The 72,089-nt window shown below is 37.9% G+C and overlaps 1 protein-coding gene across 1 annotated transcript; it reads right to left on the minus strand.

Annotated features, from left to right (window-relative positions):
- Nucleotides 1-20,022: 20,022 nt before the first annotated feature.
- On the minus strand, nucleotides 20,023-47,264 carry LOC143530531 (DExH-box ATP-dependent RNA helicase DExH3-like). The gene is made up of 17 exons (XM_077026045.1): nucleotides 47,203-47,264; nucleotides 46,669-47,133; nucleotides 45,444-45,539; nucleotides 45,111-45,299; nucleotides 44,872-45,031; nucleotides 44,675-44,805; nucleotides 23,703-23,873; nucleotides 23,347-23,619; nucleotides 23,076-23,270; nucleotides 22,798-23,001; nucleotides 22,634-22,703; nucleotides 22,390-22,538; nucleotides 21,977-22,285; nucleotides 21,811-21,870; nucleotides 21,578-21,730; nucleotides 21,395-21,505; nucleotides 20,023-20,750 (listed from the first exon to the last, which is right to left on the minus strand). Exons 2-17 carry the CDS (start codon nucleotides 47,083-47,085, stop codon nucleotides 20,283-20,285), a joined length of 3,156 nt encoding a protein of 1,051 aa, XP_076882160.1. The 5' UTR covers nucleotides 47,086-47,133; nucleotides 47,203-47,264; the 3' UTR covers nucleotides 20,023-20,282.
- Nucleotides 47,265-72,089: the final 24,825 nt, after the last annotated feature.

Genomic DNA, 72,089 nt, shown 5'->3' on the forward strand with positions numbered 1-72,089 from the left:
AGTGTTTCGCTCTGTGATAAAGGCTTTTCAACTCTTTTCACGAACAAAAAGTGCTTGATTTTAAAGCCTGGTATAATTATACCAGAGGACTGGGTTCTTATTCGATCACAAAGAAAAGATAATGCTTACGTGATCGACATGAACAGAAATGTTCCAGAAGAAATTACATGTCTATTTTCAAAAGTATCGGAACACAAAGCCATGTTGTGGCATCGTCGTCTTGGACATGCAAATATCAAAAACCTGAAGCGTCTTTCTAAAAACAACATTGTCCGAGGTTTGCCAATCAAAGATTTTATAACAACTGAAAAATGTGTTGCTTGCGCTTTGGGCAAACATCACCGCAAACCTCACAAGTCGAAAGTATTTAATTCCATCTCATTTGTGTTTCAATTGCTTCATATGGATCTATTTGGTCAGGTACACGTACTGAGTCTTTCACATAGCTCTTATTGCTTAGTTACTACTGATAATTACTCACGTTTTACTTGGGTATTTTTCTTGTCAAATAAGAGTGAAACTACAGAGCTGATCAAGAGGTTCGTGGTACTAATGGAAAATCAGCTGGATCTGAAGCTCAAGAGTATTCGTTGCGACAATGGAACTGAGTTCAAGAACTCCGTGTTGAATCACTTCTGTGCTGAAAGGGGTGTGCTCAGACAATACAGTTCAGCTCGCACACCGCAACAAAATGGAGTTGCTGAGAGAAGAAACCGAACTCTTATCGAGGTAGCAAGAACTATGCTATGTGACTCAAAACTACCGATGTTTTTACGGGATGAAGCTGTTAACACTGCATGCTACGTGCAGAATCGGGTTCTGATCAACAAAAGCCTGTTGAAGACTCCATATGAGATCGTCTATGGACACAAACCCACTGTTGCTCATTTTCGTGCGTTCGGATGTCCTTGCACACTGTTGAACCTTGACTCAACTCCGAAATTTGGAGCAAAGGACGATGACTGCTATTTTGTGGGTTTTAGTGGGTCACACTGCTTACAAGGTATACAACAAGTCCACAAAGCAAATTGTGGAGTCGTACGATATTCGGTGGCTTGAGGAAAACGAGACGGATGCTAGAATTGGACCTGACTGGTTGTTTGACTACAACGAACTTTTCAAGCCATTCAATGTGCCTTCAGCCGTCGATACTAAAACATCTGATATAGTGGGATGTGCAGATCAAGATGAAGAGGTGTTTGATATTCTTCAAAAGGGGCCGATTGTGGGTATTGATCCGCCAGAATTGTTCGACAATAGTGAACAGTCATCCTCGGGCTCTCAAGATCCTGATCTGACACCTGTCTCAGAATCAACTCCAAGTTCTCTGATTAAGAGTAGTTTGCCTTCAACCTCAACACCTTCAGCTAATGTTCCATCAGTTGAGGGGGGAGACTCTCATCAAATAAGTTTTTGGCAGTAATCTCTTTCCAGATGCTATTCCAAACGAATACATTGCTAGTACCTCGTATCAGCATAGTACAGCAACTTCTGGTTGGAGAAATCCTCTAATCGATTCACTTGACGAACTCACAAACTTGCCGGCCACCAGCAGTGTTCCAGATCACTCCGTTCCATCAAAAATTCAACGGGATCATCCAATCGAAAATATCAATGCTCCCCTTGAGTCAGGTGTGTCAACCAGAAGTCAAACAGGAAACATAAACAATTGTCTCTACTCCTGTTTCATTTCTCAAATCGAACCAAAATCAGTCGGCATGGCACTTCAGGAACCTAGCTGGGTAGATGCAATGCATGAAGAGCTGAATCAGTTTGACAAGCTAAATGTCTGGAAATTGGTGGAACTGCCTAAGGGGAAAAAGTCGCTTGAAACGAGATGGGTTTTCAGAAACAAACAAGATTACTGGGGTTGTCGTCCGAAACAAGGCTCGTCTTGTAGTTAGTGGATTTCGTCAGGTAGAAAGGGTTGGACTACACAGAAGTTTACGCTCCCGTAGCTCGACTTGAGGCAATTCGTATATTCTTGGCATATGCATCCTATATGGGATTTACTATCTATCAAATGGATGTCAAGACCGCCTTTCTGTACGGGGAAGTAAAGGAAGAAATCTATGTGGATCAGCCACCAGGTTTCAAAAGTTCTAAGTATCCTGATCACGTCTACAAGTTAGACAAAGCTCTCTATGGTCTTCACCAAGCCCCTCGGGCGTGGTATGCTACGCTAACGGCTCACTTGTTGGAACATGGTTACAAGCGTGGGACCATTGATCAGACACTGTTTCTGAAAACGGTTGGAAAGGACCTCATCCTTGTCCAAATCTATGTGGATGACATCATTTTCGGTTCTACCAGCACCGCTTTGTGTACTGAATTTGAGGGGGTTATGAAGAAGAGGTTTGAGATGAGTTCACTGGGAGAGATGATGAAATTTTGGGTTTACAGGTTCGTCAGAGTACAACAGGGATTTTACTGCATCAAGGGAAATATGTCGAAGACATTCTAGCAAAGTTCGAGTTCCAAGATTTCAAATCGGCAGCGACTCCCATGGCGGAAAGACCACTTCTTTCTTCTGATACTGAAGGGAAATCCGTAGATCAAACACACCATCGATCGATGATCAGATCTCTCATGTATCTCACTGCTAGTCGTCCCGACATCATGTTTGCCGTTTATCAATGCGCGCGTTTCCAGGCTAATCCTAAACTCTCTCATTTAATTGCTGTTAAACGTATCTTTCGTTATCTGAAAGGGCGACCGAAGCTTGGTCTTTGGTATCCCAAAAACTCAGAATTTGATTTGTATGCTTTTGCTGACGGCAATTATGGAGGTGATGATATTGACAGGAAATCAACATCTGCAGGATGTCAGTACTTGGGTGATCGCCTGATTTCGTGGCAATGCAAGAAACAACAGACGGTGTCTACTTCTACCGCCGAGGCAGAGTATGTGGCTGCTTCCGCATACTACTCACAATTTATCTGGATGCAACATCAATTGCTGGATTACGGTTTGGAATTTCTTGACACTCCCATCTTTTGTGATAATGATGCTGCTATTACTATTGTTAAAAATCCTGTTCAGCATTCCAAAACCAAGCACATTGACATCAAAGTCCATTTTATTCATGACTGTTACGACCGAAAACTGATTCATCTTGAACAAGTCCACACCGATAATAACATGGCGGACTTATTTTCAAAACCGGTCAGAACAGCCAGGTTCAATATGCTTGTGGAATTCCTTAAGATGCTTCATTTTGATGATTGAGTCTTACGTGAGGTAAATTTGTACATAAAAGTTTTTCGGTTTTCGGTAAAATTTCTGTACAAATTTTGTTCCTTTGCTTAAAATCATGCCGGTTACTCAAGTTCAACGGACATATTTCATATGTTTGGTCCTGTCATCAATTCTTGACTCACGGGATAGCCATTAACCTTAGGGCTTAAAGTGACCGGGGCAACTGAACATACATAAAAATTGTTTTTGTTTAACTATCGTTTTAAGTTCTCTCACTGAAAATTATGTCGGCTGCCTAAAGTTCGAGGGACACATTTTATGTATTTGGTCCTATCGTCTACTTGTAGACTCATAGGATAGCCATTCACCTGAAAACTGAAGGTAACTCGGGTGATTGAATTTCAAAATTGTCTTCGGGTTCATCATCTGGGAAGTGATATTATTATTCAGCTAAAAACTTTTTAGAAGCTCAAAATATTTTCAAATGAAAATTGATCCAACCTTTGAGAAATGATAGATAAATTGATTTTGTGTGCCTAACGTGTGAAGTTATTAGGCTAAAAAGGTTTTTGAACAGTCATTGATGTGTATGGTAGCTTTTCATGATAATTAAAAGTTTGAAGTGATACAAACTAAATCTGCTAAACTTATTGTGGAGAGTCATTTTGAAGATGCTTTGCATGTCTCTAGATACATCTTTTCGAATGATAGACAAAAAAGTAATTACCCAGTCATACACGAGCCCGTTAGTGTCTTGATCACCAAAAATATTATATTAAAAAAAATAAATTATATATATGAAAATTATTGTCATTCAAATTTGTTTTCCAAAAGCTTAAAGGGGTCCCAGGGAACTACAGAGGTGGGGCATACAAATAAGTCCTAAACACCCTGAATGTAAGGCTTGTAAGTCCGGATGGCATGTAAGTCCAACGTTCAACCTTAAAGCTTAAAATTATCTTTGTAATCCTTTTGATCAAGCATTAGGGGGGTTGGAGTCAAATTGGGGTGATCTTGGGAAAGCCAAATACGCCTTGAGAATAGATAAGGGGCAACATAGGTCCATAAGTGATGTCCATGAAAGCTTTATGCCTAATTGAATCAAATCATATCACTGACGCAATGAAAATCATGAAAATTACCTGCTATCAACCTTTCACTATGTCACAATAATGCAAAAAATGAATCATTGTGAAAGTATCTTAATCAATATGACTTCATGTTTGGATATTTTCATCACAAAGGGTGTCGTTTGTTTTAAAATAGCTAAAATTTGATCCCAAAATATGTTGAAGGCCTGATGGTTAAATCTTTTTGTTTTAGTTTAGTTTTATTCTAATTTTATTTTATTTTTATCTTTTTGGTTTTACCTCATGTTTACTTGTGTCGAAACAAATGTCTTAAGAAATCGTTTTCACATGAATCGGGATCGTTTTTTATTTGACGGTTGCAAAATGTCATAGGCCATTCAGTTGAACCAAATGTGTTCTCGGCCCAGTCATCTTTGACCCAAGTTGTTTGTGATAATGGCGTTCTCGGCTCTTTATAGTTCTCGGCCAGATCAATTTGGCCCAAAAAACTCAGTCTTGTGAGTTCTATGCTTTCAGTAAATGGTTCTCGGCCATGTGTTCTCGGTAAATAAATATTCTCGGCCAAAGTTGATGTGACCAGGTAGTTTAAAAGGCACTCATTACTACTTATTGATCATTCTTGAAACTCACAACTTCTATTATCTTCTAAAATCTTTGCTCATTATAACCATCAAATCTTTCACCTACTCGCCGCCATACATCTATTCTTGTCTCCTTGAACTTTCAAGTAGATTTATTTAAAAGGTAAAAAACTCCATTATGGTTGAGAGGTTTTCGGTGGTTATAGGATTTTATTGATTCATCATTCAGAAGGTTTGTTTGTTCTATGTTGAAGTTACTGATTATCGGTTTAGTCATTGATTGTAGTTACAGGTTTGGTCATAAATGGTGATTGGTAGTATGTTGAAGATGATGAACAATGCTATTAGGTTCTCGGCATGGACTGACCAGATTCTTTTGATCAATAAGAGAGATCTTCGTTTTGAAGAGGTCTTGAAGCATTCTCGGTCAAACCTTGACCGAGGACTTGTTGGTTCTACCAAAGATACATCGTGTTTGACTTTTCTGAGTCAATCAAGCCTAATACTTGCTGCTGTTCATGATAATAAAGGTCATGTTCATCTACTTCATATGGGTAGTAGCACGACCTGTGCTGGATTTCTAGCCAGGTTTTAATAAAGGCCCTAAATAAGACACTCAACTTCCAAGTGTCTATTTAGGAGCCACAGTATATACGCCGAAAAGTCTAAATGAAGGTATAGAAGCACGAAGCACTTGTGATCAAGCAATAAACCAAGGGGAAGAATGTTGGGCAATGACTTGTGGTTTATGCTTGTATTTTGGGCTTAGTTTGGGCTGTATGATGTAAACAGAGATCTGTTGATCTCGGTGGGCTTTTGTTGTTTAGTGCCTAGGTTGATATAACTATATATTCGATGTATGTAGTTTAGGTTGGTTGTTCATTCATTTTTGATTATTCAACCATGTAAGTTAAGGGCTTAAGCACCCGACTTATAATATACGTGTGTTTTGAAGCTTCTTTGTGTGTTTTGCTTGTGTTCTTTATTGCCTCATAGAATCAGCTTGGTGATTAGTTTCCGCCTAATCATCGAGTATATTGATATCACATTGAAAGATCCGTTCACGGGACTTATAGATTTTGATCGATTCTTGATTCTATAATGTTATACTTTGAGTCTAGTTTCTAAAAAGGTATAATATGTAATTTTTGGACGAGATTTGAATGGTTTTTATGATTTTATAAGATAGTGTGTCAAAGCTGATGCGGGGTGACAGATTCTGGTCTGTCTTACAGACATCATAAATCTTTTTTGACAAGTCCAAATTGGTTGATTCCACTTCTAAAAGTTCACATTTTGAGTTAAGATTACAACCCAATTGCAATCTCTTAATTTTATTTGGTAATGATTTTTAAAAAACAAAAACACTTTTGTTGCGCACTGAAATAGCTGCACGTACCTTTCTGTGTTGGAGAACTTTTTATGATTTTTTTGTGAATTGGAAAAATATAAAAAAAATATTGTTAAAAGCCTAAGACATTTATTAAACTCTGGTAAAAATTTCATAATTTATATCTATGGTTTTCCAATGTAATAAAATACATCTTTGCATGCTAAAATCTGCATGTAAAACTAGTTATTGATCGATACTTTCGTTTTAGGCTTAACCGGTGGCTGTCGTTTTGAACACTTTCAAGGCTGTTTTGATTGAAGTTCTTACTCTATCATCTTCCTAGGTATGTCTTGTATATTATACTTCAGTTTCATGAGTTTTGGCATTCGTTAGATTGGTCAATTGTTGATGAAGTGAAAACTAGTGTTCGGTTGTCTAGATTGTTAAATTGTTGCATTTAGCGCGAGGTTTGAAGGAATTAACAACCAATTCAGTTTGTGTAACTTTGGTTTGTTATACGGGCTGTGGAAAAATGATTTTTGTAAGTATTGGGGCTGAATTGGTTGTCGGTTACTCAAACGGGTCGGTACAACGTGAATTCGCGTTTATTTGATAGTTGGTGCGTTGTGTTTGCGAGTTACCGACCCATCCAACTTGTGTAGTGTCGTGTGGACTTGTTGGCTGTGATTTTATTAAATTTGGTCCACACGGGGCTGAGTTGGTTGTTAAGAGCATAAACAACTCATAAACGCGCATATTCGTTCAACTAGCAACTTCCGGGGGTAAGTTGGGAATCCTTGTCACCGAGATTAGCTAAGGGAGGTTTTGGTAAATACAAGGCCCCAGGGGCTGTTTTAATTGAACTTGGTAAGGCCGAGGCTTTAGCTAAATCAAACCATGCTAGAACGCCTCGTAGGATAAACGAGTCGGTTTGGTTCCGTTAGTAATCTTTGCGTGTAATCCGACAGGCGTTTGAGTCGTGAGAATACTTAGGGATTATCTAGCTCATTGTTGACAGTGTGCCTCGTATCAGGTGACTTCATGATGCCCTTTTTAACTCTTTTTACGTTTTGGGATAGCTTACACACTCTATTACAATTTTACCCGATTTTACTCGTATAAACTATTTGGATTATATTGTATAGTTTTACTGGTATCGTATATTTCTAGAATTATGAATAAATTCTATCATATTTATAAATTCTACCATTGTAAGGGGGTGGACTTGTAACACCGGTCAAAGTTCCGGTTTAATGATTTAGCGCGTGTAAAGTATGTATAACTCTCGGGACTTAACCGACGTTTCTCGGAAGCCTTTATGTCATCCCGGTACGTTAAAGAACCTAACTTTTCCTTCCATTTTGCCTTACACTTCAATCTCGAGGGACTAGAGTGTAATATCTTATGTTGTAACATAAACTAACCCTAGCCCCTTACAATGTTGCGATCAGCAGAATAGAGCAGGCCCTAGACCCACGATTTTCTTTTTTGCAGCCAATTCTAAGCTTTAGAACTTCAATTCAAGGTATGTACTACGGTTCCCCAAGTCTTTTACACGTTAATTGATCCTTATATTGCGTGTATTGATCAAAAAACATCTTGTTGTAGGCTAACCGGGTGGCTGCCCAATTGAGCTTTTCCGGGGCTGTTTTGAGTGAGGTTTTCGCATCCAAATTCCATTAGGTATGACATGTACATCATATTATAATTTCATGGCCAATGGAGGTGTTTAGGTCGGTCAATTGATTTTAGTTCGAAAACTAGGGTTTATCGGGTGTAGAATTGCAAATTGTTGAGTTTGATGCGTTAATTGATCGGATGACCGACCGAATCAGCTTGTACAGCCCTAGGGGGGTTTAAGGGCTGTGGAAAAATTATTTTTTTGATGCTCGGGGCTGTTGTGGTTAGTGCTTCGTCAATCTAGTCGGCGGTACGCGAAATTTCGTTTAAATGTTAAAGTAAGAGTTGTAAAAAGGAACCGTCAACCCTATCAACTCGGGTGACATAATCTTGATTAATGAAAAGATTTAAAATGGAATTTGGTCCATTTGGGGCTGATTCATTTAGCCAATGGTTTTAATGTTTATTACACGCGCATTCGACCCGATTTGATCACCCTTAGGCCTTGGGCCAAGTTGTTGGGCCTTGGGCCAAGTGTTGGGCCTTGGGCCAAGTTGTGGGCCTTGGGCCTAGTGTTGAGCCTTGGGCCAACTGTTGGGCCTTGGCCCAAGTTGTTGGGCCTTGAGCCGAAGTGTTGGGCTTGAACGGCCCATTAGGCAAGAGTGTTCTTACAGTCTAGTTTAGTAACGTGTTGTGTATAATTTACAGGCCCTTGCTTGTGATTGTGCACTTATGGATTTCCTAGCTCGTTGCAGGTGTTCGATTGATTCCAGGTGAGTTCATGATGCTCCTTTTTACTCTTTTTACTTTTGGGCTAGCATGCACACCTAAGTGTTTTTCTTACTTGATGAAATGTTTTAAACGATTTTACATAGGCTTGCTAGTATTGGTAGGCCTTAGAATGTTATAGAATGTGTATGTATATATATATTTGTATATATTTAGAATGGCCAAGATTTGGCGAATGTTGTAGTCGTCTCGACTACTGAATGTTGCGTATGCCTACCTTGTGTTTGCATGTGCCGAATGTTACGTGTTTGGGTTGTACGTGTGCTCGACCCTGAATGTTTGTAGTCGTCTCGACTACTGAATGTTGCGTATGCCTACTTTGTGTTTGCATATGCTGAATGTTACGTGTTTGGGTTGTACGTTTTCTCGGCCCTGAATGTTATTATTGAATGTTATATATATATATATATATATATATATATATAGGAATGCACGCATAGAGATGCTCATACGTAAGAATGACTATTTATTGAATGTGGTGACCTGACCGATGTACTTCCGTTTGCTGTTTTAAAACCGTTGAAATGATTATTAAAACTGGTGCTACTTATTTAAAACTTGAACTTACTCAACTTATGCTGACTTTGTGTTCATGTTAGTGTGAGTTTCAGGTTAGGAAGAGGATGCCTTATCGCTTGGACGTGCACGAAGCTACTTGGACGGTGAAGGGCATACTGGAATGAAGAATTACTTATGAACCTTTTATTTCAAAAGACTTTTAAAAAGTTATACTTAATTTTGATTTTGGGAACTCATTCATCTATTTACGTTTTCCGCCGAATTATACTCTGTAATGCTATTAAAATGCAAAGAATTGTTTTTAAGTTTAATTATTTTCACAAGTGTTTTGTATGATTACCAACTGTGGGGTTCCCGGGGTTCGGGGCCTTACAAAAATACATATTTGCATGCTAAATTCTGCATGTAAAACTAGTTATTGATCGATACTTTCGTTTTAGGCTTAACCGGTGGCTGTCGTTTTGAACACTTTCAAGGCTGTTTTGATTGAAGTTTTTACTCTATCATCTTCCTAGGTGTGTCTTGTATATTATACTTTAGTATCATGAGTTTTGGCATTCGTTAGATTGGTCAATTGTTGATGAAGTGAAAACTAGTGTTCGGTTGTCTAGATTGTTAAATTGTTGCATTTAGCGCGAGGTTTGAAGGAATTAACAACCAATTCAGTTTGTGTAACTTTGGTTTGTTATACGGGCTGTGGAAAAATGATTTTTGTAAGTATTGGGGCTGAATTGGTTGTCGGTTACTCAAACGGGTCGGTACAACGTGAATTCGCGTTTATTTGATAGTTGGTGCGTTGTGTTTGCGAGTTACCGACCCATCCAACTCGTGTAGTGTCGTGTGGACTTGTTGGCTGTGATTTTATTAAATTTGGTCCACACGGGGCTGAGTTGGTTGTTAAGAGCATAAACAACTCATAAACGCGCATATTCGTTCAACGAGCAACTTCCGGGAGTAAGTTGGGAATCCTTGTCACCGAGATTAGCTAAGGGAGGTTTTGGTAAATATAAGGCCCCAGGGGCTGTTTTAATTGAACTTGGTAAGGCCGAGGCTTTAGCTAAATCAAACCATGCTAGAACGCCTCGTAGGATAAACGAGTCGGTTCGGTTCCGTTAGTAATCTTTGCGTGTAATCCGACAGGCGTTTGAGTCGTGAGAATACTTACGGATTATCTAGCTCATTGTTGACAGTGTGCCTCGTATCAGGTGAGTTCATGATGTCCTTTTTAACTCTTTTTACGTTTTGAGATAGCATACACACTCTATTACAATTTTACCCGATTTTACTCGTTTAAACTATTTGGATTATATTGTATAGTTTTACTGGTATCGTATATTTCTAGAATTATGTATAAATTCTATCATATGTCTTAGGATATTTTTAAACCCGTTTACGATCATATATTCCTGAAAATTATATATATTATTTATAGTCGAGGCTTGAAGATGTTATTAGGCCTTGTATTAATTCCTAGACTAATCATTATTTATAGTTTACACGTGATGATGTTGTTCGGTTGATCGATTGGCTAATATTTATATTATAATCCATGTTTGATGAAATTATTAGACTCGTTTATAATTATATATATATATACATCAGAAAATTATATATATTATTGGAAGTATATGCTTGGGGACATTATTGGTCTCGTTTATAATTATATATTCTGAGAACTATTTATTATTGATAGTTTATATCCGAGGACGTTATCAGACTCGTTTATAATTACATATTCCTAGAAACCATATATTATTGATAGCCTAGGTTTGAGGATAATAATAGACTCGTCTATAATTATATGTTCCCGATATTATATACCAAAGGCTCTTCTTAATGAAGTTATTTAGTTGATTGATTGTAGTCTTATTTGTATTTGTATATTTATGGGACCATGTGTGAACAATATTCTATGCCTTAGGATATTTTAGACTCGTTTTGAGTTATGAATCCCTTAATGGTTATATGTTGTTTATGGACTAGGTTCGTGGATGTTATTAGGTCTGGTACTAATTGAATACGAGTAGACCTATTTATATTAATGCGTACTTTGGACTGACTTATATATATATATATATATATATATATATATATATATATATATATATATTGTTGGACTCGTTATGCCCAAGACACATATTTTTATTGATATGGCTAGTACGTCATTATCCAAGTCGGGTCATACCCAATAACAAGCTAGACAAACACCAACAATATTTGTTTATATATGATATGATCATAACAAATAAATATTAACACTTAAGTTATTTAGAAAGGAGTTTCTAAATACAACATACTTGTGAAATAAATAAATCATATGGTTGATTTATACTTTGAGAGAAAGCATTTCATATTGTTATTTAAGATGGTTAAGTAACAATATATTAAGCATGGTACCTATAATGTGTTATTGTTGTGTTTGACACAATACAAGTTATAACACAATATAAGTTTTATAACACAACACATTAATGGAAAGGTTATAAAACAAAATAATAATAATAATAATAATAATAACAACAACAATGAAGGAATGGGCCGGCCACCCCCCCCCCCCCCCATTGACTTGATATTATTTTATTATTGTTGCAAGTGAGTGGAGACATGCATAGCTTCCTATTGGTTCCTTGGGGTGGTGCCAATTTTGAAAGAATATAATCTTTCTTTCTTTCATTTTCTCTCAACACAACATAACACAACAAAAGTATACTAGAGGAACTCTCTCTCAACTCCTCTCTTCTTCTCTTGGACGGCCAAGAACAAGACCAGAGGATAAATCCTCTACGCTGCATTCTTCTCTTCCTCTCTTTGGACGGCCAAGGAAAAAGGAACCAAGGAGAAGATACAAGTGTTGCCAAATCCTAGCTACAAGTGGTGTTTGTTGGAAAGCTTGGGGTATGCTAGCTTGAGGAGCTTCATATTCAAGTTCTTGCTTTCTTCATCATCATCTCCTTCCTCTTCCTTGGATTTGAAAGGTAGCTTTAACATGCATGTACTTTTAAGTGACATGCATGTGTTTGATAGTATGTATTTCATATTTGGATCCAGGTTTGGGTTTTGCATGTGTAAAATAGGTTTTATACATATCAAATTAACAAGATTTAAAACTAATTTCCGCTGCGTTTTTGGTAAAATAGGGATTTTATCACTTTGATAATCTTGTTAAAACCCAACAATGGCATCAAGAGCCGCTTATACGGATGCATACTTCATTAAACCCAAAAACATTTTCGGGTTTGTGGTGGGGTTTTACCATAATCTTGTTAAAACCCAACAATGGCATCAAGAAAAATGTGTTAGGATATATTTTTGTAAAAGAAGATGCAAAGGAAGAGAGCCCAAATAAAATGGATGGAGACCACAACACGGGGGTAAACACTTGGAGCATTTGGATGCGGGATCAAGTGGGAGTTCACCGACACAAGCTCGTGTCCTTTTGAGTCCCTTAGGAGAGACTTTTTGACACACTTGTCTTCGGTCAACAAGTGTGGTCAACATTAGGAGGCTATGGTTATGAACTTGTGGTTGTGTATATTTTATGCTTGCATGGTTGATTTGCTTTTGTTTGTGTTATTGCAATGTGGTTTGCTAAAACAACTTAAAATCAACTAGCATAAAATTGGTTCCTTAGAAATCATTAGGTAATAAAAAATTAGTTTTATTAAAGGCTAATGATTTCATAATAAATGGGTTTTATTAATAGGAACTTTGAAAATGGGTTTTTCAACTAAGTACCATACATTTGAGTACATGCAAATGAAAGGGTATTAACGATTAAAATAATTGATATCGAAAATACTAAAATTGAGCTTTGTTATATTTGTAGATGGCCGCAATCAACAATCCACCTAACGTTATTATTCCACCCGTTAATAACCTATCACTAAGATCCATTCTCGATAAGGATCGTCTAAACTATACCAACTTTATGGATTGGTATCGAAACTTGAAAATCGTTCTCAAGCAAGAAAAGAAATACTATGTATTAGAAGATCCAATTCCCGATGAACCTAGCATTGACGATGCCGAAGACCATAACAATTGGGTTAAGCACAATGAGGATTCGATGCAAGTTTCTTGCCTCATGTTTGGAACTATGATTCCTAAGATTCAAAAGGATTTTGAACTTCATGGGGCATACGACATGATCACCCAACTTAAGGAAATGTTCCTTACACAAGCTAGGGTGGAACGCTTCGAAACGGTTCGAGCGCTTCATGCATGTCGTATGGAAGAAACCCAATCGGTCTCATCTTATGTACTTAAGATGAAAAGCCACATTGATCGTCTCGAGCGCCTTAATTGTCGCGTCTCAAACGAGTTAGCCACGGATTTGATCCTAAATGGCTTAACTAAAAGGTTTGAGACATTTGTTATGAATTATAACCTGAATGGATGGGACAAGAGTATTGGTGAGCTTCATGCAATGCTTAAGACGGTCGAGACGGGAATGAATAAAAAGGTTTTACCCGTTCTCACGATCAATGAGGGAGGCAATAAGTAAAGGCATCACCCGTGCGGTGGATTAAGGTTGTTTGGCTTTTTGCTTTCTGGCTTTCTGCCTTCTACCGTTCTACTTTTTGAGCTGTATAACAAAATAACAAATTAACAATAAAATTTTGTAATTGGGCTACGGGCTTACAAATAATTTGGGCAATTGGACATGATTTTATATGGGCCTAAACAAAATTGAAGATCTAAGACTATAAGTTCAAATACAATTTTTTTATAACAGTATATAATATATATATATACTTCAAGTTCTTCAATAATTTAAGAGTTTTCAAATGATATTAATCATATATATATATATATATATATATATAATTTTTTTAAAATTTTTAGGCCTAACGGGTGGTCGGGCCTATGACGGTCGATCCCTCTGCCACATATAATAGCCGTCCCTGCCTACTACACAAGTAAATATCAATCTCATTATTAATAAAACTTCCTACACCAACTCAAGGAACATATACACGGAAATTATAAACCCACAGTTTCTTAATTAATAACTACATACGTAGTATACATTCTAAAGAAATAAAAGAATTCATACACAATTTTGATAGACATCCAACCCAAACAAAAATTTACACATATAATATTAATTAACACCTACATAAGTAATATACATACTACACAAAACCCTTATTTTATCCTCAAATCATTAAGTTTTAGAACTAAAAATATGAAAAGAAACATACAAAATCGATAACAAACAATAGAGATAAAATATAAGGTCGTACTTTTCAGGAATGAGCTTTTCAAAATTTATTTGTTTACAATTAACTTCCTACTAAATAAAAAAATCATTTCTTTGTTATGAGCAAAGATTGATAATAGAAAAAAAACATAAAAAACAAAAACAACTCACACGGGAATAAATGTGAATAACTAAATGTCAAAGATTTAATTATGTATGTTCATCTCGAAAAAATTAATACCTAAGGAGAAAAATTATGAGTAAAAGGTGGAAATGAATTTAATGATACACGTTTAAAGTTATGAAGGTCACACAAAATACCAAACTGTCCATTTTTTACTTACAAACCATGCACATTATGCTATAAATAATTACAAGATTGCATTTATGACTTTATACCATTGATTACATATTATAATCAATGGTCCAGATTTATTTCTTGCATTTCTCATATTAAAATTATTTCTCTCCTGAACCATCCACTAACAACTTATAGAAAAAAAAATGAAGCAAAGATTTCAGATTTTACGGGAGCATGGTAAATGACTTTTAACTGGATTAATATATATTTTTTAAAATTAATGTGAAAATGAATATCCTTGAAATGTAATGAGTAGCATGATTAAGTTATAAATAATAAAAAAATATTAATAAATATTTTTTATTAAGTTACATTATAATTAAGGTGTGAATCTTAATAAATTTTTATACCATATTTTAATAATAAATGTTATAACTGTAATTTTTTTTTTTTTTTGAAAAAAATTGTGTATAGCTTTATTATTTTAGATCTAAACCATGATATACACTTTAATTATGTACTAAACAACATGTAACACTAGCATAAATCCAATTAGTTGTATTTGTATAAAAAATAAAAGTAATAAGTTAATATAATATTAAAATTATGTAAATAACTGATGAAAACGACATTCTAGGTTTCAATATCCTAAATGATTTTTAGAAAGCAAAAACAGTAGAATGAGACCGAAACAGATTTTTGGTTTAATTTTGAATACTTTTAATTAAGCAAATTGTCTTATAAGTCATATTAAATTAAATATATTTATATGTATAAAAAAGTATAAATCAAGTAATAAAAAATATGTTCTGAAAAATTTTGGTCTGAAAGAAAATATTAAAAACTAAATGTTGATTTTCTTATTGCTAAAACCCTTTATACTACACAAAAAAAGTCATATAAATAAATGACTGATAATTCATATAGTCCTTATACATATGGATAATAATTATACTATTCAATTTTATTGATTTAATGCTAAACACCAAGATATATGTAATAGGTTTTCTCCTTGTTTACAATATTTATACAAATGTTTGAAGAAAATTAAGAAAATGCATATTTTCCTGAGTTCAAATGCATATAAGAAAATTTTAAATCCAAATTTGAAACTAGTCTTATATAAAAAAAATTATGCACTGCTGCTCGAATCCCAGTTTAAAAACAATTTGTAGTTTACCATACAAATCCAAATTCTTCGACAATAATGCACCTTTACTTAATTTAATTTGTAATTACTCGTGACTTTAAAATTTTATTCTAATAGGCCTAAAACTTCAATTTTCTTATTTTTTTTATTTTCTTATTTCACGATTAATGTTAATGAATCGATTAGAATTTACATTTAATAAAAATAAACTTGAATTCATATATTGAAATGGCTTAAAAGATAAGGACCATATACTGAAATAAGTTGAATGTAAGGCCCCGTTCCCGGTAACCCTACTTTGGTGTTGGATTTACTCATAAACACAGTTCTAAAATTAGAGTAAATTAAAAACTTCGCGGAATAATTAAAAACTTCAAACATCACATTACCAAAACATTCATTCTTGTCTTAACATACAAATTGTCTTTTCATAAATAATTAATTAAAACAGTCATAACACTTTATCATGGATGCCAGTCTCTTCAGTCCATGCACTGTGTCCCTCCTTAAGCCAGCTGCCTCAACCTATTTGCCTGCGTGCATACTAAAAGTCAGCTACGCTGAGTGAGTTCTAGTTAATCAATTAACATACAATACATTCATACCCTTACTCATACGCGTCCGAAGATACGTATTCATACCTTAGTTTTCTACTACTCCCTTCATATGTATCTTATATACATGCATACGTACTTACATACTTTCTTTCATAAAACCCTATGGTATACCATAAGCTATTCTACATTAAACATCACAGATATTGTAAGGGTCTGGTCCCTATCATCACAGATATTATAAGGGTCTGGTCCCTATCATCACAGATATTATAAGGGTCTGGTCCCTAACATCACAGATATTATAAGGGTCTGGTCCCTACTGCCTCGAATATCGATACATTTATCTTACGTGCATATTTTACCTGTCTCATGTATATAATGATATATATATACATGCTCATTCATACTATCATTATATAGTAATAACATCCAATACATAGTCATACATGTATCATACACTTATCAATTAAGTAAATGTATTAACTATCACATAGGAGTATGCACACAGCCCCGAAAACATTTCGAAGAGAAATGGAGCTAGAACTCACCTGGAGTCGATTTCTCTTACCGTTAATGGTAATTCCCTTCTTTAGTTGTGCACGGCTAACTGTACAATACATTACGCGTGTCAATTATCTATTACCACTACTTCCTACATCTAAATCTATAAAACCCTCAACTAAGGGGGGTTCGGGGGCAGCGCCCCTGGTAGCGGGGTCTAGGGGCGGAAACCCCTAGCAGGGTCCAAGGGGCAGCACCCCTGGCTGGGGTTGAGCTCGGAAAAATTTTATTTTCATTAAAAGTCCTTTAGCAAAAACGCATCAGAAAATTAATTTCATGAAATTTCGCATGGGAATTTCGCTTCACATGCTTTTTCGCTTCGCATGGAACTTTTTCGCTTCGCATGGTCATGCGATGCGAAATAACCTTTTTCGCTTCGCATGGCTGTGCGATGCGAAATTACCTTTTTCGCTTCGCATGGTCATGCGATGCGAAATAACCTTTTTCGCTTTGCATGGCTGTGTGATGCGAAATTTTTCCTTTTCTTCGTTTTTACCATTTTAAAGCCATTTTTTCTCCTTATTTCCTCCTTAGGACCCGGTTTTACCCTTTTTATGGGTTTTGGGTCGTACCACTTTTGTATACCCGTGTTTTATGAGGTCCGAACATCACCTTTTTGTCCTCTTTCCTACTCATGAGGCTAAGACTCATCAAGTTTATGTTTTTCTTACATCCTACAACCCGATCTACTATGATATTGATTTGCATGTCGAACTCAACCACAAAACTTAACCTTGTTGGCTAAAACTCACCTTTGGCTTCGGGTTTGGTTCGGATCTGGACAACTCGAGGATCTGGACGTGATTCTTATTGTTTGAAGACACTTGATCACCAAGATTTTCCTTACTTTAGCCCGGACGTTTCTAGAGTGTGTGTGTGTTTGGATGAGAAAAGAAAAGAAAGGAAGAAGTGGTTGGGTTTATATAGAGGGGGGGTTTCATGGGTCCCACCACCCATTCCCAATTCCTACTCCAAATACTTAACACACGACTAACTTAACGACACACAGTTAATAACAAACTTTCTATTATGTATTATTTAACAAAAGTTGGATGTTACATTGAAAAAAAGGTAAGGAGAATTATGATCGATTAAAAAATAGTAAAAATAAATAGTCTTTAATATTTTATTAAAGTAGATAGATTTTAATCGGTTCTGGTTGGTTGTAATAAAAAAGTATTCTCATTTCTCAACACTACCTATTTGACGCCAACTTAGACAGTCGAATGTCCATACAATTAATCTTTTTTTCCCTCTTCTTTAAGCTATTCTATTATTTATTTTTATCTTTTACTATTGTCTTTACATTATCCATCAATAATTAAACTATTATTTATTTTTATCTTTTACTATTGTCTTTACATTATTTTATCCATCAATCTCTAAAACACTCACTGTTGTTACCGTTATCTATCGACACATTTATCTTATTTGTTTATCTATTTTTCTTGTTTTTATAGTTAGTCTTGAACTTTTTATTCTTTTATATTGTTCTAACTAGTTTTTATTCCCGTATTACGGGGATTGCTTTACATTATTCGTTTATAATATTTATATATTTTTTTGAATTTTAATTTTATTTATTGTAAGCAAGTTAATAAAATACTTAGGGTTTGATGATAAAAGAGTTTCACAAATGAGATAATATAACCCGATTTAAAAGCTGTCTTAGTTTGGTGAGACACAAAAACCGCTTATTTTTTTACTAAAAAATTGTTTCTTAATTATAAATAATATTTTTTTTAAAAAAAATCATATATTAATTTTTGGTATATCCCTATTTTATAGAATTTTCACATTAAATATTTGGTGAGATTAATTTTTAATTTAATGAGATGTTATAATCCGTTTAAGGGTTATCTGGGTTTGGTGAGACCCATGCCCGTAAATTCGGGTCAAATGAATGAGAAACCTTCATTCACAAATAAAACAATCTAGTGGCTTGAGAAAAAATAGGGAGCAACCAGAGTGATTTTAAAGGTTTCATTTATATATATACTAGATTTTATCCCCGTATTACGGGGATTGTCTTTAATTATTCATTTTTAATATTTATATATGTATATTTGGATTTTAATTTTATTTATTGTAAGAATGTTAATAATTAATATACTTGAATTTTGATCATAAAATGGTTTCACAAATAAATGATATGTTATAATCCGGTTTAAAAGCTATCTGGGTTTGGTGATACCCATTACCCATTTATTTCCTTTATTATAAAATTGTTTCTTAATTATAAATAATATCTTTTTTTAAATAAAATAACGATATTAATTTTTAGTATATCTCTATTTTATAGGATTTTCATATCAAATATTTTATGAGATTAATTTTTAATACAATGAGATGTTATAACCCTTTTAAGAGCTATCTGGATTTTGTGAGATCTTTACTCGTGAATTCAGGTAAAATGCATGAGAAACCTTAATTTACAAATAAAACAATCTGATGGCTTGAGAGAATGGTTGTTTTACATTTTCTGTTTTTTAATATTTATGTTTTGGATTTTAATTTCTTTATTGTAAGAAAGTTAATAATATACTTAGGGTTATATTGTTGAAATGGTTTTTCATAAATAAATGATATGTTATAACCCGTTTAAAAGTTATCTGGATTTGGTAACTCATAACCCGCTTATGTTTTTTACCGTAAAATTGTTTATTAATTATAAATAATATCCTTTTCTTTTTAAATTGGATATTAAATTTTAGTATATCTCTATTTTATAGGATTTTTATATCAAATAATTGGTAAGATTAATTTTTTAATTTAATGAGATGTTATAACCCGTTTAAAAGCTATCTGATTTTGGTAAGACTCATACCTATAAATTTGGGTTAAATCAATAAGAGACATCCATTTAAAAATCAAGCAATCTAGTGGCTTCCATAAAAAAGGAAAGCGACTATATCGCAACACGTAAGATTTTAGAGGTTTCGTTTATATATATAATTATAGATAGATTATAGATTATATAGTTTTAGAAAGTCTCTATTAGCAATATCTCTATCTTTGGAATAGGAATAGGAATAGGAATAGGGGTTCGATCTGCCTACATTCCCTGGACCCTACCAATATTCATGAAATTTATGCTGGAGTTTACAAAGTTCCCTTACATTCACAAAAAGCTTCTTCAATAACCGACCAAAAACTTTTGAATCAACTTACCCAAGTTCTTTTCTTTTCTTCCATGGTTGTTAATTTAACCAAGTTCCTTTAGTAAAGGCCAATTCATATCAGAACAAACTGATCCTCACCGGATCCGGGCCTGGGCCATGCAAGCTGGGTTTTCATGCCTCACAAACTACCAGCAAAATCTGGTTCCCTTCTCTCAACTTTATACATTTTTTTATCCAATCAAAAGACTAATTTACCCTCAGCCCGAACGAGATTTTGGTCTTCTGCGAGTACTCTTAAGCATGCTGTCGGTTACATCAGGTGGAGAATTATCATCATCTTGTTGTTTATTTGACCCAGAAGTGTGAGTCAACCAAGCTAACGCCTCAACCGCAGCATCCCTCTCAGCAAGCTGTTTATTTCTTTTTGGTTTTCCTACAAACTGCATCCCTTTGAACTCAACTAACGCTCTAAATTCATTTGTTTTTAGATGCTTTGTTTTGTATTTTGGCGGAGAGTGGCCCGCTCGCATAAGCAAGGTTTGCAGCAAGCTTTTCGGGTTTGCTCCATCTCGTGTGAATATATCTTTGTCGTTTGACTCGATTGACTTTTTGCTTTCGCGACCGAATACAAATCTCCCTTCACATTGGTCTCCTGACACGAGCTCTTGAACCGCAAGCATGAGATACTTGCCTTCTTTGTGGATGTCAACCTTGGGATCTTTAAGCTGCAAGGTGGCAGTTTAAAATCGTTACAGATAAACTTAACCGACACAACCTGTTTATAGGTATAGTTCTTGCATTATCAAAAGTAATGATTGAGGTCTGACCTTTAGGCTTGTAAATGAACCAAACGAACATGAACCACGTTCATGCTCGTTGGTATAACTTTGACTGAACAAGAACACGAACAATTAAAAGAACGTAGACTCTTGTTCGTATACGTTTATTAGGAAAATGAGGGTGTTCATGTTCTTTTATGTTCGCTCGTTAATGGTATAAACTAACGGTTCACGAACGTCAACAAACAAACACAAACAAACGAGCATAACATAAATGAACATCAATATGTTGTACTAAACAAATTAACAAAACCAGAGTAAATTGTAAATTGTAATAGGTGTATTTTAATTTTATAAAACTACAAATAAATTGTAAGGGGCTTAAAATATTAATGAATATTTAAACGAACAAACACAAACGAACATAAGCAAACATTCATGAACATAAATGAACGAACAACGAACAAGGCATGCGTTCATGTTTGTTCGTTTAGCTAAACGAACAAAATGACAGGCTAATGTTCATTTGTATATTATATCAACGACATAAACGAGCTTCCCACCAAACATTCAGTTACTAGCCTACTGACCTTCTTTTGCAAGAGCTGATCAAGTTCTTGTTTTAGGTTGACAAATGACTCTGCCAAACTAGGATCCATGAAGAAATCAATATACCCTCCTAGCATTTTCAAGTGTCCAGGCTATAAAAAAGAAAACCAAAATATTATAACCCTTAGAAGACAGCTAATAATATCTTATGTATATGAAATTACCGAAACGCCATTGACCAGACCGCCACCAAAGAGGATTAAAGTCGAATCAGATACTCCAGTAGAATCACGTATAAAGACCGTGTTGACCTTCACTTTTTCCCCAAAGACCAGCCATGGATATGGTATCGTCTGGTATCGCGTGTTTACGGAATTCTAAAAGAAGTATCAATTAGCAATAAATAAATAAATAAAAAGATTGCGGGCAAAAAATATCAACTCTGTTTAATACTTACCGCATAGAGCAAAACCTGGCCATCATCCATAGTTTTAAAAGACATTGATGTCTCCCTATGCTACAGTATACAAAAACTATAATATTAATATTAATATTATATGCAAGGGTTTATTGTCACCCCTAATATTAACTCATACAAGATTATTTAAAGTGAATAAGTATACCACTACAGATGCAATGCCAGGAAAGAGGCCGGCGCATATAATGGCTCTAACCAATGATTGATTATGGCTCAACCTATTGTTGAGGGTTGCTTCAGGCTCAAGTAACTGGGCATCTTTCAAGATGTAGTGAAACTGATTCCTGAGAGAATGAATAGCTTGAAGTGTTTGTGCAGAAAGAAAATTCCTCCAGCAATACTCATAAGCCGATCCTTCTCGTTCAGCTTCTTTCCATCCTTCATATGCACGCACCAGCGCCATATGATCACTGTAATCCTTTGCAGAAAATCTAGATTTTGCTGTACTAGCTTGCTGAAACATATGTACATAAATACTATTGTTTATTAAAAACAACATATCAAAGCATAATAACCAAATCAGAAGCTTTTATTATTTGGATATTTTGTTTCACTCACATCTTTCTTCTCATGAGGCAAAAGAAAAGGATCTCGGACACTGAGTCCGGCAACAATCGTAAGAATAGGATCAAAACAGCGAAAGAAAGCACCCATTATCAGCATTTTCCCTAACTTTGGATCCAGTGGAAGCATTGCCAGATACTGACCTTTATTTAAGAAAGAACAAATGAGACGCATTTGAGAATCTGCACGTAAATCTATGCATCTGTGTTCACATCATAGTGATCAAATATAAACTAACCAAGATGTGTAAGGTTCTCATTCTCATCTAATGCTCCAATCATCTTCAAAAAATCCACTGCGTTTTGAACCTTAAAAGTAATAGAAGTTATCCCACTGTACTATGATTCATGAGACAGATCTAAACCTAACTAATGTGATATTAACTATACAGTTACTACTTACAGCCAATGGCTCTGGCGGCTGTAAAGCAGCTGACAAAAACTCCCCAATACTACCAACCTGCAAACTTTTTATTTGCAAGCAAAGAGAATTCAGGGGAGTTCTTAAAAGCTCGGGAAGCTGATATTCAGAGAAAGCTTGATAAACACATCGAGGATAAAGATGGTAGCATTCTCCTGGTTGCACACGCCCGGCCCTGCCTCTTCTCTAGAATACAAAATAAAAAATAAAGAATTATAATTTTTTGAAGTTATTTAGGTTTAATAACTTTTTTAACTTACTTGTCGAGCAGATGCTTGAGATATCCATGAAGGTAACAGACAAGGAGTATTATTAAGAGCATCATATGTGGTTTCTTTAGCTTTTCCACAGTCAACCACAAAAACAACATCATTGATTGTGATACTTGCTTCTGCCATATTTGTTGCAAGTACTATTTTACGCACATTTGGAGGTGGCTTCTCAAATATGAGTTTCTGCATAAATGTTTTATAAAAAATTGTAATACTGTAATTAATGACAATAATGATGGTACAGGAATTGAAGTGAAACCTGTTCAGAAGTTGCCATGGAACCATGACATGTCAGCAGTTGAACCCTGTTAGGATCTCCAACTAAAGGATGGGCTTTAAGTTGATTCCTCAAACTATTAATATCATCCCACCCGGTCATAAATACCAGGACAGCACCTGGTCTTTCCTTACGGCATATATGACACAAAACTGCTTCTATAAGATTAAACCCAATACTATCGGGTGTCCAGCAAGACAAAGAATCACGTGCCTTTGAGCTATAGTTTTCAAAGCTTGATTGACTCAATGCATCCTGTAAAATAAAGCAAATGGGTATCAATTGCTTAATAATTGATAACAAAACAATAACTTGTTCACATTAAACTTTAAATTTACCTCAACAAGAAGAGTGAGGCTGTTTTTCCTTTTGCGAGGAACTAACTGCCTTTCTGTCTTCCACAACTTTTCTTGGCCATAATCATCAATTTGGTTGAAAGCAGTCAATTTATATCCAGTGATCTCCAATACATCCTCTAAGAAATGTGCCCTCACTGGGTGAGTGAAGCCCTATATTCAAATGATCGTGTTCGAACAATTAAACGAACAGGGTTTTCTTGTTTGTGTTCATTCGTAATAAACCGTAGGTAGCATTATTGATTCATTGTAAAATATTTGATTACAATAGGATCCTATATATAGGACTAGATACTACACTTAAGTACCACCAAGAACAATAAATATAAAATACATCTAATAATATTGTCTAACATCACCCCCCCCCCCCCCCCGGCAAGTTGAGGGCGGGGAACGACCTGCAACTTGGACCTTAACATCTTTGTGACGGTAGTGGCTTTGTAAAAGCATCAGCTATCTGGTCATGCATAGATATGAACATGTAGTTTCCCCCGAGCAACCTTCTCACGAACAAAATGATAATCGACTTCAACGTGTTTTGTGCGGGCATGGAACACGGGATGGCAGCGAGATACGTGGCACCCAAATTGTCACACCAAAGCGTGGGTGAAACCTTGGAGACAATACCAAGTTCTTTTAAGAGAACCTCCAACCATGTTATTTCAGTAACAGTGTCAGCAAGAGCGTGCGTTGTTTGCGAGCATTCCACGAAATAAGATTTGATCCTACGTAGACGGCAACCCCCACCCCTGGTGGACCGACGATCATCTGGACACCTGGCCCAATCAGCGTCGGAATACGCTTTCAGAGTAGTGCGCCAATGAGCATCAGTGAAAGCATGAAGAGAAGACCAAGAATAATGCTGAATAAAAAATAAAAAGACCAAAATGAGAGGTACCGTTGAGATAACGTAAAATCCGTTTTACAGCTGACCAATGATTTTCAGTTGGAGCATGCATAAATTGACAAACTTTATTGACAGCAAAGGTGATATCGGGTCTCGATAGAGAGGTATATTGAAGAGCTCCAACTGTTTGACAATATTTGGTAGGATCAGCCAATAACGGGCTGTCGCCAAGCCTTAAGTGTTCCGAGCTTCTCATTGGAGAGGGCACCGATTTGCATTCGGATAATCCAGCCCGTGTGATCAAATCAGAAATATACTTGCGTTGGGACAGAATTAGGTTTTCGCCACGAGGAACAATTTCAATGCCCAAAAAATAATGCAAGTTACCCAGATCTTTAATTGCAAAAGAGGTACCCAACTTGGTGGTGACATCATTAGTAGCCGTAGGGTTGTTACCGGTAACAATATCATTCACGTAAACGAGAACATGATACCAAGGTGCCTTGAGTGTTTAGAATGAATAAAGATGGATCAGTTTTGGAGCCAGCAAACTCGAGATGATGCAAAGCAGCCGAGAAGCATTCAAACCAGGCTGTCGGTGTCTGTTTTAGACCATATAATGACTTATGTAGGAGACAAAAACATGATTAGGCCTATATTTGTCAACAAAGCTAAGATGGTTGACGAAGATAAACAGTTTCTTTCAATTCACAATGGAAAAAAGCATTCTGGACATCTAGCTGTCGAAGAGGCCATTGGTTTGTTACGGCTAGAGATAAAATAACCAGAATTGCACTAGCCTTTATCACAGGACTAAAGGTCTCTTGAAAATCAACACCAGGTTGTTGGTTAAATCCTTGTGCGACAAGCCGTGCTTTGTAACGAGTTACATTCCCATTCTCATCCTTTTTAATCCTGTAAACCCACTTGGAATTAATAACGCTAGTATTTTTAACAAATGATACAAGAGACCATGTCCCATTCTTAACAAGGGCTTCAAACTTTTCAGCCATGGCTTGGCGCCACTTTGGCGACTTATTGGCGACAGTAAAGGAGGATGGTTCGAAGGAATCAGAAGGACTAGTGGAGGTGTGATAGGCTGAGGATTGTAGCGAGATGTGGGCTTCGAATTGGGTCAAAGGTTAGACGGACGAGGGCGATGTTGTGTGGATGATGGTGGTGTTAGGATTAAACGCACACACGAAACCGAACACGACACGAAAGCAATAAACGAACACGAGGATTTAACGTGGTTCGGTCTAAACAGACCTACGTCCACGGGTGGCAACTAGGTATATCTTTATTGAGTGACAAATATTACAAGTACATAATGTTGTTTATATAGAGACTGAACTAGGGTTAGTAAATTATTATGCAAGAAATCTAAACCGGGCCGGGCTTGGGCCCGACCGCCCACACCCGTCTCCTCTTTTGACTTCATATAATAAACCGGGCCAACAAGGCCTACGAACCCAACAATCTCCCACTCGGAGGCCTTGAGTACTCTCGTCTGCACTCCTGATTGTACTTCTGTAATCTGAACATTAAACTTCTTCTAGTTGCCACCGCCTTCTCATCAATTAACCTGAAGGCCCGTTGAAGCTCCCCGGAGCTCCAACACGTCAGTCACGGCTGAAACTGCCCCTGACCCATTCTCTGTCCCTACCGGCTCCCACTGTAACGAACTACCGGATCCTGAGATAACCTGAGAACAAACACTCTCCATATTCAGCAAGTAATTCATTGGAGAGACTTTTACAGCTGGAATACTGGTTTTCTTAATCCACTGTCGACCTGGAACTGTAACTGAAACACGACCTGTGCTCCCACTGTCACGATGTCCCCCAACTGATTTAACCTTCCTAGCTCGTTCATCCTGAATCTTCACTTTGGCTCTGGGTTTGTTACTTGCAAAACGAACCTTCTTCTGCCCACGAGATTCTGTGAACCGGACTTTGTCTTTCACCAAAACTGGACCCACTCCTTTCGGTGACATATCGACCATATACAACGAACCCATTTTCTTGCCACGAGCAACCACGAGATTCCCTTTGAGTGTTCCGAGCAACCTAATTCATCCTAATTCATCCTTTGAGTGTTCCGAGCAACCATATACAACGAACCCATTTTCTTGCCACGAGCAACCTAATTCATCCTTAAGTGTTCCGAGCTTCTCATTGGAGAGGGCACCGATTTGCATTCGGATAATCCAGCCCGTGTGATCAAATCAGAAATATACTTACGTTGGGACAGAATTAGGTTTTCGCCACGAGGAACAATTTCAATGCCCAAAAAATAATGCAAGTTACCCAGATCTTTAATTGCAAAAGAGGTACCCAACTTGGTGGTGACATCATTAGTAGCCGTAGGGTTGTTACCGGTAACAATATCATTCACGTAAACGAGAACATGATACCAAGGTGCCTTGAGTGTTTAGAATGAATAAAGATGGATCAGTTTTGGAGCCAGCAAACTCGAGATGATGCAAAGCAGCCGAGAAGCATTCAAACCAGGCTGTCGGTGTCTGTTTTAGACCATATAATGACTTATGTAGGAGACAAAAACATGATTAGGCCTATATTTGTCAGCAAAGCTAAGATGGTTGACGAAGATAAACAGTTTCTTTCAATTCACAATGGAAAAAAGCATTCTGGACATCTAGCTGTCGAAGAGGCCATTGGTTTGTTACGGCTAGAGATAAAATAACCAGAATTGCACTAGCCTTTATCACAGGACTAAAGGTCTCTTGAAAATCAACACCAGGTTGTTGGTTAAATCCTTGTGCGACAAGCCGTGCTTTGTAACGAGTTACATTCCCATTCTCATCCTTTTTAATCCTGTAAACCCACTTGGAATTAATAACGCTAGTATTTTTAACAAATGATACAAGAGACCATGTCCCATTCTTAACAAGGGCTTCAAACTTTTCAGCCATGGCTTGGCGCCACTTTGGCGACTTATTGGCGACAGTAAAGGAGGATGGTTCGAAGGAATCAGAAGGACTAGTGGAGGTGTGATAGGCTGAGGATTGTAGCGAGATGTGGGCTTCGAATTGGGTCAAAGGTTAGACGGACGAGGGCGATGTTGTGTGGATGATGGTGGTGTTAGGATTAAACGCACACACGAAACCGAACACGACACGAAAGCAATAAACGAACACGAGGATTTAACGTGGTTCGGTCTAAACAGACCTACGTCCACGGGTGGCAACTAGGTATATCTTTATTGAGTGACAAATATTACAAGTACATAATGTTGTTTATATAGAGACTGAACTAGGGTTAGTAAATTATTATGCAAGAAATCTAAACCGGGCCGGGCTTGGGCCCGACCGCCCACACCCGTCTCCTCTTTTGACTTCATATAATAAACCGGGCCAACAAGGCCTACGAACCCAACAATCTCCCACTCGGAGGCCTTGAGTACTCTCGTCTGCACTCCTGATTGTACTTCTGTAATCTGAACATTAAACTTCTTCTAGTTGCCACCGCCTTCTCATCAATTAACCTGAAGGCCCGTTGAAGCTCCCCGGAGCTCCAACACGTCAGTCACGGCTGAAACTGCCCCTGACCCATTCTCTGTCCCTACCGGCTCCCACTGTAACGAACTACCGGATCCTGAGATAACCTGAGAACAAACACTCTCCATATTCAGCAAGTAATTCATTGGAGAGACTTTTACAGCTGGAATACTGGTTTTCTTAATCCACTGTCGACCTGGAACTGTAACTGAAACACGACCTGTGCTCCCACTGTCACGATGTCCCCCGACTGATTTAACCTTCCTAGCTCGTTCATCCTGAATCTTCACTTTGGCTCTGGGTTTGTTACTTGCAAAACGAACCTTCTTCTGCCCACGAGATTCTGTGAACCGGACTTTGTCTTTCACCAAAACTGGACCCACTCCTTTCGGTGACATATCGACCATATACAACGAACCCATTTTCTTGCCACGAGCAACCACGAGATTCCCTTTGAGTGTTCCGAGCAACCTAATTCATCCTAATTCATCCTTTGAGTGTTCCGAGCAACCATATACAACGAACCCATTTTCTTGCCACGAGCAACCTAATTCATCCTTAAGTGTTCCGAGCTTCTCATTGGAGAGGGCACCGATTTGCATTCGGATAATCCAGCCCGTGTGATCAAATCAGAAATATACTTGCGTTGGGACAGAATTAGGTTTTCGCCACGAGGAACAATTTCAATGCCCAAAAAATAATGCAAGTTACCCAGATCTTTAATTGCAAAAGAGGTACCCAACTTGGTGGTGACATCATTAGTAGCCGTAGGGTTGTTACCGGTAACAATATCATTCACGTAAACGAGAACATGATACCAAGGTGCCTTGAGTGTTTAGAATGAATAAAGATGGATCAGTTTTGGAGCCAGCAAACTCGAGATGATGCAAAGCAGCCGAGAAGCATTCAAACCAGGCTGTCGGTGTCTGTTTTAGACCATATAATGACTTATGTAGGAGACAAAAACATGATTAGGCCTATATTTGTCAGCAAAGCTAAGATGGTTGACGAAGATAAACAGTTTCTTTCAATTCACAATGGAAAAAAGCATTCTGGACATCTAGCTGTCGAAGAGGCCATTGGTTTGTTACGGCTAGAGATAAAATAACCAGAATTGCACTAGCCTTTATCACAGGACTAAAGGTCTCTTGAAAATCAACACCAGGTTGTTGGTTAAATCCTTGTGCGACAAGCCGTGCTTTGTAACGAGTTACATTCCCATTCTCATCCTTTTTAATCCTGTAAACCCACTTGGAATTAATAACGCTAGTATTTTTAACAAATGATACAAGAGACCATGTCCCATTCTTAACAAGGGCTTCAAACTTTTCAGCCATGGCTTGGCGCCACTTTGGCGACTTATTGGCGACAGTAAAGGAGGATGGTTCGAAGGAATCAGAAGGACTAGTGGAGGTGTGATAGGCTGAGGATTGTAGCGAGATGTGGGCTTCGAATTGGGTCAAAGGTTAGACGGACGAGGGCGATGTTGTGTGGATGATGGTGGTGTTAGGATTAAACGCACACACGAAACCGAACACGACACGAAAGCAATAAACGAACACGAGGATTTAACGTGGTTCGGTCTAAACAGACCTACGTCCACGGGTGGCAACTAGGTATATCTTTATTGAGTGACAAATATTACAAGTACATAATGTTGTTTATATAGAGACTGAACTAGGGTTAGTAAATTATTATGCAAGAAATCTAAACCGGACCGGGCTTGGGCCCGACCGCCCACACCCGTCTCCTCTTTTGACTTCATATAATAAACCGGGCCAACAAGGCCTACGAACCCAACAATCTCCCACTCGGAGGCCTTGAGTACTCTCGTCTGCACTCCTGATTGTACTTCTGTAATCTGAACATTAAACTTCTTCTAGTTGCCACCGCCTTCTCATCAATTAACCTGAAGGCCCGTTGAAGCTCCCCGGAGCTCCAACACGTCAGTCACGGCTGAAACTGCCCCTGACCCATTCTCTGTCCCTACCGGCTCCCACTGTAACGAACTACCGGATCCTGAGATAACCTGAGAACAAACACTCTCCATATTCAGCAAGTAATTCATTGGAGAGACTTTTACAGCTGGAATACTGGTTTTCTTAATCCACTGTCGACCTGGAACTGTAACTGAAACACGACCTGTGCTCCCACTGTCACGATGTCCCCCGACTGATTTAACCTTCCTAGCTCGTTCATCCTGAATCTTCACTTTGGCTCTGGGTTTGTTACTTGCAAAACGAAGCTTCTTCTGCCCACGAGATTCTGTGAACCGGACTTTGTCTTTCACCAAAACTGGACCCACTCCTTTCGGTGACATATCGACCATATACAACGAACCCATTTTCTTGCCACGAGCAACCACGAGATTCCCTTTGAGTGTTCCGAGCAACCTAATTCATCCTAATTCATCCTTTGAGTGTTCCGAGCAACCATATACAACGAACCCATTTTCTTGCCACGAGCAACCTAATTCATCCTTAAGTGTTCCGAGCTTCTCATTGGAGAGGGCACCGATTTGCATTCGGATAATCCAGCCCGTGTGATCAAATCAGAAATATACTTGCGTTGGGACAGAATTAGGTTTTCGCCACGAGGAACAATTTCAATGCCCAAAAAATAATGCAAGTTACCCAGATCTTTAATTGCAAAAGAGGTACCCAACTTGGTGGTGACATCATTAGTAGCCGTAGGGTTGTTACCGGTAACAATATCATTCACGTAAACGAGAACATGATACCAAGGTGCCTTGAGTGTTTAGAATGAATAAAGATGGATCAGTTTTGGAGCCAGCAAACTCGAGATGATGCAAAGCAGCCGAGAAGCATTCAAACCAGGCTGTCGGTGTCTGTTTTAGACCATATAATGACTTATGTAGGAGACAAAAACATGATTAGGCCTATATTTGTCAACAAAGCTAAGATGGTTGACGAAGATAAACAGTTTCTTTCAATTCACAATGGAAAAAAGCATTCTGGACATCTAGCTGTCGAAGAGGCCATTGGTTTGTTACGGCTAGAGATAAAATAACCAGAATTGCACTAGCCTTTATCACAGGACTAAAGGTCTCTTGAAAATCAACACCAGGTTGTTGGTTAAATCCTTGTGCGACAAGCCGTGCTTTGTAACGAGTTACATTCCCATTCTCATCCTTTTTAATCCTGTAAACCCACTTGGAATTAATAACGCTAGTATTTTTAACAAATGATACAAGAGACCATGTCCCATTCTTAACAAGGGCTTCAAACTTTTCAGCCATGGCTTGGCGCCACTTTGGCGACTTATTGGCGACAGTAAAGGAGGATGGTTCGAAGGAATCAGAAGGACTAGTGGAGGTGTGATAGGCTGAGGATTGTAGCGAGATGTGGGCTTCGAATTGGGTCAAAGGTTAGACGGACGAGGGCGATGTTGTGTGGATGATGGTGGTGTTAGGATTAAACGCACACACGAAACCGAACACGACACGAAAGCAATAAACGAACACGAGGATTTAACGTGGTTCGGTCTAAACAGACCTACGTCCACGGGTGGCAACTAGGTATATCTTTATTGAGTGACAAATATTACAAGTACATAATGTTGTTTATATAGAGACTGAACTAGGGTTAGTAAATTATTATGCAAGAAATCTAAACCGGGCCGGGCTTGGGCCCGACCGCCCACACCCGTCTCCTCTTTTGACTTCATATAATAAACCGGGCCAACAAGGCCTACGAACCCAACAATCTCCCACTCGGAGGCCTTAAGTACTCTCGTCTGCACTCCTGATTGTACTTCTGTAATCTGAACATTAAACTTCTTCTAGTTGCCACCGCCTTCTCATCAATTAACCTGAAGGCTACCGGCTCCCACTGTAACGAACTACCGGATCCTGAGATAACCTGAGAACAAACACTCTCCATATTCAGCAAGTAATTCATTGGAGAGACTTTTACAGCTGGAATACTGGTTTTCTTAATCCACTGTCGACCTGGAACTGTAACTGAAACACGACCTGTGCTCCCACTGTCACGATGTCCCCCGACTGATTTAACCTTCCTAGCTCGTTCATCCTGAATCTTCACTTTGGCTCTGGGTTTGTTACTTGCAAAACGAACCTTCTTCTGCCCACGAGATTCTGTGAACCGGACTTTGTCTTTCACCAAAACTGGACCCACTCCTTTCGGTGACATATCGACCATATACAACGAACCCATTTTCTTGCCACGAGCAACCACGAGATTCCCTTTGAGTGTTCCGAGCAACCTAATTCATCCTAATTCATCCTTTGAGTGTTCCGAGCAACCATATACAACGAACCCATTTTCTTGCCACGAGCAACCTAATTCATCCTTAAGTGTTCCGAGCTTCTCATTGGAGAGGGCACCGATTTGCATTCGGATAATCCAGCCCGTGTGATCAAATCAGAAATATACTTGCGTTGGGACAGAATTAGGTTTTCGCCACGAGGAACAATTTCAATGCCCAAAAAATAATGCAAGTTACCCAGATCTTTAATTGCAAAAGAGGTACCCAACTTGGTGGTGACATCATTAGTAGCCGTAGGGTTGTTACCGGTAACAATATCATTCACGTAAACGAGAACATGATACCAAGGTGCCTTGAGTGTTTAGAATGAATAAAGATGGATCAGTTTTGGAGCCAGCAAACTCGAGATGATGCAAAGCAGCCGAGAAGCATTCAAACCAGGCTGTCGGTGTCTGTTTTAGACCATATAATGACTTATGTAGGAGACAAAAACATGATTAGGCCTATATTTGTCAACAAAGCTAAGATGGTTGACGAAGATAAACAGTTTCTTTCAATTCACAATGGAAAAAAGCATTCTGGACATCTAGCTGTCGAAGAGGCCATTGGTTTGTTACGGCTAGAGATAAAATAACCAGAATTGCACTAGCCTTTATCACAGGACTAAAGGTCTCTTGAAAATCAACACCAGGTTGTTGGTTAAATCCTTGTGCGACAAGCCGTGCTTTGTAACGAGTTACATTCCCATTCTCATCCTTTTTAATCCTGTAAACCCACTTGGAATTAATAACGCTAGTATTTTTAACAAATGATACAAGAGACCATGTCCCATTCTTAACAAGGGCTTCAAACTTTTCAGCCATGGCTTGGCGCCACTTTGGCGACTTATTGGCGACAGTAAAGGAGGATGGTTCGAAGGAATCAGAAGGACTAGTGGAGGTGTGATAGGCTGAGGATTGTAGCGAGATGTGGGCTTCGAATTGGGTCAAAGGTTAGACGGACGAGGGCGATGTTGTGTGGATGATGGTGGTGTTAAGATTAAACGCACACACGAAACCGAACACGACACGAAAGCAATAAACGAACACGAGGATTTAACGTGGTTCGGTCTAAACAGACCTACGTCCACGGGTGGCAACTAGGTATATCTTTATTGAGTGACAAATATTACAAGTACATAATGTTGTTTATATAGAGACTGAACTAGGGTTAGTAAATTATTATGCAAGAAATCTAAACCGGGCCGGGCTTGGGCCCGACCGCCCACACCCGTCTCCTCTTTTGACTTCATATAATAAACCGGGCCAACAAGGCCTACGAACCCAACAATCTCCCACTCGGAGGCCTTGAGTACTCTCGTCTGCACTCCTGATTGTACTTCTGTAATCTGAACATTAAACTTCTTCTAGTTGCCACCGCCTTCTCATCAATTAACCTGAAGGCTACCGGCTCCCACTGTAACGAACTACCGGATCCTGAGATAACCTGAGAACAAACACTCTCCATATTCAGCAAGTAATTCATTGGAGAGACTTTTACAGCTGGAATACTGGTTTTCTTAATCCACTGTCGACCTGGAACTGTAACTGAAACACGACCTGTGCTCCCACTGTCACGATGTCCCCCGACTGATTTAACCTTCCTAGCTCGTTCATCCTGAATCTTCACTTTGGCTCTGGGTTTGTTACTTGCAAAACGAACCTTCTTCTGCCCACGAGATTCTGTGAACCGGACTTTGTCTTTCACCAAAACTGGACCCACTCCTTTCGGTGACATATCGACCATATACAACGAACCCATTTTCTTGCCACGAGCAACCACGAGATTCCCTTTGAGTGTTCCGAGCAACCTAATTCATCCTAATTCATCCTTTGAGTGTTCCGAGCAACCATATACAACGAACCCATTTTCTTGCCACGAGCAACCTAATTCATCCTTAAGTGTTCCGAGCTTCTCATTGGAGAGGGCACCGATTTGCATTCGGATAATCCAGCCCGTGTGATCAAATCAGAAATATACTTGCGTTGGGACAGAATTAGGTTTTCGCCACGAGGAACAATTTCAATGCCCAAAAAATAATGCAAGTTACCCAGATCTTTAATTGCAAAAGAGGTACCCAACTTGGTGGTGACATCATTAGTAGCCGTAGGGTTGTTACCGGTAACAATATCATTCACGTAAACGAGAACATGATACCAAGGTGCCTTGAGTGTTTAGAATGAATAAAGATGGATCAGTTTTGGAGCCAGCAAACTCGAGATGATGCAAAGCAGCCGAGAAGCATTCAAACCAGGCTGTCGGTGTCTGTTTTAGACCATATAATGACTTATGTAGGAGACAAAAACATGATTAGGCCTATATTTGTCAACAAAGCTAAGATGGTTGACGAAGATAAACAGTTTCTTTCAATTCACAATGGAAAAAAGCATTCTGGACATCTAGCTGTCGAAGAGGCCATTGGTTTGTTACGGCTAGAGATAAAATAACCAGAATTGCACTAGCCTTTATCACAGGACTAAAGGTCTCTTGAAAATCAACACCAGGTTGTTGGTTAAATCCTTGTGCGACAAGCCGTGCTTTGTAACGAGTTACATTCCCATTCTCATCCTTTTTAATCCTGTAAACCCACTTGGAATTAATAACGCTAGTATTTTTAACAAATGATACAAGAGACCATGTCCCATTCTTAACAAGGGCTTCAAACTTTTCAGCCATGGCTTGGCGCCACTTTGGCGACTTATTGGCGACAGTAAAGGAGGATGGTTCGAAGGAATCAGAAGGACTAGTGGAGGTGTGATAGGCTGAGGATTGTAGCGAGATGTGGGCTTCGAATTGGGTCAAAGGTTAGACGGACGAGGGCGATGTTGTGTGGATGATGGTGGTGTTAGGATTAAACGCACACACGAAACCGAACACGACACGAAAGCAATAAACGAACACGAGGATTTAACGTGGTTCGGTCTAAACAGACCTACGTCCACGGGTGGCAACTAGGTATATCTTTATTGAGTGACAAATATTACAAGTACATAATGTTGTTTATATAGAGACTGAACTAGGGTTAGTAAATTATTATGCAAGAAATCTAAACCGGGCCGGGCTTGGGCCCGACCGCCCACACCCGTCTCCTCTTTTGACTTCATATAATAAACCGGGCCAACAAGGCCTACGAACCCAACAATCTCCCACTCGGAGGCCTTGAGTACTCTCGTCTGCACTCCTGATTGTACTTCTGTAATCTGAACATTAAACTTCTTCTAGTTGCCACCGCCTTCTCATCAATTAACCTGAAGGCCCGTTGAAGCTCCCCGGAGCTCCAACACGTCAGTCACGGCTGAAACTGCCCCTGACCCATTCTCTGTCCCTACCGGCTCCCACTGTAACGAACTACCGGATCCTGAGATAACCTGAGAACAAACACTCTCCATATTCAGCAAGTAATTCATTGGAGAGACTTTTACAGCTGGAATACTGGTTTTCTTAATCCACTGTCGACCTGGAACTGTAACTGAAACACGACCTGTGCTCCCACTGTCACGATGTCCCCCGACTGATTTAACCTTCCTAGCTCGTTCATCCTGAATCTTCACTTTGGCTCTGGGTTTGTTACTTGCAAAACGAACCTTCTTCTGCCCACGAGATTCTGTGAACCGGACTTTGTCTTTCACCAAAACTGGACCTACTCCTTTCGGTGACATATCGACCATATACAACGAACCCATTTTCTTGCCACGAGCAACCACGAGATTCCCTTTGAGTGTTCCGAGCAACCTAATTCATCCTAATTCATCCTTTGAGTGTTCCGAGCAACCATATACAACGAACCCATTTTCTTGCCACGAGCAACCTAATTCATCCTTAAGTGTTCCGAGCTTCTCATTGGAGAGGGCACCGATTTGCATTCGGATAATCCAGCCCGTGTGATCAAATCAGAAATATACTTGCGTTGGGACAGAATTAGGTTTTCGCCACGAGGAACAATTTCAATGCCCAAAAAATAATGCAAGTTACCCAGATCTTTAATTGCAAAAGAGGTACCCAACTTGGTGGTGACATCATTAGTAGCCGTAGGGTTGTTACCGGTAACAATATCATTCACGTAAACGAGAACATGATACCAAGGTGCCTTGAGTGTTTAGAATGAATAAAGATGGATCAGTTTTGGAGCCAGCAAACTCGAGATGATGCAAAGCAGCCGAGAAGCATTCAAACCAGGCTGTCGGTGTCTGTTTTAGACCATATAATGACTTATGTAGGAGACAAAAACATGATTAGGCCTATATTTGTCAGCAAAGCTAAGATGGTTGACGAAGATAAACAGTTTCTTTCAATTCACAATGGAAAAAAGCATTCTGGACATCTAGCTGTCGAAGAGGCCATTGGTTTGTTACGGCTAGAGATAAAATAACCAGAATTGCACTAGCCTTTATCACAGGACTAAAGGTCTCTTGAAAATCAACACCAGGTTGTTGGTTAAATCCTTGTGCGACAAGCCGTGCTTTGTAACGAGTTACATTCCCATTCTCATCCTTTTTAATCCTGTAAACCCACTTGGAATTAATAACGCTAGTATTTTTAACAAATGATACAAGAGACCATGTCCCATTCTTAACAAGGGCTTCAAACTTTTCAGCCATGGCTTGGCGCCACTTTGGCGACTTATTGGCGACAGTAAAGGAGGATGGTTCGAAGGAATCAGAAGGACTAGTGGAGGTGTGATAGGCTGAGGATTGTAGCGAGATGTGGGCTTCGAATTGGGTCAAAGGTTAGACGGACGAGGGCGATGTTGTGTGGATGATGGTGGTGTTAGGATTAAACGCACACACGAAACCGAACACGACACGAAAGCAATAAACGAACACGAGGATTTAACGTGGTTCGGTCTAAACAGACCTACGTCCACGGGTGGCAACTAGGTATATCTTTATTGAGTGACAAATATTACAAGTACATAATGTTGTTTATATAGAGACTGAACTAGGGTTAGTAAATTATTATGCAAGAAATCTAAACCGGGCCGGGCTTGGGCCCGACCGCCCACACCCGTCTCCTCTTTTGACTTCATATAATAAACCGGGCCAACAAGGCCTACGAACCCAACAATCTCCCACTCGGAGGCCTTGAGTACTCTCGTCTGCACTCCTGATTGTACTTCTGTAATCTGAACATTAAACTTCTTCTAGTTGCCACCGCCTTCTCATCAATTAACCTGAAGGCTACCGGCTCCCACTGTAACGAACTACCGGATCCTGAGATAACCTGAGAACAAACACTCTCCATATTCAGCAAGTAATTCATTGGAGAGACTTTTACAGCTGGAATACTGGTTTTCTTAATCCACTGTCGACCTGGAACTGTAACTGAAACACGACCTGTGCTCCCACTGTCACGATGTCCCCCGACTGATTTAACCTTCCTAGCTCGTTCATCCTGAATCTTCACTTTGGCTCTGGGTATGTTACTTGCAAAACGAACCTTCTTCTGCCCACGAGATTCTGTGAACCGGACTTTGTCTTTCACCAAAACTGGACCCACTCCTTTCGGTGACATATCGACCATATACAACGAACCCATTTTCTTGCCACGAGCAACCACGAGATTCCCTTTGAGTGTTCCGAGCAACCTAATTCATCCTAATTCATCCTTTGAGTGTTCCGAGCAACCATATACAACGAACCCATTTTCTTGCCACGAGCAACCTAATTCATCCTTAAGTGTTCCGAGCTTCTCATTGGAGAGGGCACCGATTTGCATTCGGATAATCCAGCCCGTGTGATCAAATCAGAAATATACTTGCGTTGGGACAGAATTAGGTTTTCGCCACGAGGAACAATTTCAATGCCCAAAAAATAATGCAAGTTACCCAGATCTTTAATTGCAAAAGAGGTACCCAACTTGGTGGTGACATCATTAGTAGCCGTAGGGTTGTTACCGGTAACAATATCATTCACGTAAACGAGAACATGATACCAAGGTGCCTTGAGTGTTTAGAATGAATAAAGATGGATCAGTTTTGGAGCCAGCAAACTCGAGATGATGCAAAGCAGCCGAGAAGCATTCAAACCAGGCTGTCGGTGTCTGTTTTAGACCATATAATGACTTATGTAGGAGACAAAAACATGATTAGGCCTATATTTGTCAACAAAGCTAAGATGGTTGACGAAGATAAACAGTTTCTTTCAATTCACAATGGAAAAAAGCATTCTGGACATCTAGCTGTCGAAGAGGCCATTGGTTTGTTACGGCTAGAGATAAAATAACCAGAATTGCACTAGCCTTTATCACAGGACTAAAGGTCTCTTGAAAATCAACACCAGGTTGTTGGTTAAATCCTTGTGCGACAAGCCGTGCTTTGTAACGAGTTACATTCCCATTCTCATCCTTTTTAATCCTGTAAACCCACTTGGAATTAATAACGCTAGTATTTTTAACAAATGATACAAGAGACCATGTCCCATTCTTAACAAGGGCTTCAAACTTTTCAGCCATGGCTTGGCGCCACTTTGGCGACTTATTGGCGACAGTAAAGGAGGATGGTTCGAAGGAATCAGAAGGACTAGTGGAGGTGTGATAGGCTGAGGATTGTAGCGAGATGTGGGCTTCGAATTGGGTCAAAGGTTAGACGGACGAGGGCGATGTTGTGTGGATGATGGTGGTGTTAGGATTAAACGCACACACGAAACCGAACACGACACGAAAGCAATAAACGAACACGAGGATTTAACGTGGTTCGGTCTAAACAGACCTACGTCCACGGGTGGCAACTAGGTATATCTTTATTGAGTGACAAATATTACAAGTACATAATGTTGTTTATATAGAGACTGAACTAGGGTTAGTAAATTATTATGCAAGAAATCTAAACCGGGCCGGGCTTGGGCCCGACCGCCCACACCCGTCTCCTCTTTTGACTTCATATAATAAACCGGGCCAACAAGGCCTACGAACCCAACAATCTCCCACTCGGAGGCCTTGAGTACTCTCGTCTGCACTCCTGATTGTACTTCTGTAATCTGAATATTAAACTTCTTCTAGTTGCCACCGCCTTCTCATCAATTAACCTGAAGGCCCGTTGAAGCTCCCCGGAGCTCCAACACGTCAGTCACGGCTGAAACTGCCCCTGACCCATTCTCTGTCCCTACCGGCTCCCACTGTAACGAACTACCGGATCCTGAGATAACCTGAGAACAAACACTCTCCATATTCAGCAAGTAATTCATTGGAGAGACTTTTACAGCTGGAATACTGGTTTTCTTAATCCACTGTCGACCTGGAACTGTAACTGAAACACGGCCTGTGCTCCCACTGTCACGATGTCCCCCAACTGATTTAACCTTCCTAGCTCGTTCATCCTGAATCTTCACTTTGGCTCTGGGTTTGTTACTTGCAAAACGAACCTTCTTCTGCCCACGAGATTCTGTGAACCGGACTTTGTCTTTCACCAAAACTGGACCCACTCCTTTCGGTGACATATCGACCATATACAACGAACCCATTTTCTTGCCACGAGCAACCACGAGATTCCCTTTGACTACTTTCCACTGCCCATTCCCGAACTTAACATCGTGCCCTTGGTCATCCAACTGCCCAACTGATATCAAACGTTTCTTCAAACTTGGAATAACCCTCACGTCTTTCAAAGTCCAAGAAGTACCGGCTGAAGTTATCAAATCAACGTCTCCCATACCCGTAACCTCTAAAATATCATCATTCGCTAGTCGAACCTTTCCAAAATCCCCAAATTTAAGATTCTTCATCGTTTCACTACAGTGAGTGGCATGAAACGATGCACCAGAATCCATCACTCAAGCATCAACGCTACTCTCAACACTACAAACCAAAGCCTCATCACTACTGACCCCGTCATCTGTGTCGTCTTCTGTAACGTTCACCTCTTTCTTACCATTCGGACACTGATTCCTGAAGTGTCCTTTCTCTTTACAACCCCAACATTCAATATCCTTACGAGTCTTAGACTGACTCCTCTTCCTGTTCCCACTGCCTCGCTGTTTTCCCCTACCTCTACCTTCTGTGACTAGCATATTGCCTGATGATTCACCTGAACTTCTGCGTCTTGAATCTTCTCCCAGAATCAGATCTCGAATCCCATCGAAAGTAATATTTGTAGACGAACTACAAACTGCAGTCACTGTTTGCGACCAACTGTCGGGCAAAGAGGATAATAACAAGAGGCCTTGAACTTCATCATCAAACTTAATGTCAACTGACACTAAGCGGGACAAGATCGAATTAAGATTATTGATATGAGTTGTAACTGACCCACCCTCTTTCATTCTTGTTGTCACTAGCTCTCGGATAAGATAGACTTTATTCGCTGCCGAAGGCTTCTCATACATGTTGGATAGTGCGTCCATCATACCACGGGCTGTGGTTTCTTTCATGACGTTAAACGCCACATCTTCCGACAACGACAATGTAATACAAGCCCTAGCTTTCTTGTCTAACTTCTTCCAATCTGCTTCTGACAACTTTTCTGGTTTTTCATCCTCAAGTACTACATCCAAGTCTTTCTGACAAAGTAGTGCCTCAATCTGCATCTTCCACCAACCGAACTTCGGTCCGTCAAACTTCTGTATCGAAACCTTTCCGTCTTCTGCCATAACAATGACTAAAACGAAAAACTGGATAAAAACAGAGACAGACACAACAATGGCACGAGCCTGAACTTAACGACTGTTCTACTGAACTCTGTTAAAAAAAAATCAACCTATTTATACGCAGCGGAATATCGAACTGAAAATCAGAAACCGAAACTTTAAACTGAAACGATAAACCTGACAAACGCGGTTGGCACTGGTTCTCCGTTTCTTTAACGCTTCTTCTGACTTGACAACGATTCTTCAACTAAAATAGGATCTTGATTAACGCGTTCCTGGCTCGTACTTTGCAAAATATGATCTCGTCCCAAAGAAAATATATGAATTTTACCCAAATAATTGTTTATTGTCTAAAGTGCTAGGCCCTCTCAAAAAATTAAACAATCTGGATAAAGTTGGTGGCCATTGAACTCCCTTGTCAACAAAATAATATTGTTTTTCCTTGTCTTTTCCTAGTCTGGCATGAATCTCAAGAGAAAAATAATAATACAAACCCTTCTTTTCTTCTCTGTTCAAACGCCACTAGCGGAAACAAAAGAGACAACCTGGAATCGAACAATACGATGCTTACAGCTTTCAAACGGAACCAACAAAAAAACGCAGATCGCGCGGGCTGGGTTTAGTAGCGGCGAAACGACGGCGGAAACCCTAACGGCGATCGGAAAACCGTAGGCGGCGGCGGAACCCTAGCGCAGTAGGGTGGCGGCGGCTGGATGGTTTGGCGGCGACTCGGCTGGTTCAACGTGTTCTTCGCGTGATCTGAACCTAAGCTCTAGATACCACTTGTTAGGATTAAACGCACACACGAAACCGAACACGACACGAAAGCAATAAACGAACACGAGGATTTAACGTGGTTCGGTCTAAACTGACCTACGTCCACGGGTGGCAACTAGGTATATCTTTATTGAGTGACAAATATTACAAGTACATAATGTTGTTTATATAGAGACTGAACTAGGGTTAGTAAATTATTATGCAAGAAATCTAAACCGGGCCGGGCTTGGGCCCGACCGCCCACACCCGTCTCCTCTTTTGACTTCATATAATAAACCGGGCCAACAAGGCCTACGAACCCAACAGGTGGGGTAGGTTGTGTTGGTGTGTGTTGAGCTATAGGGGTGGGGGCTGTAGTAGGCTGGTTAGGAATGTTAATTGGAATATTAAGGATGGGCTGGTGTATGGGTTCAGCTGTAATATTGGGAATGGGTTGGTTTATTGGTTTAATTGTAGGAATAGGTGTAGGGTAGGAAGAAAAATAAGGAGGCATCTGGTCACTGATTGTGGGTGTAGGAGTGGGGGTGAATGGGAAGAATTGTTCATTGAAACGAACATGACGAGCAATATACACGCGTTCGGTATTAAGATCTAAGCAACGATACCCGTGATAAATAGGACTATATTATATCCTAAAAAAATGCACTGGGTGGATCGAAAATCCATTTTGTGATGATTATACGGACGTAGATATGGAAAACACTGACACCCAAAAACCCGAAGAAAGGAATAATCAGGGGGTCTTTTGAAGAGATTCTCATATGGTGATTTGGTTGAATTAGCACGAGAGGGCATTCGACTTATCAAGTAAACTGCTGTTTCGAATACAAAATTCCAAAAACGTTGAGGGGTGTTGGAATGAGCAAGGAGGGTAAGGCCCGTTTCCACAGCATGACGGTGTCTACGCTCGACAATACCATTCTATTCACTTGTGTGTGGGCATCACGGTTTCTGTGGTAATTGTCACGCAAGTTGCCACGTGAGTTTCCACGACGAGCGCCACGATAATTGTTGGATGAGCGATTGGCATAAAAGGCTTGAGGCTGAGTATTTTGAGAAATAATAAGGCTGAGTTGATACCCTACTTGTGCCGCCATTTGTTTTAAACTGGTGAATGAAGTTTGTGATGGGGGATTGGAATGAGGTGCATGACCAGCCATGGAGGCTGTGAAACTTGAGGTGCGGTTGGAGTATGACGGCTGATCACAAAGTCGTGATCACCGAGTAATCCATGCAATTCATTGAAGGTGATGGGTGGTGATCGAGCCACAAGGGTTGCTTTGAGGCCATTATACTCGTCACGAAGACCGGAAATAGCAAGCATGGCTAAGTCCATGTCTTTAAAGGGTTCGCCAATATTAGCTAAAAGCAGTGGCATACTCTTGCATACTCTTGCACGCGGCTGAGGTAAGAGGCTGGGCTTTCATCGCCTTTCATCTCAATCTTTAACAGTTGAGTTTTTAACGTGTATTCCCTAGAAGAGTTGTTCGGTGCATATGCCCTTTCAAGAGAGAGCCATAAATCTCTAGACGTGGTACCTTGAACATGCTGAAAAGATGATTCAAAGATGGTGAACACAATCATTCTTACGTGGGCATCGTTGGCGATCCAATGGAGATAACCAGGGTTGTAAACAGAGGTTGTGCCTGTGGTTGCAGCGGTCTTCAGTGGTGGGCATTTAATTGTACCGTCTATGTAGCCGAACAAATTGTTGGTGACAAAGAAGGGATGAATCATCGCTTTCCAGAACACATAGTTGGTGGGTGATAGCTTGAAAGCAAACTTATGAGAGTTATGTGCAGTTTTCTCTACAGTGGTAAAGGTTGCAATCACCGCCATTGAAGGGAGTGGTTTTTGGGGATGAAAAAGGAAAAAAAACAGAGAAGTTGCGATGGCAGCTAGGGTTAGGCAGAGAGACTGCAACGGCAGCTAGGTTTACCAGGCTGTGATACCATAACAAACCGTAGGTAGTATTATTGATTCATTGTAAAATATTTGATTACAATAGGATCCTATATATAGGACTAGATGTGGCGGCGTTGATAGCCGAAAGACAAGGGCGCACGCAACAATCGGTGGTTGAGTGTTATGTGCCTTTTGTCCAAGGCTTGATGCAAAACTACCATTGAGCCAGGGGTCTCACCGGAAGCAGCCTCTCTATTCCTACGGGGTAGAAGTAAGGCTGTCTACATCTTACCCTCCTCAGACCTTACCATCGCTTTGCTATTGGTGGGATTTACCGAGTACGATGATGATAATGAAATAGGACTAGATGTTACACATAAGTACCACCAAGAACAATAAATATAAAATACATCTAATAATAACAATTCGTTAAGAATATGAGTGTGTTCATGTTCGTTTGTAAACACTATAAACAAACGATTTATGAAAGAACATAACTACTGAACAGAGATGATAGCTGAACATAAACAAAAATGAGTTTGGCATGAGATTATTGAAACAAGATTAAACTGTATTAAACCTAAAAAATTGAAATGAATGTATTAATGAACCTAAACAACCTTAAACTAACAAACATATATGGAGGAAAAAGAACAAACATAAACGGATTCAAATGAACAAGTATTCACAAACATAAATGAACGAACAAGACGTGTTCATTTTCATTTGTAATTTGTTTAAACTTTAACTTTAACCAAATGAACAAAGATTGTTTATCATGTCGCATTCGTAAACGAACTTCCCGCTAAACGGTTCACTGAATAATCGATTCATTTATAGGCCTAAACCCAAATGAATGTTCGTATCATAATATTATGTTCTCTACGAAGTAATACATAATAATATGGTTTGGGAGAAATTAAGCCTGAAGAAACGGAACCCTTACAAGCTAAACTTTTAACCAAATTAGATCCAGCATCAAGACCAACATAGTGCAATGTATTGAAAACAAACCCTAAATGCAGAAACACGATCTTACAGGAATATGAATCATTGGTGCTCCGTCAAAGTAATTGGAAAATAGCTCAGCATTTAGTGTAGCACTCATCAGTATCAGTCTTAGGTCCCGGCGACGTGGAAGGAGATCCTTCAATATGATCAATAGAAAATCTGAGAATTAAAGAACAAACAGTTGATCATGAAAGCCAAATATTTAAATGCAAACTAAAACCGCACCTTCATTCATGCCACGCTCATGAATTTCATCGACAAATACATGTGTTACACCATCCAAATTGTGGTCACTCAACAGCCTACGAAGCAAAATACCACTCGTACAGAAAAGCAAATGTGTGTTTTTTCCTTTCATACCCTCTAACCGAACTTTGTACCCAACCTGAAATGATTATCAATAATAATATTAACTTTGTATGCGAAGTCCAAACAGGCCTTAAGTGAAGAGTAAAGAAGCTCACTGATTCACCAAGAGGCTCTCCCCGTTCAGTAGAAACTCTGTCTGCAACAGCCATGGCAGAGATTCTTCTTGGTTGTGTACAAAGTATGTTACAAAATGCACCACGACCAGATTCTATCTCAGACTCCAATATGTATTGTGGCAGTTGAGTGGTCTTTCCACATCCAGTCTCTCCAGAAATTATAATAACCTATCGATTTAGACTAATCATGTAAGATAGTATTGCATGTATGCTTAAATACATGTACGTGTTAAATTCAACATTTTTCAATATGACATGGCTAATGATTGATAAAAAAACATTATCGGTGGATTATATACTCAGAAGACAAACCTGATTCTTTGCAATTGCTTGGAGCAGCCTTTCTTTCTCTTTGAAGGCAGGAAGAGACATGCGTGCCTGTAGCATCTTCTGGCCTTCAGGGGATTCCTGCATTTATAACAGAAAATAAGCAACATATTGCATATTTCCGGCCAGAAATTGAACTTTCACAACCAGTTTTAGACAAGCACAATATTATTTTTATCAAGTCGTCTTGAAAAATATGGATGTACATTTGTTAAGTGAATACGTAACAAGCACAAGATTAACAACATTTGTTAAATAGAAGAAAATCAACAATAAGATGATTACAAAAACTTACGACACAACCACAACTACATAAGTTTTAACATTTTATCATGTATTCATGTCTATGTGTACACTAACGACTTACTAATACATCCACTTTTTATAACCACGCATAACAAAATGTTGTAATAATTATAACCTGCAAATAATATATACTTCAATATTTACAGGTTGCTTTAATCTCTTATAGTAGTGGCCACTCAATCATGAAGACTAGATTAAATTTTAACATGAAATCAACTTCTACTTATTATGGCTTATTCTGACTTGCAAATAATATTGGCCCTTCAGATATAACATGAAAAAACATACACCAATTATGTACAGTGATACAATAATGCAAGCATACAGTCTCTCTATACTGGTAATGGGCTTAGACAGGCCTTATTTTTATAATTAATATAACTAAGAAGCTTCTCCTATTTGGTGTTTACTGTTTATAAAAGTGTTTGTAGTTAGATAGCTAATCCCTTACTTCTGCTTCCTTTCTATTTGAATTCTTGATAGCAGAGGTCTGTCCCGACAGAATTATGTGTGCACTATGATACTCGAATATTTCATACCAGAAGATAAGATAACAATAAAGAGTAAAAAAAAAGTAATAACTTGTTTTCAATTTTAAAGTATTAACAAAATCAAAGCTGTTAATTTTACTATCAAAAGTAGAGTGGAAATTTTAACGATTCAGGTTATGTTAAATCGCTAACTAATCAACAAGTAAAATTGAACACTTTAGCTTAAAGGTTTATTTTAAAGCATAAAGACCTCCTAAATATTGATTTAAAAAAAATAAAATAATATAGTTTTGTAATCATATATGAGAAACTAGTTGTGGATAAAATAGGGCCAAAACTGGCACGTTTTGACCTGTTAGCCGACCTGCCGATTTCCCACATCAAGTTTATGTAAAATGAATCGAAATGACTACCTCCCAAGCTCGTTGCATATTACGCATTTGCAAACTCCGTCTCTGAAGTAGCCTTTCCATAAGATTCCCATCTAAGAAAGGATCTGGATGAGCAGCATCCTGGTTCAGCAGCTCATCAGTCTTAGTAAAAGAAACATCATTAGCGGAGTTGAATTGCATTCGATCAAGATGCTCCTGCAGCAGACCCTCCACTCTTCTTTGCAAGCTTAATGGGATAACGACCTCCCTTTGGGGACGCTTATCATCAAGATCCGGGCGGTAGTTGGGAAGAGGCAGCTTGCTTGCAACCACCGCTTTTCCATAGATTTGAGTGTAAAGTCCCATTGTGTTGGCGAGGTTAGATATTTGGTCAAAGTCCCTCTTGTCTCTTTTATCTCTGGAGACAATCTCAGTCTCTTGGTTATGCTGCAACAGCATGCTAAGTTTCCACTTCCACTCATCAATATTGGCCACGGAAGAATGCGCCTGCAAACGCCCTAGATAGAATTACAAACTGATTTTGGTATGGTAAATTAATTAAATAAAAAGATTTACGGGATGATTTTGGTAATCGCAGTCGTAGTCATCGTCGGAGAACTGATCAACAGATGAAAGGAATCGGTACTTTGAAGGAAGGGGGGATTTGGTTCGGAAACTGGGTGCCAACCTCCTCCTGGTATTATTCAGCAGTAGCAGCCAGCGGAACATCAACGCAAACGAGAGAGAAATGGATATTTTCAATTCTTTGTCTGGTTTGGGTAACAATGAAGAATTCAATGAAATTTCACAATAAAAGTAATTAGGCAATATGTTTATTCGTTCTTATGTGCAAGTTTCTAATGTAATGAGTTAAGGACAAAATTGGAATATCAATGCCAAATTGAACTAAACTCCGGTTTTGCATATGAATGCAACCGTTCATAGACGATTGAAGGTATAGAGTTCTGTCAAAACATGAAATGAATCTGACCTGATCCATGACGATGTTTCCACGGATGTCGAGATGAACGAACCACGTCTTGATCTTCTTCTCAGGTTGCTTGAGATCTGCAATGGCCTTTTGGGGATGTGGAGGTGACTGCTAAGAAATCTCAAGGATCTCTTGTTTACAGACACAAAAATGGTTATGGTGGTGGCTCTTATTGAGCATGACCCTTTAATAAGGAGGTGGAGACCTCCTTATATAGAGAGCCTCATGGCCACCATCATGGTACCCTAATGGGCCTAGCCCAGTTAGGGTTACCTCCACAAAACCCCCTCAGCCCAATAACATTATATTAGTCCATATAATAAAATAAGCCAAACATAATAAATTTAGGGTCGTAAAACCGGGTTTAGTACCATACCCCTACAAGCCCCACAAGTCCAGTGTTGCTCCTAGGCGTGCAAGCGTTTAGGTGGAGCGCTGGACTTTATAAGGTGTGTTAGGACATGAGGTGGTTTTTTCCCTTTTCTTCGGCCTTGTCTTTATTGTCTTTGAGTTTTGGGAGGTTTTCTCCATGATGGTGACATGTTGTGGTCCTTATGATAATGATGGTGCACTAGCATAAATAAGATATAGCACGCATCATAACAATAGTGGCGCGGGGCCTGATAAAAGATAGAGTGCGCGTCTCGATAATAATGTAATGTAACTTGCGCGCGAGGCAGCTTACGAGCTATAAAAATAATAAAGCTTGCGCGCGAGGCGACTTACGAGTTATAAAAATAATGAAGCATGCGCGAGTTGCGGCTTATGAGCTACAAAAATAATGAAGCATGCGCGAGTTGCGGCTTACAAGCTGTAAAAATAATAAAGCTTGCGCGCGAGGCGACTTACGAGCTATGAAAATAATAAGGCTTGGTCGCAAGGCGACTTACGAGCTATGAAAATAATTAAGCTTGCGCGCGAGGCGACTTACGAGCTATAATATGGTGATAATGACTGGCCCACAAGGGCCTCTTCTGCGCAGGATGACTATCCCAGCTTGTCTTCAAAATAATAACGGAGGCACAAACGGCCAGATAATAATAATGTAATAGGTGCTTGTGCGACTCGTAGCCGAACCTGCAAAAACATATCAACAAAGCGTGGATGTATTACAAGGTTCCCATCCTCGGGCAAATTATGAGGTGTGCCCAACCTACGCTGGCGCGTGGCCATGTGGGATATTATTAGGCTCCCGACCTTTATGTTTGGCGCGTGGCCATGTGGGATATTATTAGGCTCCCGACCTTTATGTTTGGCGCGTGGCCATGTGGGATATTATTAGGCTCCCGACCTTTATGTTTGGCGCGTGGCCATTTGGGAGATTGTTAGGCTCCCGACCTTTATGTTTGGCGTGTGGCATGGCGGGAGTTGAGCGCGCATGCATGGCGGAGTTGAGCGCGCATGCGTGGCGCGGGATTGAGCGCGCATGCGTGGCGCGGGATTGAGCGCGCATGCATGGCGGGAGTTGAGCGCGCATGCGTGGCGCGGGATTGAGCGCGCATGCATGGTGGGAGTTGAGCGCGCGTGCGTGGCGCGGGATTGAGCGCGCATGCATGGTGGGAGTTGAGCGCGCGTGCGTGGCGCAGGATTGAGCGCGCAAGCATGGTGGGAGTTGAGCGCGCGTGCATGGCGCAGGTTTGAGCGCGCATGCATGGCGGTGCGTTGCTTAGCGATGCGCATGCACGGTGGCGATCAACTGTTGAGGTGGTGTGGTATTTATAGTATTAGGATTTCCAATGATTAGGCTCAGACCCAATTATGGCCTTTTTTGGCCTCCTCCTATTGCTTCGCGCCACGTGTACTGAGGACACCTGGTGCTTTTCATTGATTATTCTCTGACCAAAGTATTTCACCTGACCCATGTGCCATCACGTGGTGGCACATGGGCTTTGCTGAGTTGTCCGCCCTTCATTGGCAGCTGTCTACACCAGCACAGTCTTTATTCCTTAAAAGATACCTTCTGGAAGGTTGTTTGATGAGTGGAGAGTGACTCATTTGTTGATTTGGATTAGACTATTGTCTCGTCTGATGAGTACAATCATGGTTGTCCTTATCCTGATTTGAATTAGACTGTTCCTCATTTGTTGTGTCGCTTGCGCGCGGCCTGCGCAAGGTCTCCTTTATTCTCACGGGCAGATGTGATATGCGTGAGCATATGTGATATGCGCCATGCGCAGATGTGATGCGTGAGCATACGTGATGCGTGAGCATACGTGATGCGTGAGCATACGTGATGCGTGAGCATATGATATGCGTGAGCATACGTGATGCGTGAGCATATGTGATGCGTGAGGTTTTGGCTTTGTGTCTTCATGACATCCTGATTTTAAGCCTCGTCTATATTTTGTGGGTTGACCCGCCCCGCTCGATGTTAAGGCGGGTGCATACCCCCTTCAAGCCCCCCCAGTCTAATGTATCTTGTCTCGCGCGAGCGAGATAAGATAGATATTAGACTAGTTTGCTTTTTCAATAGGGCTTGTTTTTTCTTTTTCTTTTCTTGCACGCGCATTGCGCGCAATTCCATCCCTTTGGTTAAAACGAATCGTCAATGCACGTGGTTGGTTGGTGTTTGATCACGGTGGTGCGGTGCTCGGCGCCAGCGCGCATGTGTGATGGCGGTACATCGAACCATGGTGGCGCATACGCAATGACGCGCGCGTGTGCTTGTTGAATATAAGGTATGCTTACACATTGAAATTTGAACAAGGTTGTAAGGAAATTATTAAGTACCCCTTAATAGTTGTCATATTTCAAGCTATTTTGCGATATTTTGAATATGTTGACACGCGCCTTGGCATTTCGTTATTCCTCTTTTGCGCGACGTTATCGTGCATTTATTATAGGGAATTATGAATGAGTTTTTTAGCCTTTACGTGTCAGTATGTGTTACTCTGCCTATATCCATTATAATCCCATGCGCGGCCCCGACCTGAAACCTCAACAACTATGTTTTGGCATGTGCTTTGCCTTAGTTGTGCTTAGGTATGTTATGGTCCAGCTGCGCAATACGTGGGATGGATGCTATGAGTAATTTGAGCTAAGGCTCATATTATTGGGCTAAGGCCCTGACGTTTTAGAGTTAAAACTCGTCAACGCGTCTGAGCTTGAAGCTCGCGCATGTATGTTTTACTTCGTTTTATTTTTAGTTTGATGTCAATATAATGTTGTCATATTGCTCAAATTAATAAAAGGAAGTGTGAAACATGTATGCAAAAATCAAAATCAGGCTTGCACATGCATGGCGGCGGAGTCGTGACTCGCGGGCGCGCATGCATGGCGGGCGCGCTGGACTTTATGAGCTAAGGCTCATATTATTGGGCTAAGGCCCTGACGTTTTAGAGTTAAAACTCGTCAACGCGTCTGAGCTTGAAGCTCGCGCATGTATGTTTTACTTCGTTTTATTTTTAGTTTGATGTCAATATAATGTTGTCATATTGCTCAAATTAATAAAAGGAAGTGTGAAACATGTATGCAAAAATCAAAATCAGGCTTGCACATGCATGGCGGCGGAGTCGTGACTCGCGGGCGTGCATGCATGGTGGCGAAGCTTGATCCTTGGCAGTGCGCATGCACGGCGGCGGAGTGGTGACTCGCGGGCGCGCATGCATGGCGGAGAGTTGCGTGGGCATGCATGGCGGCGAGTCTTTTGCGCAAAACCCACATGGTGGCGGTCTTTTGCGCAAAACCCACATGGTGGTTTCCGCGGAGTGAGAATTCGCGGGCGCGCGTGCATGGCGGCGGAAGTCTCCGTAATCTAGACTGTAATTTTAAACCTAAAATCCAGGTCTGTAATCCAGATCTAGATCTGTAAATCAGATCTAGATAGATCTGAAGCTCGGAGCGGAGAGAATTTAAAACCATCACAGATCCGGAGGCTTGATCATCCGAATCAGGTAGTTTCTTTTTTGGATCTACAAATCCTTTTCAGCTTCATTTTTGCACAGATCTGGAAGCCTCTTTTAGATCTATGGATCTTTTGAGCTTTAATAGAACAAGTCTTGAAGCCTCTTTCTGTAAACTTCCAGATCTGGGTTTTTCTTGGGAGAGATCTGAGAACCGAGACGAAAATCGAAGGGTAGTTCGTTGCCGTCCCACGGATGGCGCCAATGTCAAAACATGAAATGAATCTGACCTGATCCATGACGATGTTTCCACGGATGTCGAGATGAATGAACCACGTCTTGATCTTCTTCTCAGGTTGCTTGAGATCTGCAATGGCCTTTTGGGGGTGTGGAGGTGACTGCTAAGAAATCTCAAGGATCTCTTGTTTACAGACACAAAAATGGTTATGGTGGTGGCTCTTATTGAGCATGACCCTTTAATAAGGAGGTGGAGACCTCCTTATATAGAGAGCCTCATGGCCACCATCATGGTACCCTAATGGGCCTAGCCCAGTTAGGGTTACCTCCACAAAACCCCCTCAGCCCAATAACATTGTATTAGTCCATATAATAAAATAAGCCAAACATAATAAATTTAGGGTCGTAAAACCGGGTTTAGTACCATACCCCTACAGGTTCTATTGAATGCCCTATTGATTTTGCTATTCAAAACATCAATAGAATGCCGATAATTCATATTGAATGCAGCCGTTGAAAGACAATTCAAGGGTTATGGCTCCTATTGAATGCCCTCGGATCGTCGTTTTCAGGGGTATAATATGAATGCGTCGTAAACCAACTCTTACCTCTCATCACAGCTGCTTAACTTCACACATCCTCTCAGGTTTCTATAGTTGCTTCATGTATTCAGTTGATCCTCTTTTTTTTTCTATTGAATCTTAAGAAGGGGATTTGTAGTTATAAATAAAGGGGATATGTAGTGGTGCTAGAATTGTGGCATTGGTTGGTGGACCTTGCAATGAAGCCATGGTTTGGTAAGATTATGAATAAATTGTTAATAATTATGAGTTGCGATATAAACTTGGGTTGGTTTTTGTTTTTATTTTCATCTTGTATCTGTAACATCCGCTTTTCTGAGAATTATAAATAACAGAAAGTTCCATAATTAACTGTGTGTCGTTAACTTAATTGGATGTGTTAATGTTTGGATAATAAATGAAATTAGAAGTGTGAGTGGGTTGTGGGGCCCATAGTCCCCCATATAAACCCAACCCCTCCTTCCTTTCACCACTTTCTTCCCTTTCACCACACACACACTCAAAAACACACACATTTTCTCTCAAAACCCGAATCCAAGTCCGGGCTAAAACTAAGGAAGACCTTGCTTGGTGTACAAGTATCTCAAACATCAAGAAAACGTCCAGATCTTCGGGGTTGTCCAGATCCGAACCGAACCCGGAGCAAAAAGGTAAGCTTCGGCGAAAGGGGGTAAGTTTTATGGTTAGAATCGACATGCAAACCGATATAATGATAGATCGGGTTGTGAAATGTAAGAAAAACATGAACTTTGTGAGTTTTAGCCTCACGGGTGTATTATAGAACAAAAAGGTGACGTCTGGACTATGAGAAACACGGGTATACAAAGTTGGTGCAACCCAAAACCCATAAAAAGGGTAAAATCGGGTCCTAAGGAAGAGTCACGAAGTAATTTGGCTTAAAATGGCAAAAATGAAGAAAATGAGATATTTTCGCATAAGTCGATTTCGCATCGCATAGCCATGCGAAGCGAAATCAATATTTCGCATCGCACAGCCATGCGAGGCGATATTAATATTTCGCATCGCACAGCCATGCGAAGCGAAAAAGTCATGCGAAGCGAAATTCTTCCATGCGAAATTTCATGAAATTCATTTTCTGATGCATTTTTGTTAAAGGACTGTTAATGAAAATAAAATTTTTCCGAGCTGACCTGGCAGCTCAACCCCAACCAGGGCTCTGCCCCTTAGACCCTGCTAGGGGCTGCCGCCCCTAGACCCCGCTACCAGGGGCGCTGCCCCCGGACCCCCGTTAGTTGAGGGTTTCACTAACTTATATGTAGGAAGCAGTAGTAATGGATAATTGACACGCACAATGTGTTATACAGTTAGCCGTGCACAACTAAGGAAGGGCATTACCGTTAACGACGAGAGAAACCGACTCCAAGTGAGTTCTAGCCCCTTTAACTGTTATGTTTTCGGGGCTGTGTGCATACTCCTATGTGGTAGATAATACACTTACTTGATTGGTAAGTGTATGATACGTGTATGATTGTGTATTGAATGTATTGTTACATAATGATTGTATGAACGAGTATGTATATATATTTATAACTAGAAGATATGTTAAGTATGCACGTATGACAAAGGTATGGTTATTCGAGACAGAAGGGACCAGACCCTTATAATAGCTGAGATGATAGGGACCAGACCCTCATAATATCTGTGATGTTGGGGACCAGACCCTTATAATATCTGTGATGTTTAGGATAGAATAGGTTATGGTATACCATAAGGTTTTACGAAAGAAAGTATGTAAGAACATATGCATGTATGTAAAGTATGTATGAAAGAAGTGATAGTAAATAAGGTATGAATACGTATCTCCGGACACGTATGAGTATGGTATGAATGTAATGTATGTTAATTGATTAACTAGAACTCACTCAGCGTAGCTGACTTTTTATATGCACGCAGGCAATTAGATTGAGGCAGCTGGCTTGAGGAGGGACACATGGCACGAGCTAAAGAGACTGGCATCGACGAAGAAGTGTTTTGACTGTTTTAATTAATGTTCATGGAAAGACAATTTGTATGTTAAGACAAAAATGAATGTTTTGTAATGTGATGTTGAAGTTTTAAATTATTCCGCAAAAGTTTTAATTAACTCTGATTTTAGAATTGTGTTTATGAGTAAATCCAACACCAAAGTGGGGTTACCAGGAATGGGGCCTTACAGTATCAGATCTATTGGTTCCTGTGCATTATGCAACACTCTATTTCAAGAATGCAGTTTAGTTTTATGAAGAGCTTTCAAATCAACTAGACAACCACGGTGGTGTGTTGGATCTTTTTGTTGGAAATTTATGTTAAATGAATTGATATTTTATTTAGTGGAATATTAATGAAACTCTTAATATTGTGAATTAAAAATAAACTCTTGGGTAGAGTTTTATTTATGTCACTTGATGATATTTATTAGAGTTTATGTCTCAAATTAAGTGAAACCTTTCACTCATCCATGTTTATGGTATAAATTTGCCTAAAGAAAAAGAAGAGATGTTTTGGAATAAAAATGATGATTATCAAAAACAAACCTAAGCATATTTCTTTTCCATGGAATATTGTAGAGGAGAACTCTCTAAACTTCATCTTCATATTATCAAGTTCTATCACACTAAAGAATCCGGTGTAGATTCAGGCACGTAGCCTTCCCCGGCAGTACATACTGCTCCCGCTGTTGTACCCTGGGAGACAGGCACGTTGGCTAAGTAGAGGGGCGATAAACATAGTTGTCAAAGCATATGATTATTACAAACACAAACACACAGATTGGATACATAATTAAAATTCAGAGTTTACATCCCAAAATCAATGTTTAAGTCTCAAAGCATTTATTAAAAACATTGTTTCTAAGATTTTGCCCATATGACCCATGCCTTGGGTTATACAAGTAAAATCCTTCAAAATGCGTATCCGACACTTGTGTGCATGTTATCCTATGACGCTTTCCAATTGAGCGTGTGTGCTTTAAGTACCTGAAAAACATACTTTAAAATGTCAACGTAATGTTGGTGAGTTCACAGGTTTTAGCTTTTAAAAGTTTGTAAAAGCTCTTCGTTCGAAATCGTTTCATCTATACGTTAAATATAAACAAGCAATTGTTTGACCCATCATAAGCCAGCAAAGAATACAATAATTATGAACTACATGAGGCATAACCAAACGAAGACACAGGTGTTTCGCCCCTCACTCGTACCTCACAAGCAAGCGAGTAGACACTATGCAGTCATTCGACCATGCGAATCGGCAGTTAGCGCGACTAACCATGACTGGGGGTGTCAATCCCAATATTCACAGAATCTTAGGCTAATACAAGCTAATGGTTATTAATAAGCAATAAAAGGGACTTTCGGATCCAAGAGATAACTCATGCAAACATAAAGGTCGGGTCTTGTTTCTAAATAACGCATAAAAACCAATGTTTATATGTTTCTCCCCCATTTTGTAAATAGTTTGAAAGTAAAGGGGTCGTGAAACTCACCTGATTGATGAACAGACGTGATGAAAACAACATCTCGAAAAGGATCCAATCTACTTGTACCCTATGACACATAGGGGTACCTTAGGGTCTATATAATATATGTTTAAATGTACTCGTTGAATGCTTGCAAGGATTCACCCAATTTGGTTAGTCTTGTTATGACTATGTTTATTGTTTAAATGCTTGACTCGATGCCCCGTTGTTGATACGTCTATATGATTTTTGTAAGAGTGTATATATTCATATAATTTGAATAAATATATTTTAATATACTAGCAAAGAGCCCGCGCGTTGCGGCGGGTGTCCCAACTAATGTATGATTCAATTTTGTTGTATATTACCAGTCTACCACTCTTGGTTGTAAATATGTTATTCCACCCAACCATAGTTTGTATGGTGTGTATGAGTGTATAGTAGTTTGTATGGCGTGTATGAGTGTATGTCATAATCTTTGTTTATGTATTTACATACACCATTCAAGGGAGTCAATGGGATTTGGTCAGTAGCGGTTGAGGACATGGTAGTTTGATTGTGCTGATTCCCAAAATATTAAAAGTTTCCCAATTTTTATTTCTAATAGATACTATAAACCGAAATATTGATTGCGTCAGGGTCATGTGAGAGTGTTGGAGATGACGCGTTTGTTACCCGCTACATTCTTACCAGATTTAAAAACTGGATAACTGTTTATTAAGTTATATACAAATTAAAATTGGTGGAGCATTAACTTTAAGGTAACATAATCTTTAGCTATAGTAAAATTAATTAAGGATGGGCTCAGAGTGGTACCGGTACCGATCCCAAAAATCCCAAATATTTGGTATCGTTACCGAAATGTTCGGTTCGATACCGGTATTTCGTGCAAACATCGCGGCAGGTACAAAGGAAGTAATACCAAAATAGTAAACACAATGAACTATAATTGGTTCAAATTTGTGACTATATGCATACAAGATTTAAGAAAATATATTAATACAAAAACAATACACATCAACTGTTCTTGAAAAGGTTCTCATTGTGGATATGTGTGCCGCCCTCACCACCCCTGCCTGCTTGTTGCCTGAATCTCGGACAACCTGGTTATGTGTGTTTGGTCCATTTTAAGAATTAAAAGTCAACTCTAGCATCAAACCAACTTTCAGGCAAAAAAAATTCAAAATTGTCTAGTTTGTAAAGATGTAAAGCCCTAGTTCCAATAAATAATAATAAATAAATGTTTCGAGTTTTAATTAGTAATCGTATCATTTGGCGTCATTTAATTAATTAAATAATATGTAGATAGTGGATAAGGCTAAGGAGGATTAATGGACTTAAGAATGATTTGGGCCTAAAATCCTTTGGACTTTGCCTATTTAAACCCCTAAACTCTCGAATTCCCATCCTTATCATTCTATCATCATCATTCCAATCATTGGCAACTCACCCAAACACACAAAAATACCCTCTTCATTTCGGATCCAAATCTGAGAAAGAAAGAAGTCGTTGGTGTTAGAGCAACGTAACGAGTGAGAAATACACCAAGATTCGGCCGTGTACGAGAAACCGATTCAAACCGGTTCGTCTAAGGTACATTTTATAATGAAAAGCTTGTTCATTTAAGTTTGGTTTGGAGTGTGAGGTGGGGGAGCCGGGTTCGAATCCCTGCTCTCGCAACATTTTTTCGCGTGAAATTGGAAGCAAACTTGGGCCATGCGAAGCGAAGTTGGGCTATGCGAAGCGGACCCGGGCTATGCGAAGTTGGGCTATGCGAAGTTGGGCTATGCGAAGCGAGCTTGGGCTGCGAAGCGAATTGGGTTGCGATGCGAATTGGGCCCATACGATGCGAATGGAATTGGCCCATATACTAATATATTTCTGATGGGCTTGTTCTAGCCAAGCCCAAGAGCTAAATAGGCCTATTCTCTAGTTAATTCAAAATGAACCAACCAACCTCGTCACCTCCGTATAACCTGATACATTTTAAAATAAATAATCCATTAACGAAAAGAAATACATTTATATATGTATAATGTTAAATTAAGAGAAAGGTATACACATGCATATATATATATATATACACGCATAATAATAATATATTAAAGCAAAGGAATAGGAGATGAAGAGGTGCCAAACACATGAACCCGAACCCGCTTAAGGACGTTAACTCATAAACGCTTTAAAGGCATGAGTTAATAGTTATAAAGTAAATATGATATAAATATATGAGGATTAAAGTATGTTAAGTTAATATGAACGGTTAAAGACGAATACATGTCGGTTTGGATTAATTTAACGCTTAACCCTGTTAACTCAAGAAAATAAATAATAAACAAATGTAGAGAATTAATATGTGTATATTGTTAAACAGTGAGCCGCGCACAGCTCAGGAAAGGAATTACTATTAACGGTGAACGTAACAGGATTCAGGTGAGTTCTAGCCCCTTTTATGTGTTATGTTTTCGGGGTTGTGTGCATACTACGATGTGTTTAGATTTATACGCTTAACTTAAATGGTAATTGTATATTAGATATATGTTTGCGTATGAATGTGAATGTTATGGATTGTTTAACTAGTATGCACGTAGTTGTTATATTAGTTATGATTGAAAGAAGTATAAAGAAATATGTAATGAAGGTAGAATGGTATGGTATGTTAGAGGGCACCGGGCCCTAATAATAACCGGGGTATGTAGGGTATTGGACCATTATAATATCCAAGGTAAGTAGGGACTGGACTCTGAGGATATCCAAGGTATGTAAGACCCCGGATCCTTAATAATCCTGAGGTATGGAGGGTGTGGACCTTTATAATATCCAAGGTATGACCGGATCTTATAGTATCCGAGTATGTTTGTTAAATAAACATAGTTGTTAAATTATTGTAAGATTGTTGAATATGTGAATAAAGAACATATGTTAACATATTAATCACCTGTAAGATCATCATATATGATTGTTTCATATGATGATTATGTAAGAATAAATATATGGATATATATATTTATGTATGGTCATCATTATCATTTATATAATAATAGATCAAAATAATTAAATTATACCTTATTAATATATTAGCTAGGTAATTGTTGATGGACCATATTACCAGTACTTGCTAATCAAGGGTTTCCCCTTGGGTGTATATAAATACATGGAAGAGATTAATTAACATCATAAGAAAAAACCTAACCCTCATATTAAAGAAATTCGTGACCTCCATCTCTCTCCATAATTCGGTTTCCTCAAGAACCAATAATCCTCATCACTAATATGCATCCTAAAGGGGAACTCGACCAAGCTGACTGTGATGTCGTCTCGAGCATTCTCATCAGTCATGACTACTCTCTCTGCTGTAACAGGTATGCTTTAGTTATAGGTTTATCATAATATTCATGTTTTCCATTACCAACGTGAAGAACTGATCAACATGTGGTATCAGAGCGATGTCGATTAATAAGTTCTTTATGTTTTCCCTAAATCTGAATCTAAACCAAAAGACATGAACTAAAATCTGATAAACCAGAATTCTGTTTATTATTATCATTAAATTCTTATGAACTTGTTGAAATCTGGTTATATATAAACTGTTTAAAAACAATCTTATAACCAATTTCACATTAAAAAAAACCTGTTAAAAACTTTATGGTTTTTCGATGATGTTTTACGTGTTCATCATGGGTTTTTCGAAAAATATTACATATTTTGGTTAAAATTCGGATTATGATTGTGTTTTTTCTAAAATAATTGAATAAACAAATCTTCAAAGATTTTAAATCTTGAATAATTATGGAAAATATAATCTTCAAAATTAAAACAAATCTTGGAGATAAAATTAATCTCTAAATAATTTGAACCAAAATATGTTTACCTTAAATAATTTGGATTTGAGTGTCCACCGAAATCTCTTTAAAACCGAGATCTCATTAAAACCGAAAGTCCAGTAAAAACCGAAAACTCAAATGTTAACCGAGAACTCATAATCTTCGAGATCTTATGAAACCGAAATCTTATTAAAAACCGCAAACCCAATAAAAACCGAAAACTCAAGTGTTAACCGAGAACTCATAATTTACGAGATCTCATAAAAACCAAAAACTCAAGTGTTAACTGAGAACTCATAATTTCTGAGATCTCATAAAACCGAAAACACGAAACAGTTGGTTTGCTATTAATTAATTAATGTTTAGTAAGACACTTAAAATATGAATATATATTAATTAATTTTACAAAACATAGAAAAGCTTAAACTTGAATAAATTGTTGATGTAAACTTCTGCCCAAAGGTGATGCATTACATCTAACATATCATTCAAGTCTTAATACAAGCCGTGTTAGTTTCGTTTAACATGATTTAAATGTATCGCTTCTGCCCAAAGGTGATGAGTTACATTTAAATCAAGCAAAACTAACTCGTGCATAATTAAAATGGTTGTCTCACTTCTGCCCAAAGGTGATGTGTTACAATTGTTTTGCACATATACTTAAATAAATTTTAATTCTGCCCAAAGGTGATTTATTTTTTATTTAAGTAGAACTTTTAATTTAAGTTGTCTATTAGTTTGATGTTAATAATAGACATGTCACATCTTCAATAAAATATAATGATCCTTACATTAATGATTTTTCATTAATCTATTGATCATAAAATTTAATCTGTCTTACTTTAATATCCATTACATTATTCACTATAATTTTCTTTCTAGAAATTACTCTCATCCGAAGCATCCACTATAATCTTAAAACACAATATTAGTTTTGCATCATAAAGAGTTTCAATAACATTTAGCTCTTCTCAATTTTTATTATCACTCAAGACATGATATGATAATCTTACCTCTCTTTTAAATAACAATAATTCTATTGAAAACTAGAGCATAAAAAATGGGATGAGTCAATCTAATGTCTCTTATGATAATGATAATCAAGAACTTATTTAAATAAATGCTATCACTAGAGTTATTCTAGATTTAGTTTTCCCTAAGACTAATCAAAATGACTCCTAAAATTCATGGACTCCTTAAAAATTCTAACTTTAAGGTTAAATGCATTACTAAATACATCATAATGTACAATATCATGACTCATAAAATTAACGGCTTACACATGAAAATAAGTACAATTTTCTAGTACATTAAATACTTAATTTTTCAGTAGTACAGTTTGATGCCTTAAGAATCAACTATAACACTCAGAAGTACCAAAGGAAAATGAGTGTGTTGATCAGCAACAAATGTACAAGAAAAGAATTGTCTAGTACTAGAAATTAAGATGTTATTAAACTCAGTACCATTAAAATAAACCTAAAAGAGGAAAATTCTAAGGTTCATGGACAAAATACAAATATTACTTTCAGCTTTAAGTTATCTAAGGAGAAGCCTCACTACAAATATATGTCATTATCCTAGGCATAAGCAATGAGACTATCCATAACTTAAAAGAACAACTGGCTGAAATAAGTAGTCACATATTCATGATAGTTGAGTCTGCTAATTCTATATTCCAATTAACACATGATTGGTTGATTCTAGTTCTTTATATATTTCCTTACCAAAAATCAACGAATAACTAGCATGAGTGTTGGTGACGAAATTAAATGTTGAAGTTATCATAAACCATAATAAACTGTTCTAGTTATGCTTTAGGATACCTTATAAATTCTGGTGTTTAATCAGAATTTAGTATCAAAACTTAAGCTACGTTATGACAGTTGTGAGGTTTACATAGCCAACATAAAGTCACTCTTACATTAAACTCTCATATTATTTGTTATCAATATATGGATTGAAATTTTTTAGAACTAGATGAAACTATATACTTTCACAACTTTTGTTATCATGAAAATTAAAATTTTAACAAAAGATAAATGAGACCAATAAAAGTCATCAATTGAAACCAATATTTCATAAGAAATCATGACATGGTTGATGAGGATGATTTTTCATATAATCTCATTCTAAGTGATTTTAAAATCATGTGTTAGATGCCATAAACATTATTAGGCTTAAGGAATAAGTATGGGTCCACCGAAGTTATATTTCACTGACATTCATGGAACTTATTCCAAATGGAATATTCAGACATAATTTATCATTTAACGACTGTTTACTTGTGTCTAATCTGACTTCTATGGTCCACGGTCTTAAAGAGATCCATTCATATATACTTAATATGATTTCTTCTAAATATGTCCCTAAGTTTCTTATGACATATGGACGTTAAGGAAATCAAACTAAGTCTAATATATGAATGAAATGTTCCTACGTCACGTACATCATTGAAACTTCCCATGTTGCTTTCCAAGAGATTTGAGGATCAGTGGGAGCATTAAGTGTCTTAATCATAGCTTGCAAGATTTGCAAGAGGTGGGGAGTGAAAACTTGATGATTAACTCAATTACACCTTTTGTACAAGACATTGCTCCATCACAAAACTGTTTTATCATAACTTATCTCCTTAGAATCTAATGTTACTCTTACAAAAGTTTCATTGGTATTTAAATGTGGGCATAATCAAATTTCTTACTAAACTAATCCTCACCAAGAGAAACTGCAACCATTTATATTATTAACTTGTTTCTCTATTAGAATCTGTTGGTCTTTAAATATTGACCCTAAGCATGCCGAAATTTCCTAAAGGTTTCTAAGGTCAGTGGGAGCAGTAAAAGCCCTTATAATAACTTATCAGAGGTACAAGAGGCGGGGGGAAGAGAGTCACTAAATTTTACTCCGATTTAACTCCTATTACACCTCTTGTTACACTATACTGCACCAACTCTTATACACTTAGAATCCTGAAAATGATAGCAACCTAAACAAGAGCTAATCCATAAAACCGAAACTTCTAATAAACCCAATAATTAACTCAGGAGGTCATCTAGGTTTTAAAAACGTACTAACTTTGATGATTATATAACCTCCTTAAGTAAAGTTGAAATGGATGATGAAAAGTTTACTGATCCTACATCTTCTAATTAAACCATTAACATCAATCAATTTTCTGAATGGAATAAAACTATCACGAGATATCTAAATTAATTCTATAAGTCAGAATAACGTTTGGGATTTGGTTGAATCACCTAAGAGTGTTCTTAACTTAACTAAACCCAAATACAAACTTTAAGACACTAAGAAGCACGATTGATTATTAAAGTTTATATTCAAGAGGGAATAAATCATCAAAGAATCTTTCCCATATTACAAAAGATTTCTTTGAGGATCATCATTGTTCATGTAGCTTATAATATTTAAGAGCTACATTACATGAACATTTAAACAACTTTTCCTAACAACTGACTTGCATATTTACATATTCATAAAGCAACTTGAAGTTTTAACTGAAGGTCAAAGAACATTTAGTCTGTAAGTCAATATAATCCATTTATGGGTTAATGCAAACATCAAAATGTGATGAAACCTTTATACGATATTTTCATCAACAACTAAGTGGATCAATGTACCTACCTCAAGATAAGTGGGAGTAACTAAAACAAACTTATCCTTATATAGATGACATTCTTTTGACAAGTATATGTTACATACGTCTAAGTATTGTTTATACGTACTTTGATATGATAAATCTCAAGAGACATCCCTTACGTGATAGATATCATAACATACTGAGATAGACCCGACGAGACATTAGTTTTTTCTATAATGATTAACTTAAAAAAGGGTCCTTATACATGTAACACGCAATAATGCTCTCTTTTAGAGGATTATAGGATCATTGAGATTATTTCCTTGTGCTTCATTAAGTAGAAGCCTTATGTAGGTACAAGTCTATACTCGTTCAGATATTACTCGAATTGCAACACACTAGATATGTCTAGATTAATGTGAAGCATCTAAAAGAGTATTGAAATATCTTTAAAGGAAATGATGGACTATAATTTAAAAGAATAAGTGAGAATTCAAACCGGTTGATTACTCTAAACTTCGTCATATTCAAAAATAAGAAAATGTAATTTTCGGGATATATTCTTATGTCAGAAGATAATCTATCTCATGAAGGAGTCATAATAAAATGATAACAACAATCTAAATTTTAATGACATAATATGTTGATCAAATCTCAACGCAATTGTCAATAAATGTTGTTGAAAATTTATTATTGGACTCATAAGTTTATTAACTCCATATAAATTATATATTGAAGACTTATTGTGATAAAGTCAACTACCATGTTTTCTTAAATAGTAACAGTTCGAGAGGCGCTGCATTAAATTTCGATATGAAATAAATTATTCGTTTATGAACGAATTGAGGAAACTAAATTCATATTGAATACATTCATGATATGCTTAAGGATCCTATAACTAAAGGTATATCAACCCTTCCATTGCTGCATTCAATACGCCAAAGGTTCCTATTCAATAGGGGGTTGGCATGAAGAGGAAGAGGAAGAGGAGAAGTAATTGAAGGAGCAATCAATTAAAGTCGGTTGAAATTGAATGTCGCCTGAGGAGACCTGAAACCGTCTCATCGTTGAAGGGATAATTAATATAGCGGTGTCTCACCGGAAAATTATCAATTACCATTTTGTCCTTCTTAAATGTTTTAGAGCCCGCGCTTTGCGGCGGGTGTGAAATATAACAACGGTAAAACACGGTTTCGACTGACAACCGGCAACGAAATGACAAACAAGAAGAAATTTTGATTAGTAACCCCATAATATTACCAAAAGTGTAGCCAGTTAACGGGTTAAATTATACCCGTTATTGAGAAACACTGTTTCGACTCGTAACAGGTCCAAGCTACTAATCTCACAATCCTCATAACATAAAAATGAATACAAATTGTAAGGGGAAACGTCATCACATGCTTTTGTCTCCGGTCAGTTAGAAGAACCGCCACTCCAATTAACCATAGATGATGCTGAACGAGGGGCATCATTGTGCACGGTAAATCATCAGGCATAGACATAACTGAATTTGCATCTTCAGAAAAGCTGTTGCCATCTTACGTAGATGTATTGTTTCTTATTATATATCCAAATAGTTGTGTTTTGCCACACGAATCTCCAAAATTTCAACCTCAAGTTTCCTGGTGTTGCTGCAGCCACGAAAACAAATAAATAGTGACTCACTTGATTAAAAGTAATGCAAATTAAAACAACTAGATCGAAAATAAAAATCAATATATCATAAGTAATTTTTTTGTTTTTATTTTTTCAATATTTTTGTATGTTTATTATTATATTATATTATACACACAAAAACCGCATATTATATATATGTATATGTGTGTTCAATTTTTTGAAAGATCGAGAGGTAGAAACAAAATATTATATGCATTTTCTTTTTGTTTCTTTTTTCAATATTTTAATATGTTATTATTGTTATTGCACACACACACGAACGAGCCAACACTGGCTCAGCTTGTTTACAAACACGCTTTTTTTAGCGAGCTTAGCAAGAGAGCCCGCGCGTTGCGGCGGGGACACAACGGGAATTCGATCGATTGTTGTTTGGTCCGTTATGGGACCCGCATTTGCTATAGTTAAATTTATATTTGTCACAGTTTAGGGTACCAAAAATATTAAATTTACATAAATTTAGCAAAAAAATAAATTAAACCCAATTGTGTATTTAAGGCTTTTTTTCAAGTCGACAAACGTAACTGAGGTAGTTGACGCGGGAAACGCATTAATACAAGATTGTGTTGATGAATCAAAATACAGAGTCGTTATTGTTTCTGGTCAACCCAGCTGTGGTCCGTATAAAAAAGGTCGTTTTTGACTCATGACTCAAATCTTAGCTCGGTTAGTCTTTCCTTGAATCACAACATTTCTCCAATCTCGTTAAAAAAACATGTATGAACACTCAGAAATGTGAAAAAGAAAATATGAAACCTAAATATGTAGCAATCATCAAACAAGAACCACTGTTTGACTTGTTAAAGTAGATATGGTAAGTTTGACTTAATGACTTTTTATGAGGTCAAACTGCAAAGAGCAATTTAAGCAAAAGCTTTTTAAATAACGGAAATGCCCTTGGTTATCCTTGCAGCAACCATAAACTAAAAATGTGTAGCCGATTATCAGTTTTGCACTTTGACCCGATTAGTCTTGGGTTTAATTAGTTAATATGTTGCTTATATTCGTTTGTGCAACAGGTGTTATCATTTTAATAAAAGAAATACAGTTAAAATTTTCGGTCCGTTTCTAGTCGCAAGTTCTTTCATCTTGTTTTCTTAATTAATTTTGTTTTGTTTTCTTATATAATTTGCCATGGTACATGGCACATCAGCCAAAATAAAAAGAAACCGTAGTTACACATGTACTATTGCTTACACACTACCTAATCATTATTGGCCAACAAATTGTTTATAAAAACAATTTTGGACTACCATTTCCCCCATGCAAGAAAAGTTTCCACTGATGCATTTATGAGTAGTATATTTGGTTTACATTTATCACTAACAGGTCAACAGAAGTAAAGTCAAACAGAAAAAAATGGGTGAAACAGGAAAGTCACCCAGCCCGAACCCGTTTTGTTCCGAGCCTAATTGTTATTTTTAAAAAAAAAATAAACATTCAAACCAAACTGATACATTTTTAAAACAGCACGTATTGATTTGAAGTGTTTTGCTTAAAGGCCGTTTTGACAAGAACCAGATTCGTATTAGAAGTTAACAGGATTATGTATATGATAAAAAAAATACATACAAATAATACGCAATACCCAATAGAGTTCCTTTATTTTTTGCTGCATTTTGTGGCCCGTTGTGTGCTATCAACTTTTCCTGTAAAATAAAAAATTAAGATAATAGCATTAGGCATATTTCTAAACTAATATCAAAACTGGGAAATAAGTGATTTCAAAACTTTTCACACTTATTCCATGGAACTCGGTTCAAATTGCATCTCGAAGGCGTGTCTTTTCTTCAACAACCAAATGCACAACCTCAGCATCAATAACAAAACCTTCTGCAGATGAGGTGGGAATGCCATCACTATAGATTAAGGAACCCAAAATGAGCACAAACTATTGAAAAATGTAAACAAAAGCCAAGACTATATCTCCAACATCTTCAGAAATGGCTAGCAAAATGAAACTATTCAACTGCAATCATTGATGAACCACCGAACAAGTAACAGTTTTGTAAAACTGATAGATAATTATTACTTACTGTTGCATACGAAACCTCGTCTTCTTCATGTCATCTAGATCCAAAACCCTAATTACCAACAATCCAAAACCCTAATTACCGAAACCAGGACAATTGGAAGCGTGGGGCGATTTCAAGTGTTGGCGTCCATTGGGTAGTACAAATTGAATTTTGTGCTTGAAAGCAGAGGAAGCGGATGAATATAAATGGAGCAATGAAATCACAAATATAACGGTGTGTTAGCAAAGGGTCGTTGCTGAATGAATGGCGTCATTAATGTGGGAGTGCACGTTGTGCAAGGGAGAGGGACGGTCGTCGGGAAGTTAACAACAAACGCCGGAGACATTGTACGACATTTAATTTTTACGGCGTATCGCACAAAAACACAAAAAAAGGTGCTTTATTACAATTTTACCTGTCTTATATCTTTTATATGTAATATAGATAGATAGATAGATATATAGATGGTTAGGTTTGATTTTTCTAATAAGGCTTTAAAGGAGGGTATTTTAGTCTAATACTTTAATCTCAAAACCCACTTACATAAAACCCAATTACATCTTCACTTATCTCTTACAACCACCACCACTCCACCGCCCACCGCCCCCACAACCGTCACTCACCGCCACCACCTCGCCGGAAAAGTCCGAAAAAACACAATGAAAAAAACACAATGGAAAAATACACAATGAAAAAAAAACACATTAAAAAATATAATTGTATGACACAATGTAAATAACACAATGGAAAAAACACAATGAAAAATACTATTGTATAACACAATTTTGTAAAACACAATTCGGTAAAACACAATTTGTAAAAAATCCACTAATTTTTTTTTAATTTTTATATTACAATATGGTACTCATATAAAAGATAAAAAGACACTCGTTATTACGGTGAATTTGTTTTTCAATAAAAACGTCGTAAATAAAATTACGGACGTTTTAAAATGATGGGGGAATTTAGCATGTGCCTTGCATGTGGAGAGAGAAAGTTAACAAATGTGTTATTCCTTTTATACCCTTTACCTTGTGTTCACACTTGATTTCCTTCTAAACTAATCTTAACCCTCCATATTCAAAACCAATGGACAAGATTACTTCTTATCATTCATATAAAAAGTATACTTCATATTATAACATAACCTAACCTAACCCTGGATATAGATATAGATATCTGGTAAAATATATTTACTTCATCCGGTGTATAATTAAAAATAAGTTCTCACATTGTATTTGATGAGCTATATTTATGATTTGTAGCACTTGTCATTAGTCATCTCACATATGCAAATACACATACAGGTGGCTCAACAGTATGCACATGTCCATATTTACTAATGTACATATCATTACAAAAAAAGAAAAAAGCACTATTGCTTATCATTAACATGCGCAATATTTTCTATTCGTCACGTACCATATCTCTCTTTTAACAAATGCGTTATTTTGATTATAAATAGTTTCTACGGTTCAAGCTTCACTAAATTTATATTCCCATAATAACTGTCACATAAGGCACGTATACTCATTCTTTCACAATTAAATATATTTTTACTTGAAATGTACCACTTATATTTATTTTTGGAACCCACATTGCAGACAATACAATATAACTTTTTTTTTACACATTCCATCTAGCTACTTTCAGGTGAAAATTTCACAGTAATTCTTTATTTATTTTGTGATATTAGTTCAGTGTCATATGCTTTCATGAGTTTCACTAGTTGATGCTACCAAGTATTCTTGACACCTAATATTCATGAGATTAGCATTTGTTACTTAATTGCTTCACATTTTCATACGTCATAAATTTCATATCTCAAACGAGTATTTGCATAACTATATTTAAACATGAATATTGGCTTCACACCAAATCTCAAAATTATATACATCTGGTAAAAGTTTCCTATCACTTAAAAATTCACATATTCGTGAATTCACTTTCTGTTTCACAAGTTATTATTTTAAGCATACTAACATATTAATACCCTACTCAAACATATAAATATATTACTTATTTTTCCTTCACAGTGAGCTACTAATAAAATTTTGAAGCTAAATTAATATTAAGTGTCCGTGACTCTTGTATGCATAATCATAATACACTTATTCATCCTTTTTTTTTCTTTTTACGAGGGCATTTAACAAAGAAGTGTAATATGTATTCTTTTATGGTTTTCATAACTTTAACGACATAACAATTTGGGTGAACATAACTTGCTCTTTTTTTTAAAGGGGATAAATATAAAAAAAAACATTTAAGTTCTTACTTAGAGAAAGCAAAGATGGTAAGTGTATGGTGGTCTTTATTTTTCTTCATCCTCAAGAGTCCTACCACTTGCTCCAAACTTCTAATTCCTTGGTTTAGTGAAGTAATTGTGAGCGTGTGGGTGGGTTCAGATTAAGACTGTAAACGAACCGAACGAACACGAACAAGGCCTTGTTCATGTTCGTTCGTTAAGAAAATGATGTGTTCACGAACACTTACCGAATGAGGTTTTATGTTCGTGTTCGTTCATTAAGGAAATTAATGTGTTCACGAACGGTTCACGAACACAAATGAACACAAATAAAATCGACAGAGCCTAGAGATCGAGACCAATGTATTCATCAATGTGAATAATTAAAGCTTGTAAACGAATCGAATGAACACAAACAAGGGCATATTCATGCTCGTTCACTTAACTTTAAAAGAACACGGACACTTAATCGAACAAATATTTATGTTCATGTTCGTTTATTTAAAAATGGGCATTTGTGTTCGTTTGTTTAAAATCTAAACGAACATAACTAACCAAAGATAAATGAACATGTATGAACAAATGTAAATGAACACAAATATAAACGAACTTAAATGAAAACACTTAAATGAACACAAATTAACAAATATAAAACCTTTAAGCAGATGACCTATCCAGATAATATTTAATTATTTTCTATTAATACATAAACAAACATAAATGAAGGAACATGTATTCATGTTCGTTCGTTTAATTAAACGAACACAAATTTTTTGTTCATGTTCGTTCGTTTATTAAATAAACGAACATAAACGAACTTCTCGCCGAACGGTTCATGAATAATTCACGAACGTTCGGTTCGTTTACAGGCCTAGCTCGGATGCATGGGAGCTAAACAAAAGGAAAGGAAAGTGTGTGGATGATTGTTTGTTTAGTTTACACATGTACTAAATAAAAGAAAATATCTTCCTGGATCTAATATCTTGTGGCTAATAAAGTTATTAACTATCACACCCTGTCATGGGGGCCTAGTTGTTTTATGGACAAATTGGTACCATTGTAAGCAGCAGAATTTTATTAATAAAAATAAGCTACAATGTTTATACTATGTATTTAAAACAAGGTGTAACTACATAACTATCTCTTCTCTGACACTGCTGCAACTCCGTATCAGGTACTACTAATCTTCTTGTCATCTAGTCTTCATTTTCACTGCTCGTCTTAAGCCTCTATCTATGTATTTAATCCAAATTGTTATCCATAAGGTACCTGAGTACATGCTAGAAAGCGTCAACTAAAAAGCTGGTGAATTTGTGAATTTAGCTCACATACACATAAAAGAGTTAGTTATTAAAAGCGTGCAAGTTTGCGTGTATGCAGGTAGGGCTGGCATATCGTGTATACCCGTACACGATAAGACACGAACACGAAATGGGTATACCTGTACACGACACGAAAACTTTTCGTGTACCTGTATCCTAAACACGAACACGAACCTGTTAATACTTGTAATACACGATAATACATGATAAGAGCTGTTTAGTAACACATATTTGACAACCTGTTTATGGAAATAAAAGTCGTCGAAAGTTCATAAAAGTCTTAAAATAAAACATAAATCCATGATCCTTAACAATTTTAAGACAAAAAACCATAGAAGCAAAAAATAACAAGCAAACAAAAGTCATTGAAAGTTCATAAAAGTCTTAAAATAAAGCATCCGAATTCTAATCAAACAATATCAAGTTCCAAACTTCCAACTTCCAAGTTCCAATTGGTCTTTCTTCTCAAATCTTCAATTCCAAGTAAGCAAACAATCAAACCTACACACAAAATAAGTATAGTCAGTTAGTCATATTAATCATGGACAATTGGGCATATTCATATAGTTTTATCAAGCAACATTACTAGAAAGTTTTTGAGTGGGGTACCTTAGGATTGTTCATTCTTTTTAACGGGCAACACTACTTGAAGCGTTTGGAGTTGGTACCTTAGGATTGTTCACCGAGTTTGAAGCATTTGATTCACAACTAATGTCAAGCGTCATTATATCTTCAGTGAGCTCTTCTACACCAAGTGAACCTCGTCATCTACATCCATATCCATTGAGGATTCATCTTCTAAATAAATTTTTTATAGAATCACTCTCCATCTGGAATCAATAAAGAAAAAAAAATACATAAAGTTATACAAAAAAAACAAACTTAAACCAAAATAAGTATAGTTGAATAAACAAACATACCGTTGTTTTGGCTTTCTTATCCTTCGTCTTCTCCGCCTTCTTTTGTGGGTCACTCATAATTACCTAAATAGTAAAAACCAACAAATGTGAGCAATCAAAATTTCAAAACCAAATAACCAATTGAAACAGCCCTATAATTCACATCAATAATTAATAGTTAGATTAGAATCTAAAAACTAATCTCATTCCTAAATTGCAACAAAATAATAATATGAATCCTAATATGAATCTAAAAACTAGATGAATAATAGGTAGGTAGAGATTAATAACTTACCAAGTAGAAGGAAGCACCGGCGGGCGGCGGCGGCTCTGACAGCGGAGAGGAGAACTGAGAAAGTCCGGTGAGGAAGTGGTGCCGGCTGAAAAGTGGTGGCGGAGGAATCGCCGGCGAGCGGAGGAATCACCGGAGAAGGGCGGCAGGCGAAGAGAGGTTTGGCCGGAGAAGTGATGGCAGCGATGGAGACGTGAGTTAGGGTTTGGAGATGTGAAAGTGGAAACGTGAGTTAGGGTTTGGGGATAATAATAGTTTATAATTATAATATTATATATATATATGTATATATATATATATATATTTAATTATAAAAATCTAACCAGGTACTTACAGGTAAATAGGTATTTTACCTGTTTAGAAACGAAAATTAACAGGTAAATTCGTGTCTACCTGTTTAGTACACGAAACCTGTTAAGGCTTACCTGTTACTTGTTAAGGTCGTGTAGGTACGTGTCGTGTATTCGTGTCTCGTGTATAAATTGCCAG

The sequence above is a fragment of the Bidens hawaiensis genome, unplaced genomic scaffold (assembly GCF_021521415.1).
Source record: "Bidens hawaiensis isolate Kalapana, Puna unplaced genomic scaffold, B.hawaiensis_p1.1 tig00000657_1, whole genome shotgun sequence".
In the NCBI taxonomy this organism is placed as follows: Eukaryota; Viridiplantae; Streptophyta; class Magnoliopsida; order Asterales; family Asteraceae; genus Bidens; species Bidens hawaiensis.

Excerpts from the sequence above, each read along its gene's own strand:
- LOC143530531 (XM_077026045.1), bottom strand. The coding sequence starts at position 47,085 with ATGCTGTTGCAGCATAACCAAGAGACTGAGATTGTCTCCAGAGATAAA. Across the intron at positions 23,002-23,075 it reads CTCAAGCATCTGCTCGACAA|AGAAGAGGCAGGGCCGGGCG; the intron begins GTAAGTTAAAAA and ends TTTGTATTCTAG. Across the intron at positions 21,871-21,976 it reads CTGGCATTGCATCTGTAGTG|CATAGGGAGACATCAATGTC; the intron begins GTATACTTATTC and ends TGTATACTGTAG.